This window comes from Drosophila arizonae, chromosome 6 (genome assembly GCF_054131065.1).
Source record: "Drosophila arizonae isolate 15081-1271.41 chromosome 6, UAZ_ARI_1.0, whole genome shotgun sequence".
In the NCBI taxonomy this organism is placed as follows: Eukaryota; Metazoa; Arthropoda; class Insecta; order Diptera; family Drosophilidae; genus Drosophila; species Drosophila arizonae.
In genome coordinates this window covers 922,595-975,207 of record NC_142926.1, presented here as the reverse complement: position 1 = coordinate 975,207, position 52,613 = coordinate 922,595, and the positions used below count along the sequence as shown (strand labels likewise).

Below are 52,613 nucleotides of genomic sequence, written 5' to 3'. Positions count from 1 at the left end.
ACATATGCATGTATGTGTGTAGGATTGACTGTGCACATTTGTACAATAAATTTGTCAGCATACGTTAATATACATATGTATGTACAAAAGCCTGAAGTATGAATGTATATCATTGTTTTATTTAAATGATGTGATTCACACTTTAATTTGATTGATATACATATGAATACATCCATATCCAAACACATTCATATGTGTATATATATATGTGTGTAGGTGAATTAAGGACTTATCCAACGTATTCCAGGCGACAGTGATGGAAGGTCACTCGACCCAATACAAACCAAACAAACGAGTATAAAACTTTATATTAACCAGCAGCTATTGTATAGATACTGTGCAGATATATACATATGTACATATATGTATACTAATCTATATATAATATATTAATCTAACTTGTTGCTTACATGTTCATATATAGATATACATATGTATTCTTTTCTACTTCTACTTTTCGTACAAATGTATGTATGTTAGGTGTGCTTGATTAACTATTAAATACATTTTCTTATAATTATACATGATTATTTACATATGCATATGTACACACGACCATACATATTTGTATGTATACAACTAAATTGTATTTTAATATGTACATGTTTGTTACATGAGCACACACACGTACACAAAAACATATGTACATTCATAATACATAAACACATATATATATATATATATATATATACATATATATACATATATACATATATATATATATGTATGAACATGTTGCTTTTGTTTCCATATTCCATTAAAGCTGCGCATGTATCTTCGACCGTTTTTCCAATTGCTTGTAATGCAGGGAGTGTATATAATATATCCTAATATTTTATTTTATTCACATTTGCAGTCTGCATAATTGTGTAAGTGTTGGAACATCACTTTTCATACCTGTACATGTACATTCATATGGAAATACTTACATATGAACATATATTAATATATGTACATATGTATGTAGGCATGCAAAAAGTAAATCTATTTTAATAGACATTATATATTTGCAGATATAGTTGGTATAGTTATACATCAATATACATACATATCAATCGTACATACATGTATGGTTATTCCGCAATTTGTAATTTGTTTACTGCTGTGAAACGCAAATCGATGTACACAACTCAGCTACGTATACAAACTGAAATGTCCTTTAAAAATGGGCGAGGCGAAAACCTCCACTTATTATATATGTATGTATGTACATATACAGATACAGTTATACGTGTAGGTGCATAGATATAAAGATAACAAATTATTTGCTGATGCTTAATAATATTTTGTCACATCACTCAATTAATATATGTATATGTATACATATGTATATATGAGTACATATGTATGTATATGCATACATACGCAAATTACGTCTCCTTGCTATCTGAATACATAAGTGCGTACATGTATGTACATACATTCGTGTACATACATATGTAAGATTCGGAATAAAGATTTATAGTTTTGAAAATTATTGTTTCAAATACACATTTATTCACAGATCAATTTTAATTCATATTCACAAACGTGCACATACATATGCGAAATTATGTATGCTACTTGAATTTGTGGCCTTTACTAATAATGATAAAACAAATTATTTTTGTTCCTAAGAATGTACAACGACATCGATAACGATGAATAATAACATAATATATAAACACAAACACACATACATATGTACATATATAATTAAGTGTTCCAATTATATGCACATCTGTACATACGTACACATAGGGTATTTGGATACATAGATATGTACACATGTATATAATTAAGTATGGTATACGTGGAAGGAGTGTATTTTTCAGACTGAATATGAACATGTAATACACACACTAGCACACATACGTATATACAATGTGTGTATATATTGTATATGTATTCCATTAAACAACACATGTACATATGTACATATAACTTTGTACATGCCCAACGGAACTAGGCGACAGGCGATAGGCGACACGCGACTGTGTAGGTATGCATGTGCATATATGTATGTCTATACCTATATATATATATATATATATATATATATATATATATATATATATATATATATATATATATATATATATATATATATATATATATATATATATATATAATATAAGTACGTATATATATACTACGTATTGTTGTCTTTAACGTCCGTTGGATAGCAAAGCGAATTCAATACTGATGGCCTCTAATGGAAAGCAGCAGATTCAGGAGTAGCTGCTATAGAGGAATGCATATTTATATGTGCTTCACATTTCTGTATCGCAGGTCGCCACTTATTCTCATTCTCAGTATGTTATTCTCCTTCTTGTTTTTGCACTTGCGCTCTCTCACGGACTAGGGCTATTTCAATTTCAGCAAAAAGCTTAGAGAGAAAGTCTCCACAGCATTTGGACGCATGACCGGCAAATAAGCTTTTTCTTCCTTTAGGCAAAGTGATGAGCTTTTTAAAAACATGATACACACACACACACAGTTACACTGACACACACATAATAATAACTTATTATCGATGATAATTCTTTTATGAAAAAACTATAGTATTTAACATTAATTCGATGTATGTATATATTTACGATATGGAGTTTTATCGGAAGTACTGTCTTCCAGTTGAGTATGATTCTAAACCGCGAACGACTTCAAATGAGTATTTAAGAAATATCACTTATATGAAAATAAAAAGCAACAGGCGTGACAAAGATACTAATTGTATACAAATGTTCTTGATCAGGAACGACAAGTTGAGTCGAGCTAAGCTCGTCTAACTGTCCGTCTCTTCGTCGGGATGTCATACCTCAATTTCCAAAATTTAAAAGAAAACCTATTTTAAATAGCAGAGAGCCTAAATACAGGTGAAAATATGAGCACTTCATTGAAAATCAATAATTTATTTCCCAAATCAATAATTTATTTCCCGGCGGGCAGCTAAAGTTAAAATCAATGTTTATCTGCTATAAGCTAAGTCGGGCACTGCGATCTAGAGCAGTTTCCGTCAAAGTAACAATAAAAACCCAACAAGAAAACACCCATTTTTATTATACAATTATAAATGTTTCATTTATTTATATGCTCTGAAATGGGAATGTGGATTATTTGTTGCTTGAGTTTATAAAAATTGGAATATGTTTATATAAGACCCATATATAATAATCTTAATCGGAACAACGTGTTAAATCTATCCTAGTCATATCTAGGAAAATCTGTATTTTCATATGTAAGTGAAATAATGTTGAATGTTATAAGGCGACTAATAATTATATACCTAAGACCACGGGCGTCGCGGAAATCAGTAATTATTTTTTTATCAAAAGATGTATACTTATATATTTGTAATTACAAACATTTCATATTTTTAAGGAAGGAGCTATGTATTTGCCTATAAAAAGCCGATAATATGGATTTTCTCATTCTAATGAACTTTTATCATACCTTTCACTAATGCTCGTTTTCATACTGGTTCACATAACGGTTAAAGTACATTGGCTTTGCGTATCGCTGACCGCCCATTTGTCTTTGTTGGAGTTAGAGGGTCGCGGCGACTTGGAAATACTATATTATGTAAGGTGCCAGAGAAAATGTAATTCAGAGTCTTTCGTCAAATCGGCCAAAATATGGCAGATATGTATATATATAAGCCCATAGATCATCATCTGCACACAGACTATATACATTACTGTTTTTGGACCTTGATCGAGTGACGACTGCAACATTATTAATTGCATATGTGTTTTACTTTTATAAATTATGGAATGAAGCTATCGAATAGTATAAATAGAGATTAGAGTTTGATATCAGCTTTAAGTTAAAACTTAATTGAATACATTTGCTGATGTATTTCATAGCACAATATTTCGGAGTGTTATTCGATATCTGATTAGAGATCTGAGGTCATACGATTTGTCAAAACTTGAACCCTTCGAGCGTTACAGCTTTTGCACAGCACATGATCATCTAAGGGATAGCAGCCGCGACCATCGGCTTCTGATGACAATAAGAGGGAGCAGTCCTGCAAGAAAATATATTAAATAAATAAATAATTATAAATCAACAAAAAATTAAAAAGAGAAACCCCATTCTTATCGTCTTTAATAATTAATAGCAGGGACCGCAAATAAGAATTATGCATTTAAAAATTGAGGCACAAAAAAACCACCAAGAAGAGAGGGGAAAACACACGTAAGTAAATTTTTTACGTCAAATTGAAAAAAAAGGATAAACTTTTATTTACAATTTTTTATGAACAAATTATTTGTATACCCTGAACCCATCGAAAATGGGAAATCAGGGTATAATGGTCTTGTTGAAATATATGTAAGAGGCAGAGGTGTGACAGACCACACAATTCTTTTATATATTCTTGATCAGGGCGACGAGCTGAGTCGATTTAGACTCCGTCCGTCTGTCCGTATGTTTAAACGCGGTGATCTCTGAAGATATGTGCGACCCAGAAAGTTTTTTTTTTTTATACCCTGAACCCATTAAAAATGGGAAATCAGGGTATAATGGTTTTGTTAAAAGTATGTAACAGGCAGAAGGAGGTGTAGCAGACCCCACAAAGTATATATATTCTTGATCAGGTCTTTTTGGCCCTGTTCGTCTGTCTGTCCGTCCGTCTGTCCGTATGTATGTACGCGTCGATTTCAGAAGATATAAGAGCTAAAGACTTGAAAAAATTTTTTAAATGTCCGTATATACAGAGCGGATATCAAGTTTATCATTAAAAATCGATAACTCATCCCGATCTTTTTTTTATCGATAAAAACCCTTATCGAAAATCAGTTATAAAATTATATTTCCCACATCTTTGAAGCTACAGTCTCAAAATTAAATGTATAGTGATATGCTTTTTATACAATTTCGGGTTTTGTTAAAATTTACCCCCCACACCTATATCCACCCTCTTACCCTCACTTTTGTAAAAGGCGTATTTCAAGTACTAGAGACTAATGCTTTGAAATGTACATACATTTGAACATTATGATTATGTTCTGAAAGTTTCATTAAGATTGTACGTCTAGAAATAAAATTATTCAACAAATAATTTCTTAACATAACTCATTCTGTTTTTTTTTTTTTTCGAAAATAAGTTATTTAATTATATTTCCTACACTTTAACAGCTAGAATCTAAAATTTTTGAATGTGTATTCTGAATGTACATATATTTATATGCATTTTATACAATTTCGATTTTTGTTGAAATTTACCCCCCACCCTTAAATCAACCCCCTCATCCTCACCTTTGTAAAAAGGCGTATTTCAAATACTAGAGACTTGTGCTTTGGCAAGTGCACGCATATTATTTTTATAATTACGATCTAAAAGATCGTATGTCCACAAAAAAGTTATTAAACAAGTAAGTTCTCATAGTAAGCGCACACTGCAACCCATGTGTGGTTTTACGCGTGGGTACTTGTGTGTGTATGTGTTTGTGTGTGTGCGTGTTTTTTGTGTAAGCAGAAATACGCGAAAAGTGATTGAAATAGCTATTGCTCGAAGGGTTCAGGGGATCTCGTAGTCGAGCAGTCTCGACTAGAGCTTTCTTACTTGTTTTTATTTTATAATACATTTTATGAATATATGTTTACTCCATTTTTATCTAATACCTTTCGCCATCTTGTTCAAGTGATATTTGACGTCCTGATTTGAAGTGAAGGTTCTACCATCCAAAAAATTCTGCAGAGATCGGAATAAGTAGTCCGAAGGTGCTTTTGGCGAGTTATCAAACTTGTATGGGGTCTCGCATTATCCTTGTGTACACCTTTTCTATTGAACAATTCTTTGAAATCCCACCAAACGGACAACATAACCTTTTTTTTTTTGTGAAGTGAAGGCTTTGAAGTGGTTTGATCTGGTTCATCCTTTTTATTAGACCATGATCTCTGGCGCTTTACATTATTGTAAACAACCCACTTTTCGTCGCCGGTAACAATGCGCTTTAAAAATGAATCATTTCTTTGACGTCTAATAAGCGAATCGCAGTTGTTAATGCGACGATGCAAATTTCTTTGAAATTAATCCTAGACGTTTCATGTGCTTGTGAACAGTCGCGTTTCCTGCAATCTCTCGAGTTTTTATTCGATAATTTTCATCGACCAACGACTTTATTTTGTCCACATCTAGGACGTGGTGCATACTAAATTGAAATTGCCGGAACGAAATTTTTCAAACCAATTTTTGCATTGGCGTTCGGTCAATACATCTTCTCCGTACACATCGCATTATTTTCGCCATGCTTGAACTGCATTTTTGCCCATTCAATTGTAAACATGCTGAAAATGTTGCTTTTGATCTTCCATCTTCGATAGGGCACCAAATGAAAACTATTTCGCACTATCCAACAAAATTGTTTACAAATAAGTTTTACTATATCAACTATTAATATGTATAACGGTAAAGCGGTAAAGCGCCAAGTTGGCTGCGATAAAATAAGATCAGCTGTTATCATGATACAAAATTAATTGGTGAACGACCTTATACATTCGTTTCTCATAAAAGTGTGTAATGTGAACGTTATCGCTTACTATATGTATGTATACATTTTCTGAAATACTCACCTCGCATTTATAGCATTCTAGATGAAAACTTCGATCAAGGGCAACGACCCTTACGGTTTCTTCTTGTCCGGGCTCCGGCATGATTGGCTCCTGACAAACACAGCAACGAGGAGCAAATTTCCTGAAATGATTTTTTTTTTTTTTTTTTTTTTTTTAGTATATTATATTATATGTATTTATATTTAGTATATTATATTATATATTTTTTTTTTTAGTATGAGCCAACCTACTTATGGAAATCTGCAATGCAATAATTTTGATTCGTGGCATCTACTGTGAACGGAATAGCTGCGAATAGAAAACAAAATACATTTAATCATTAAATGCTTCAAAATTACAACGTACATTCCTGAAATTAAATAAGAGATATTATTTGTATAGCCTGAAAATTGGAAAGTTTTCGTTAAATGTATGTGACAGGTTCAGGGTATAAAAATCAGGGTATAATGGTTTTGTTGAAATGTATGTAACAGGCAGAAGGAGGCGTGGCAGACCCCACAAAGTATATATATTCTTGATCAGGGCGACGAGCTGAGTCGATTTGGCCCTGTCCGTCTGTCTGTCTGTCCGTCTGTCCGTCTGTCCGTCTGTCCGTATGTTTGAACGCGTCGATTTCCGAAGATATAAGAGCTAGAGACTTGAATTTTTTTTTAAAATGACCGTATATACAGCGCGGACGTCGAGTTTGCTTTTAAAATTAGATAAATCATCCCGTTATGTTTTTATCGAGTAAAAACATTCAAGTTCAAATCAGATGCCACTATAGCTAATTGTGAATGATTTTTCTTTTTTTTAAATTTCTCAAATATTCAATATAATATGTAGATCATATGCTGAAAGTTTCATTAAATTCCGTTCAGTCAAAAATTAATAAAAAATAATCAAATATTTGGCAATTAACAAACGCACGTGCAGCAGCTACAATAAAAACATTCGTTGAATCACATCAGCTGTTAGTTTCGTTTAGTTTTGGTAGATGGCGCAGCAACAGTGAATCTATTTGAGTTTTGCCAGCGCCACCAGCAGGAGTGGGGTGGCCTAGTGTGTTAGCTGCATGACGCTCGATCGAGAAGTCCGCGGTTCGAATCCCGATCGATGCAACTGAGGTTAATTTTTTTTAATTGTTTCAAAATATTTTTATATTTTCATAAATGAGTTTTCTATTTAATTTATATTTTTAAATACACCGAAATTGAAATTTTAACTATACCTTATGTGCATTTTTAATAGTTTGGTTATTCTAGCAGATTCTTAGAATCACATCAGCAGTTAGTTTCGTTTAGTTTTGGTAGATGGCGCTGCAGCAGTGAATCTATTTGAGTTTTGCCAGCGCCACTAGCAGGAGTGTGGTGGCCTAGTGTGTTAGCTGCATGACGCTCGATCGAGAAGTCGCGGTTCGAATCCCGATCGGTGCAACTGATGTTAATTTTTTTAATTGTTTCAAAATATTTTTATATTTTATTAAATGAGTTTGGTATTTTATTTATATTTTTAAATACATCGAAATTGAAATTTCAGCCATACTAAATGGGCATTTTTATTTGTTGGGTTCAGGGTAGTATCTAGTCGAGCACTCTCGACTAGAGTTTTCTTACTTGTTAATTTTTTTTTCGAGTGTGTTAGCCTGATGTCAGAGTGGCCGCGATAAGCGATTTTTTTTATATATTTGCGTTGGGGACTCCTGTGATAAGTAAATCAATTGTGAATGTACACAAATTTAGTATGGTGAAAATGTATTATTCTGATTTTTATAATGAAACAGCCAAATGTAATTTGTGGATTAAAGTAATGAAAACAAGTAAGATCGTTTTAGTCGGGCGTTACCGAGTGCGGAATTCTGATTCACATCCCATCAGCAATTTAGTAGTTAAGTTTCGCTCTAATACTGTAGAAAATGCAGTTTTTCCCGATTTGCCACGCCCCCTACTGGTCCCAGACACCTCATTTTTGGTCAGTTCTTAAAACGAGATAACGGTACAGTAACTGCAAAGTTTGAATGCTAACCCTTAAAAAATGTGAGAATTAGAGGTCGATATGCCACGTCCCTAAAGGGGCTTAACCTCCGATAGAGGAGGATACTGGTAACTTAACTATCTAAATTTGAAGCTTCTGCATTTTCTATAGTATTAGAGCTAATCTTAGCTACTCAATTGCTGATGGGGTGGGAATGAGTATTCCACAGTCGGTACCGCCCGAATGCAACGTTCTTACTTGTTGTTTTTTTTTTTGGGACGGATTAAAAATATTGATTTATCGATATTTTGAAAGTTGCATATCAAATATCACATCGATATTTCATCAATAGAATATTTTAAAAATATTCGACAGGCCTAGTTAGTATAGTCCCGAAAAGATTTTAGATTTGAAAATGGATATAGTATATGGTGCTTCACATTTGACATGCTCAACTGACACTCCTCTGTCTCTGGTAGTATCACCTAGTTTTCCTATCTGTCACTATTTTACTTAGTATTTTTGTCTCCACACCATTCTTACCATCCAAGCTATTTCCACAGACAACGCAAGTAAAACATTGTGGATGATAGGGTTTGCCCGTGGCTCTTAAAATTCTCTCCAAAATTGGCTTTAAGCAAACTGAACACTTCTCAAGTGTTTGCAAATAGTCGTATTCGCAAAATGGTTGTCCTTCTAGTGCATAAAATGGTTTGCCCTGTAGGTTAAGTTGACATTCGGTGCATGTGAAACATGAAATGTGATATATTTGATCCATGGCAGTGCATCCACTACTTTCGCCGAGCACACGTTCATTACACTTGAAGCAACGACCTATATGGGTAACAAATGAAAAGAATTAGGAAGATACATATAGACTGATTATCAAAGGTTTTTAGACATATACCGACCGTAGCTCTCAACTTCGTTAGCCGAATCAATTGTTGACAAATGATATTGACCCAGGTGCTCATCATTTTCATTTATTTTTGAAAATCCAATGTTAGCCTCTACTTTAGCTTCATCGTTGCAGTATATGGGAGTATTTGTTCCACTTGCACTTTGTTCCAACCCCAGTTTATTCCAATTGCTGGTTGACATAATGCGCTGATTTACATATGTAGTATATGCATTACGATTCGCAGTACGCGACGATATGTCGACAGCTGGACGTGGGTTTATGGGTTCATATATCGAATCATATGTTGAAGAACTCTGCGAGAGCATAAGAAAGTCATTTCCCATTAGTGCTTTCAAATAGCAGGTATCCAAAATTCGGATTATAACATAGAAATGAATTTGTCAAAGTTCCTAATATTTGGAATATGTCTCTTACAAATTTGGAGATTCTAGCTTTAATGGTTTAACAGATATATATGTTACTGGTTTTCGATCATGTTTTTAATCGATAACAAAATAACGGCACAAGTTATCGATTTTTGAAGAAAACTCGATATGCGCTTGGTATACACGGACCTAGGAAAACAAATGTTTAAGTCTCTAGCCCTTATATCTTCTGAGATCGACGCTTTCAAGCATACGGACGGACGGCTCGTCAGCTCGTCGTCCTGATTAAAAATATATATACTTTATGGGCTCTGCCACGCTTCCTTCTGCCTGTTACATACTTTTAACAAAACCATTATACCCTGATTTCCCATTTTCAATGGGTTCAGGGTATAATTATATCTATAATTATATATACTGTATAATCCCGATAGTTCGAAATGGCAAGTTTTTTCATTTTTTTTATTCCATTTCTTTCAAGCGGATCGCATTTTCTTTGATTTTTCGCGACTTTCGATTTCGTTGGATACGAATTATCCGTATATATATGAAGCATATTTAAACGATCATATATAATAAATTGTATTTATCTATAACATGTATATATTCTGTATGGAATGGTGATTCCATGTATGTATTCATATACCCTTTATATATTTTATTTTAATATAATACATTCCAACCTGGGATAATGCACCATAGCCAAAATAGTCGCCACACGTCTTATTTTGATAGTTCTGAAATGGAATTATTTACTTTATTTCTTGATAAGCTGTGATATGAGAGCATTTACGTTTTGAGTAGCATATGGATTGGCAAGGTTTACCCTGGACATGGATGTTGCCATTGGTTCATTTGGATTTTTCCCATGTGAGTCGCCCGCTTTGTCAAAGACGTCACTAGCTCTTCGCAGCTCACTATAAGATGAGCTAACTGGACTAGGAGGCGGCGGTAAGTCTTCTTCTAATTCCTTATCTAAAAATGGGTTGTCCAAATAGAAAGCATTCAATTCGGAGATATATTATCAGCAATAAATAGATATGTAAAAAGTAGGTACTCGATTTTTAAATTATCTTCAACACAGCTACCGATATCTGTTACAAGCGGTGGCCCCATATGGAGCCGAGGAGCATCTCCCTTGATTGCACTGGGCTTTCTGGGATGCAGATCGTAATACAACTTACCATTTGGTGTAAATGTATTTTGGACATTGGAAGAAGAATCATTTGGTTGCATGAATACAGATTTCGACTCGTTAGTTAGACGCTCCGAAGAGTGTTGTAGATTGCTATAAATAGATGCACTCTGCCTGGAAAAGTGTCCACTTAGAGATGTGGAGGATAGTTTCGGAATGATTTCGGTATGTTCAGCAATTTGTAGACTCTGCGCACCCAATAGCCCCTTTTTCTCCATTTGTTGTTTGTGGTATGCTAAAGCTTCTAATTGCTGTTCCAATATAGCTGGGTTATCCAGTGTTGTTCGGCTATTGCCAATTTTATCAACACTTTTACTAGCATAAATGGGCTGCTTGAGTAGGAGGTTCGATCCACTAAGTAGTGGCTGTGAAAAAAGTGGTTCTCGGGCATCCGTAACTAGTTTGCTAAGGGGCACCTGTAAAATGGTGCAGTGATATTTCCTTTTTGCACTATGAACTTTGTAATTATTTTTCACCTGAGGCATATCAACTGTCTTTTTGAATGGCTTCGGTGGTATGGTTGGTGCCGTCCTCGACTTACTGAAAGCGGAGGCATTTTGAGCAGCACCAGCTTTCTGTTGTAAATTGTTAACTAAAGCTGCGACTTTTCCGGTTTTCATATGTGCATCATCGCACCTTCTATTCAATATCGTTAATTGCTTTAGCTGTTCCTCTAAAGAATTCATAGTACTGTTTCCTTGTTCGACTAAATGCACAATAGCAAACAATTTCTCATCATACACTGTCAATTCATATGTGACAGCATTAATAAAAAAAATGTATAAATGCACAACAAAGTTAGAGATGGGAGAACATTAAGAGAATAATCGTTACACGAGTTTTAAGACAGTAGTCACTAACCAGAGAACACATAGACTAGACATGTAGAACAAACTTTTTCAACACCGAAAATATGCGCTGAGGAGACTACACAATCAGCCTTTTTCCCGTCAAATCTGGCTTTTTTGAAAAGCCGATTGCGGGAAAAATTTTAAAACAGCGGGCAGCGGCAATTCTGGATTTTTAAAGAATAATTTTCTTTATTTCCGCTTTTTTATTTATTGAAGAAACTTTCGTATTTTGTATGGATAATTCGTATGAAGAATGAAGTTTTCTTCATTGTAGTCAAATTAAAACCAAATACTTCAGTAATTCAATTTTCAATAAACGAACCAAGCGGTAATAATATGATAGCGTGTAGTACAAGAATTTATGTGTTTAAGGTTGCCGACAACAATAGTAAAAAATGTTGATTCCTTCTCATGCATAAAAATTTTTCGAGATCATTGATAGTATTGAACCCCAATATAAGAACATCCACCCAATTCAGTAGGAAACTACTCAAGACGCGACAAAGTTTTGAGTTGAGAAGCGTGTTCTAAGGGTTTGATAGGATATAAGAAATTTAGGAATTTGGCCACTTTTTCATTGCTTCCTTTGCCAATTCCCAAGTGGGTAACATATTTCGTCAGATCAATACTGTGATGCTTAACTCAATTTCAAGCATCAGGTAAAACATATATATTATAAAACTTCACAGATACGGCTTGCGGTGGTTGAAGAAATGATGCCATGATTATAAGTAGTTAAAAATATATTTAAATATCAATCAAATCAAAGCAAAAAACATCAATTTTTTCCGATTTTTTCACAAAATTTCGGTTTTTTTAAAAGTATCTTCCCACTAAAAACAGCTTTTTTTGCTCAACAAAAATCGTATTTGCTCGGCTCAGTCTCTTGAGGCTCAAGCAGTAAAAATATTGCACGACAAAATCAGTGTGCTGCAAGCTAGAGGTGGAGAACTATCGATATTGGACGCTCTCGATTTTTGGTGATTGTTTATTTTGAACCATCGATATTGTCGATGACACCACCACCATCGATATTGGACGCTCTCGATTTTTGGTGATTGTTTATTTTGAACCATCGATATTGTCGATGGTGTCATCGACAGTATCGATAGCGCCATCGATAGTGTACCCCAACAGCCAAATATATTTGAATTGAATATAAGATATATATATTGTTTATTTGATCCAAAAGTTACGATTTAAAAATAAAAGAAATCTTATTTCTTTTCGCCTGTGAGGGCGTTATTGTTGCAGTATTCGCATTGCTGCAATCAGAAGCCGGCGCGCCGACAGAGGCCCCACTGTGCGCCGTGGCAATGCTGCGCTTACCTTAAATCAAACACAAATATTGCAAAATACATTCTAATAATATCTTATGGGCATTACCTTCTTGGAGGAAGCGATCCATTTTGTTTAAAAATGTAATATAATAATAGTTTTAGATTAACTAAACTTGCTGCGGTCAAGATGAATAAAGCGCCAACATTTATTGCAGTGATGTAAGAAAAAATATCGACGACACTATCGATAAGCATCGCGTTATTTGACCATCGATATTTCGATAGCTCGATGGTGCCCTAAATTCGATAGTTTCGATAGTGACATCGATTGTTCTCCACCTCTACTGCAAGCGCTCAAACGAAATGATGCTATTCTTATATGAAGTACGGCTATGCGCTATTTGTCCTACTCTCTCTCTCTCACTCTATCTCTCTCTATGGTCTCTCAAATAGCAGCAGCGCACAGAAATTGAAAATTGTTCACGACGTTCCCAGCTCTTTTCTTTTGAGTGACATGTTTCCAGAGACAAGTGTGTGTGTTCTTGCCCGTCGCGAAATCATATTCTTTATGTGTATCAACGCTTTCATACCCTTCCCCAGAATAACCCTCGAAGCGCTTACATTTTCTTTGCATGAGCGTGACAAACGCTTTTTTGATTTCGGTATACCCTTCAAAAATTTGTTCTAGATGTCTAGTCTATGTGTTCTCTGGTTAGTGGCGCAACATCGATATAACATCGATACATCGATGTTTCAATAAAATGAGAAATATCGATGTTTTTTGTTCGATGCTCGATGTTTTGTAAATATGTTACCTCCACTAAATTTACTGGTTTAATAGAACTATTTTTAAACATCTCTAACAATAGTCAACTGAGTTAGGCAGAAAGCGTGTTGTGAGGTAAAAGTACTAAATATTATGTATACGTGTCAGCAACCTCTACTGAGAGTGAGAGGATGTTCAACAAAACTGGACTTCGTACTATCGAAAAACGAAGGTTGCAAAAATCCAAAAATGTTGACATGCTAGTATTCATCAACAAAAAAGATCAAATGAGCTCTCTTAGAATATTGGAAGGTAAAGTTTCCCATACTTAGATTAATTTTAAATAATTATATTAATAACAATTTAATTGCAGATCTTAAAATACGAGTATTTTAAAAAAGGTAACGGATATTAACAGTTAAGACTGATGGAGTGATACATATATTTTTTATTTACTATTTAAATTTGTTTTCGTTTCTTTTTTATTTTCATTATTAAGTTTTCTATTTATGAAATGAGGAATGGATTTCAATCGAATATATACACATATAAATATATAAATATATGTATATAAATATTTGTATATAACTTAATCTTGTTAAGAATATAAACATTAAATACATTTAAAAAAAAAAAAAAATCCCCGATGTTGCATCGATACATCGATGTTTTTGATTGAAAAATGTTTGGCACCATCGATGTTTCTCCAGTACTACCACTAACCAGAGAACACATAGACCGGACACGTAGTGTAAAGCGTTTTGCACACTTTTTTTTTCGAAGGTTAGCACATATGCAGATTTGAGAGAGCAGAAAGCATCGAGAGAGAGAGCAAGTGAAACATTGGTCATAAAGAGATCTTTTGTTCAACATTTGACCATCTCGGTCGAGCGCATGAAGCGAAATGATTGTGCTTTCGTATATTTTAGTAACCAAAACCTAAAAGTGAGGGCCGAGCGTTCCGTTACTTTTAATATTAACAGCTCTTTTGTGACGTCACATTATCAGATTTTGCTATGTTATCCCGGCTGATGCTTGGAAGGCATTTCAGCAGAAAAATGAGCTATATATAAGGAAATTTCAATGGTAAATACCTTAAAAATGGTCAATCACTAATTTTATTACCATACAATAAAGAAATTAAGTATATAATGGAATGAACAGGGAGGCCTCTCGAATGCAGGAAAAATGGCCAATAAGTCAGCAGGAATGGTTGATGGACATAGTTAACTGGGGTTTCGCCATCAGTATTGTTTATTTATGCCAATTTATCTACACATTTATATATAGTACACTTTGAAGCTGCATCAATAAAGGTGCTGCTCACACCTGCTGTCATGTCAGAAACATCCGGTAGAATGAACTAATATTTGTGTATTAATTGCCAAGTCGTAAACTTGTATGATTATGAGTATTGAAACCTAAGGAAACACATGATCTGCCTGAATCAGCTCTTAAAACTTAGACAGAAGCTAACAATGCTGGGTATCATCTATGGCCATCGGATTTTTAATATAAAGAATGAAATTAGTACGTATAATGATGCGGATTGATGGGAAATGCATAATACTTAGTAGTAACTCTTTAGTTTTACAAATTCAAGCCTTAGATAGTAAGGTTAAATCCATTATATGCAAAAGTAAAAGTGGTCAAGGGATTGCATGATCAATAACTGCTTAGAAAACAATTTAGAGTATAAAAGTGAGCAAAAACCTTTATATTTTCCGATTCGTGAATCTATATAGAAAATGTGATTAGCCGCCCAGCTCGTTTTATTTAGTCTACTAGTTTAAAGACAAATAACAGTGTCAAAACTACAAATTCAAACGCGCGCCCACCACTTTCTGAAATAATGACGTCACGCTGTCAAATCAGCTGTTCGCTTTGCATAACCTACTATCACTCAATCGTGGGGGGTGCTAACCTTCGAAAAAAAAGTGTGCAAAACGCTTTACACTACGTGTCCGGTCCATGTGTTCTCTGGTCAGTGGTACTACTCACCAGCTATATGGCATTATCGATAACTCTTAGAAAATAATTGTCGACTATACCATCACTAACCATACACACTGACACTGACCAGAGAACAGTGCCATACAACAGTGTTTTGTTAACAGCGTAACGTCACTATTTCAGAAATTGGTGAGCGCGCCTATAACATTTTATGAAAAGGAAGCAATTCTTACACTTTAATCTATTTTCAAAGCTGTAGATCTGCTTCTGGCAGAATTTATGTTTTATTAGAAGTAATACTCATAATCATTCTCAGTTTTCGATTTTGTAATAACCGCCCGCCAGGTTTCAGCTGGGATAACAGAGCACAATCTGCTAACTGGTGTGTTATACAGTTAGTCTTATTATTCGCTGAACGCTGGCGCATATCTGATCAATTTGATGCCATTTTCAAATATGTTAACAAGTGGGCTGGACGTGGGTCATAAATTTGCAAAACCAAATATATGTGCTGTGGGAATATAAAGGGTTGAGTTCATGTATTCTTATATTAAATGTGTGTATATATTTTATATTGAAAGAGTTTAGAGTTTATTTTGCTTCATTTCTTTTTATTTAATTAATGTAAATTGCATATAATATTGTTATGTTTGGGGTTGCTCCTTACGCCGCTTTGGGTTTCTTGTTGGGCACAAAGGTCGACGATTTGATCTGGCACTTGTGCTGGCCATGCAGGCCGTGCACGGGCAGGCAGCGGCACTCGCTGACCGTTTCCGTTTTGAAGAGTGTATCCGCAATGGAGGACGTCACCTGGTTCAGCAATTTCTTCTGATCGCCTGCCTTTAGTTTATCAAAGTTTTGTGTGTTGAATGCCCATCCGCCGTTGTTGAGTACGAAATCAATGCCCATATCATTTTCGAATTGCAGTTTCGCGCGTTTCTTATTGTCCTTGCCATCCAGAGTGGCGACTAGGCGAGCATTGAAGCCTTTGGAAATAAGGATTTTAGTCTTTAGAATTTCTTTCATTACTCAGATCACAATATTTGAGAAAAGACCTACCAACTAGCTTTTCAGCTGGCACACCCTCTACAGCGAGTCCCTTGATTGGTGCAATTAGGTGGAGCAAAGCGCCGTCGAATTTGGTCGTGGCTCCGGTTATTTGAGCACGTACGAATTTCCACTAGATAAAAATATACCCATATATATTAGAATTTTTCTATACACATATATACCAAAGAAAAAAAATTATGTATTACCCAATTGTTGTACTCAAGCGAATTACTGCGGACCCCAATTATGCTCTTGGCAGCACCCGCGCGGAACGGATAGTCCAAGGCCAGGTGGAACGCTTTTTCATCGGATTGGGGTACAATGGATTTGATGAAGCGCTCCAGCATGTTGTAGACCTCCAATATACGCTTTTCGGTTATGATTTGTTCCGCACAGTTCTCACAGAAATTGTTCGGTCCATTCAATTGAACATTGGCCACGTTGCCTTTGTAGTTGATTTTGCCGTTGTCGCTAGTTAGAAGTGCAGGGTAGCGTTTCGTCTCGTCAAAAGCTATGACGCCAACTTGGACGTCGGTGAATCCGCGGGTCTTTAGCGAATCGCGAATGTCGGTGATTGCCGGAGCTATTAAGTTGGCCAACACAGTTGGCGACACATTGATGTCCACCACAAAGACGACATCGGCTTTGTTCGATGGGATTTTGACGGTGAACTCTTCGCCCAGTTCGCGCTGACCCACAGCACCGGCGCATTTCAAGCAGCGTGGTGGCAGCAGCACCCATTTCTTTTGCAGTTTCAGGGCTGACCCGTAAGCTAGGGCGAAAGTGCAGGCCAGCGATTCTCTGTCCTTTTCAGGTACACTTGCTACGGCAACGTCGCAGGCGCTGCGATAAGGACGAGCGTCCAATGCCAAATAGTGCAGGGCCAACGGGGAGTCGATGCCAAATATGTCCGAACATATGTCATTGCGTTGCCCTTCCAACTGGCTCTTGTCAAATGCCACGGGGCTGCACTTGCCGACCGCGTAGTCGTTGCCCAGAGCAGCCGAGTCGCTCGCGAGGGTGCCATCGATTAGCAGTAAGTCGTCGTACGGCTCGGCGTTGCCATTGCCCAGCAAGCCGCGGGTCTTGCTTGTGTAGAATCCGTTTACATTGACGTGGCACACCTTCAGGTCGGTTGTGCATACTACGCTGACGCCATATTCCGAGTGGATGTGAACCGTGTAGAAGCGGCGCCACGTGTGAATGCCGGGGAGGTGTTGTGGGTATTCAACAGGCTTTCCATTCACTTTGAGGGCGACATTATCGCTGACCTCAACGAAATTCCCATCGCGGTCAATTAGCGTTATGGCCTTTAGTTTGCCGTTATTCAGCTGGCCAATCACCGTGAAGTTCTTGTCCACACTATCCTGTGCGAAGATGTATTTGCAATTGCCGGGATAGGCAAAGCTCTGACCGTCGAAACTGAAGACATGCTGCCCATCCACAATGTGCCCATGCAGCTCAAAGTCATGGAAGAATAGCCAGTTGGAGAGGAGGTCCTTCTTGAATATGCCCTCCCAGTTTTCGTTCAACAGGAAGTTGATAACGCTCGACCGGAACGACAGCACCAATGGCAACTTAGCAAAGCCATCAAGGGACGAAGGCCACAGACTGAGAGATGAGTCGCCAAAGAGTGCAACGTTCTCAACAGATTTGCTACCGTTGAGCGCGGCCAAAACGGAACGAACGGCTCTCAGTAACAGTTTGGATAAATCGTTCAACCATTTGTCGTCGTCGACCGGCTGCTGTCTGAGCTTCGCTTCTAGGAATTCGTGCAGCTTTTGCAATAATTCAGCTATTTCCGGAGTTTGGGGCAGAATATTCAATTGGTCAAAGATATTGTTGAGTGTCTCCAAGGTCCGCTCCAAGAGCTTCCACTCCTTTATTTTGTTGGCCACCTCATTACGCAGCGCCTCGAATGTCGGCAACTTGGCAACATATTCTTTGAGCTCGTCCAGCAGCTCCTCAACTGAATGCAACACACCCTTGATCAGCTCCTGGGCTGCTTCGTGCAGCGGCCTGAATGCGTCGCTAATTACCTTGCCATAATTCTTTAATGCGGGTCCGTATTTCTCTAGCCATGCGACAAACTCCTTGGCCACATTCGTGTAGATGTTTACTAGCTCGATGCGCAGCTGTCCCCCCACCTTCGATAGCGATACGATCAATTGCTCCCAGATCTTGAGTAGTGAGTTCTCCCACAGATCGTCTAGTTTATCTAGAATTTCCTTGACTGTCTTCGCCAACTTCTCATAGTTTTCCGATATCAACTTTGTCAACTCATCAATCGCTTTGTTTATCTTCTCAAAAAGGGTCCGTCTAAAAAGACCATTTGTGATTTGAGCAAATGAATATGAAAATAATTAGTTATGAATATATAATTGTATACCCTGAAGAATTGCAAACGAAACGAGGTTCGGGGTGTAAGGAGAAACATAATAATGACAGTACTTACATAGCATCCACGATGGGTTTCAATAATTGATCGCTTTCGAGCTCCTTGATTATGCTCTTCACCTGACTCTCGTAGCCGTTTCTTAGCTTTGTAAAGTCTGGAGCACTGTCCGCTGCAAGTTTCGCATTTTGCTCAACATCCTGACGGACCTTTTCGAAGCGTTTCTTCAAATTGGCAGTAACCGCTTCAGTTTCTTTCTTGATTTCAGACTCCACAGATTCCTAGGGGAGATAGACAAATTTTGTGGGTTTGTTCAAATAAATATACAAACACAATTTACACAATCTGATAACTCTCTAGCAAAAATCGAGTGGAATGAGAGACTATAATACGAATATGGTATACCTGAGAAATTCCAGATATTAATCTAGACGGACAGACAAACGGATCGACCGACAAATGCGGTTCGTTCGCTCGATCAATCATGAATTCCGATATATGTGGGTATGTATGTTTATGAAATTTTCCTTACCAAAAATGCTTTGACATCGTCATCATTAGTTTTATAGTTGGTCTGCAAGAAGTTGGCTGCATCCAGAGCGATGCGTCCATTCAAAATGGATTTGCCGGCTCCAACAACATCGAATTTGAATTCCTTGCCCAGCTTGACCTCAGCATTGGTATCAATTAGACCTTGTTGTTTCAGCGTGAGTTTGGCCCAAGTCGGCTGTAATTCGCTCGAGAGTTCCACTGGCTTCTGTCCGAAAATCTGCAGCTTCGAATTAAGTTTAGCGGTACGTTTTTGCCAATCGAAGGTGCCGGCCAGCCGAATGATCTGTTCATTCAATGCACTCAGCTGTAGCTCGAAGCGCTCTTTATTGCCCAGGAACTGGACACCGGCTGTCAAGTCGCTTGTGCTGCTCTGCAGCTCGCTGCTGGCACTAAACTCCTTGGCTTCCAGATTGAGGGCCGAGTTCGCTTTCAGCTCGTACTGGAAGCGCAGCCCCGTTGATTTGATTTCCTGTCGCGAGCTCAGATTGAAGCCGTTGTCTGCTTGACTATTGCGAATTTGGTGCGTTACAACTATCTTCTGCTCAGGTGACCGGAAGATGTCAAAGACAAGCTCGCTGTTTAATACGCGCTGGTTGCGGTCCGCGTCTAGGGTACCGCTGATGGTCAACGGGCGAATAGTGGGGTGCTCCAGCTTAAGTTGACCCTTGCCAGTAATGGACACCTGTTCGACACCTGTCAAGTCCATTACCGCCGAGACGCGTGCCACGTCATTCGGCCGCTGCAGCTTGTCTATGTAGAAGGCAGCCGATTGCTCGTAGCGCCCAAAGAGCTGATGGCGTTCGGGTATCTGTTGCTTGGTCTCGAACGCAATTTGTCGCTTGGGCAGGGTCACCTGAATGGTTATGGCTGACGGATCAGCGGAGGCCGTGAGCTGGTACTTCAAACTGTTGCTGGATATGACACGAGCATCGAGGTTGTACATAGTCTTGAAGCTCTCACGAATATTCTTCGATTTGAGCTCCAGCTCATAGGGATAGCCGAGCTCTCGCAGATCTAAAAGGACGAGCACGTCGTGCTGCAACCTGTCCTCGACGATTCTAACGCTCGACTGCAGCTGGATGTTGGTGCACTGCTTTCTCTCCTCGCATATTGACAGTTTGGTATTGAATTCCTTGTTCGTCAACTTAATGGTGGAAACGCTGTTCTTGGGTCCGATGTTGCCGTTGAATGTGTAAGCGAAGCCGATTTCCTGATCCTCTTCGAGATTGTACTGCTGGCGTTGCAGCTTGAAGTTGCCGTTGTGGGTCTTACCTTTGTATTGCACCTGACCCTGACCCTCAATGGTTGACTTCTTCTGCTCTTTCTTCAAGCTGTAACTGGCGTTGCCAGAGAAATCGACGCCCTGTGCATGCTTGAGCAGTACCTTGACGCTTTTGCCTTGCGCCCTCACGTCCAGTTCGTAGTTGTCCAGGTGAAGCTTCTTCGAATTCCAGCTGCCAACAATGTAGAAATCGTCGACACTCACATACGACGCCTCACCACTCAGCTGCAGGTCCAGCTCGATCAGATTTTGTATGTCCAGTGAAAGCTTCGCTTTACGCTCACCCAGAATCTCTAAAAGTGCTGCCAAAATAATCGGTTGACTGTCTGGCAACGTGGCCCGTAGGTCGAGTCCCTTCTTATGACTGGCGCTATAGATTTTCGAGTCGACCGTATAGCTCTTGCCGGCCTGCCTCACATGGGCACTGAGCGCATAGTTGCCCTCGGCTGGCTTCTGGCTCTGAATAATAACTTCAATGTTCTTCAAATAATCGTTGCTTGTGTCCAGCTTGTAGCTCAGGGATGCGGCGTTGGCATCTTCGAAGCTAACGTCGGCATTGCTCTTAATGTACTTGTCGCCATATTCGGCATTGATCGTGAATTGCTGCTTGCCCTTGGCATCGCCGTCCCTGAAGCTGCCCGTCTTGTCATTCTGGTAGCTGCCGGAGACCTTCACAGGTGCTTGCAGGTGATTGTTTTGGGCATTGAATGTGTAGGTGCCTTGCTTGGCATTGCCCTGCCAGACCGTGTTCACCTTTGTGTAACCGCCATTGTCTGACTTCGTGCTCAACACAAACTCAAGAATCTCACTACCCACTTTGCCGTTGCTGCTCAATTGTAGATTCTTGAACCTAGTCTCGGGCGCTTGTACCTTCAGCTGCAGCTCGTATGTGGTAGGTGTGCTGGGCTCACCTGCACCACTATATTTTCCACTCAGATTAGCTGTCACACTCTGGCCGTATTTGCCTGAAATGCGGCCCACCAAACTACTTTCGGTGAACTCTTCAATGACCACAGCCACCTCGATGGGCTTCTCGACCAGGTGGCCCTCGACTTTGACTTCGATGTCAAAGGCCTTGGCGCTCTTAAAGCCTTTGAGTGTATATTCGCCGTGTGCGGTGAGCTCAGTTTTCTTTCCATTGAAGTCCATGTAGGTCAGCTGGTTGTTGACTGAAATCTCTTGAGTTTTAATATTCATTCGGTCGAGTGTGCCTTTGTACGAGATGGATCGCTTCTTGCCGCCCGCTGCGTCCTGCTCATTGACTTGCACATCGAGACTACCTTGTCGCAGCTGGGTCCTGGGATTGGTTGTCAAGTGGCGAGCTAGCGTGCCATCGACAATACGGTTCTCAGGTGTGGTCAATTTGAATGCGCCTTGAACGTCGCCATTCGTGCGCCACTCGCCCTTGACGCCGCCGTTTGCATCGAAGGAATACTTTTTCTCATTCCATTCGAAAAGGTTTTTCGTCGCAAACTTGAGCTTCTCAATATTGTTTTCAGTCTTCAGATGGATCTTCTTGCTGCCATCCAAAGTGACGATGCTGTCAATGTCGTACTTCGGCTGCTGTATGTGGAACTTGGTATCCACCTCGAGCTTGTGCTTCGGCTCCGTTTTCAGGGTCTCAACTGAGGCCACCAATTCGCCTTTGTTATTCTTGGCGATCTTCAAGTCGGCCTTCGCTGTCAGCAGGTTCTTGACCATCAAATTGATCTTCGCCGATGAGAGCTTGTCCTGCGGATGCTGTGACTCGCTGAGCAACTTGAACAGCTCGGCGTTGTCTCGGCTAATGCGCAACTCACTACTCGTTTTATCCGGTACGCCCAACACCTTGAGCAGCCATTGCACTGGCTTCTCCTTGGCCGTGAGCTGAGCGGTTCCCTGCAGGTCAATGTGTATGTCCTGTGGTGAGTACCGCTGGCCCAGCTCGCCCTTGGCTGTCAGCGAGGTACCCCAGCTGGCCGTCAAGCTGTTGTCAATGTTGAACAGGTTGTTGTTCATCAGGCACCTGGAGACAACGTCTACCGAGTGCTTGTTGTACTTTGCCTTAGCTGTCAGCTCGTAGTCGTGTACGGAACGCTGATTTGCCTCGTACTTGATGTCCACTGATGCCAGCTTCTGCCCACTCGCTGCTGCCACATTCAATTCGAATTGATTCTCATCGAGTCTTGTTTTGATATCCAGCGAGCCCAGATGCTTGTTCTTCTGCTGTACAATGAGGCTCTGCGAGAACTTGGCCGAGCGCAGCTTATTCGAGTTTGCCGCATTCACATAGCCCAATTCGGTCTCACTATTCACCGACCACTGCAAGGCCTTGCCAACCAGTTGCAGGGTGTAAACATCTTTGCCGATTTTCAGTTGCGCCGACGTTCCGTAGACGTTCTCCGGCTTGCGTTCATCATTCACGAACACACCCAATGCATACTGATTATTGTCCAGCTTGAAGTTGGACTTGAGCAGATACGATTCCTGATTTGGTGATATCCGAAGCTCCGATTCCAACGAGGTGGGCGACAAGTCGACCCAGCCATTTAGCAGAATACGATCGTTGTTGCGGTTGAGTATTTGGAAATTCTGGAAATTATATCTCGTCTGTTTCTCGGTCGTCTTCTGGACGACGATCATGCCGTTGGCATGGTAGCCGTTGATGTTTTTGGTGAGACCATTCTTGTCTTCAATCTCGATGACTGGCCTGTACTCGTTGCCGGTCTTAATGAAGCCTATTTTCGACTTCTTAATGTCCTTGTTCTGTTCGTGCTGGCCGTAGAAAACAAGTTCTTGATTGTTGTCCTTGAAGCCCGCCTCGACAGCCAGATGATATTGCGAGTTGTCCAAGGAGAGGCGTCCATAGATATTCGGCTTAGTACCCAGCTCGAATGCCAGGCTCGTGTCATGTGAAACCTTCGACTCGGGCGTGCTGTACTGCAGCTTCCATTGTTGACTGCCCGTGGGCAGAGTCAAGTGTGTGCCCTTCACATTGATCTTGCGCTCGGAGGTCAGGTAAACGGAGAGGCTGTAGTCGTGCGACAATTTCAGCTCGTCAATGAGCGAGTTGTCTGTTAGAAGGGGAGTGCTCGACTTGATGCACAAACCTAGACCCAAGTCATTGAACTGATTTAGGCAGTTCTCATTTGGCGACGACGCCTGCTTACTCTTGGCCACTCTCAATGGCACCGGCTTGATCGGCTTATCCTGCTCGGCTACGTAGAACTCGGACTTGACTTGTATGTCGACCAGCTCCAGTTTCTCACGCGGCAGCTCGACGTTCACATTGAAGCCGTCGCCATCTTTAATCAGGGCGATTGATACATCGCTGCCGGTTGCTGTGTGGGCGCTAGTCGCCACGCGCACTCCTGTCGCCAACACCTGAGTATTGAAGCCGAGCTGTAGATTGACAGTCACGTCAATGCTGGGCACGAACTTCAAACGGTATTTGGCGCGCTGCCAGTTCTGTTCTAGGATCGCATTCACGTCGATGTTGACAGCGAAGTCGACTTTGTTCGCCGCGAAGCCTTGAGCGCCCAGCTCCAAGGGTATTCCCACACCTGTCGGGTAGCTGAGTTGACTGTCCAAAAACAACTGATGGCTTGCATATTGCGTCTCAAATGAGGTCAGCTCCTTTTTGGCCTTGTCGAATGCCTCTGAGAAGTGCTTGATGATGTCATCCAAAGTCGTGGGTATGTTGTCGCCCAAGCTCAAAAAGGCGAGCTCTGAGCCAAATAATTTGATCGATAAGTCCAAATTCAGGTCTTGTATTGACTTCTGGCTGCCGTAGTTCTTATATCTCTTGCCGATCTTGACAGCGTCGTCAACAACCGAACGACGGCCGCGACCCGCAGGATTTCCCGAATTTCCAGAGTTTCCGACTTCGATCAGTTTGACAATCTCGTCGAAATCTTTGTTCAATAAGCCTTTTGGGCCAACATAATATTCGAGCAGATTCTCAAGATTCTCTTGCCGCAGATTAGCCTCAAATACATTGAAATTGTTGCCCAATATCTCGGCTGTCAAGTTGAGGCGAGCAGCGCGGGGCAGGAACCCATTCTGCGAGTAAATCAGCTTATAGTCCGAGCTGCCGCTTAGGCCAAGCGCGTCCAGGCGATAGGAGAGCTCATTGTTGAAGCTGAAACGGCGATAGTCTTTCGGAAACTGTTTCGATACTCGAATATTTCCGAGATAGTATTTCTGGTGCTCCCGCGTCGGATCTGTCGAGTCCCGTATCACCCTCAAATTGGACTCGATAAAGCTGCCGACTTGGTGCACTGGTTCGGCGTTGATAATGTTTGAGATCTCTTTGGCCAGGTCAACAGTCGGGCACTTAATGGCAGCCAAATAGGCTTCGATGCGCAGCTCAGAGTCCTCGTTCGTGTCTTTAAGCAGCTGCAGTGCCTTTGAGCTCAAGTCCTGCTTGCAGCTCACGGCTGAGAAGGCTTGTAGAGCCGCGACGCGTATGCGATTACTGCGACCAGGTGCTATGCACTCGCTTAATGCCGTTGCCACATTGTTGACTAAAGTCTGGGCATTGCCAATGCCCTTGAGCACGTAGACGATGCGCTCTTCTTCCTTTTTGGTATTCGGCTTGCAGTGCTTCAGTCCTTCGATGAACTTTTTCGATATCTGCCCAATTTCGTTAGGCTCGCACTGGATCTCCTTGCAGAATTTGCCAACCAAATTGCCAACGGCCAGGTAAATTTCTTTCGGTGCAGCTGGGAGCAGCTGTTGCGATGCTAGACTCAATGTTTCCTTGTCCACCCTTTCGACCAGATTTAGCGAGAAGATGGCCAGCAACTTTTCCTTCTCTTCGAGCTTGGCCAACTGCTTCAGTATGGCCTTAGCTGACTCAGCCGTGTTCGTGCGAAACAGCGCATCTAGGTAAACTTTGCGTGCCAAGGCCTTCTTGGGGTGCGGCGCCGTGGAGAGCTCCAGCAGTGTGTCCACGTCAGAGTGGCGCAAAAGCCGGATGAGTTCAACGAACTTCTTGGCTGTGTCCTTCTTCACGTAGTCCGCCGTCAGGTCGACGAGCTCATTGACGACCGACTTCAACGCAGCCAGATTCTTCGTGGTGTACGCATCGCTCTTTCCGAAAATAATGCTGACTGGTTTGGCAGTGGCCGCCACAGCGGGTGCGGCACCTGCTTGGCCAGTCGGGGTCCTCAGTTTGAGGGTTGTGGAGACCTTGGCAGTGACATCGGAGCTACCCTTGGCGCTACCGGCGAATCTGTAGACCTCATTCATATGCACATTCTCCACAATTCCGCGCTCGATCCTCAGCTCCTTGATGTAGTCAGCCTGGAAGATGGCGCTGCTCGTGACACCTGCCTTCTCGTTCAATATGCCTGAGAGCAGGCCGCTATTGATTTGCTCACGATGGGCGCAGCTGTTGAGATCTCGCACCTTTGTCAGAATCTCGCCGTTGCCTGATGTCGCTGTTGAGCTGTGCGTCGGGCAAGAACCAAAGACGTCGATTTCGTTCGCGCTCTCGGTACCTGTGTGGGACTGCAGCAAAGAGATGATCGCTCTCTTGATATTGAGCGAGTAGCTGCTTTCGCCAGCATCTGCACAGATCAGCGGCTCCAACTGGCCACTGGCTAAGGTGAATTGCACTGGCTTTTGTATGTTGTTCAGGATCTTGCGTTCCACAGACTCCTTTGTGTTTACCACCTTGACAGTACCCACCTGCAAGGTGTAGCCGCAATTGCCACTGGCATACACCTTTGCCGTGCCAGTTACTTTCAAGCTCGTATCATCAGCCTCAGCGGCATTGCTCGAACTTAATCCAACTGTTAAGATGCTCTCAAAGCTGTACTCATAAAAATTACCCGGCTTATACTTTAAAACTCCATTGTCGGCTCGAGGACATCCGATTTTGCAGCTACCATCTGAAATTTACAATTAATGAATGTATGTAGGAAATATTTACATATATTTTCCCAACTGTTTTTCCAGCAATTATTATACCCTGAACCCATTGAAAATGGGAAATTAGGGTATAATGGTTTTGTTAAATGTATGTAACAGGCAGAAGGAGGCGTGGCAGACCCCATAAAGTATATATATTTTTTTGATCAGGGCGACGAGCTGAGTCGATTTAGCCCTGTCCGTCGGTCCGTCCGTCCATCAGTCTGTCTGTCTGCCCGTTCGTTCGTCCGTCCATCAATCTGTATGTTTGAACGCGTCGATTTTAGAAGATATAAGAGCTAGAGACTTCAACGATAACTCATCCCGTTATTTTTTTTTTGTCGATAAAAAACCTTATCGAAAATGAGTTATAAAGTTATATCTCCTACATCTTTAAAGCTAGAGTCTCAAAATTTTATATGTATATTTAAAATTTAAAATTTACCCCCACCCCTATAACCACCCCCTCATCCTCACTTTTGTAAAAGGCGTATTTCAAATACTAGAGACTTGTTCTTTGGCAAGTGCACACATTTCATTGTATTTTTTACGATCTGAAAGTTTCATGAAGACCGTATTTTCACAAAACAAAGTTATTAAACAATTAAGTTCTCATAGTAGGCGCACACTGCAGCCCATGCGTGTTTATGTGTGGGAGCTTGTGTGTGTATGTGTTTGTGTGCATATGCGAATAATTATTGAAATATCAGTTGCACGAAGGGTTCAGGGGATCTCGTTTATCGGGTAGTCTCGACTACAGCTTTCTTACTTGTTTATTTTTGTAAGTGTTGTATCTGTACTATGTATTTCATTTCGTATCTAGTTGACAAAGATTTAGATTCATAGTCTTAAGCTTATGTGAAGCTTATGTGTTCCTGCATTGGGATGACCCTAACTTTGATAGAGTTTAAACAATTTGAACGTATTCCACATATGTGACATTGTTGGGGGTATTTACACGTAGTATATGTGCTACTTCGCTAGTATCAGCGTACTTACCGGAGTTGGCTGTACCCACAAGTAGAATAAATATCAGGAATCCCCGAATTGGAAAAGGAATCGCCATGTTTTTCACTGTTCCGGCCCCCTTTGGGTTAGCCTAATAGAAATTAATAATACATTAGGATGCATAACTCTGTATGATCTTCAGTATATCGTATACATTTCATTTTATATTGTTTTAATATACAGAATTGCATTATCTTATTATTTTTTATTTATATTCTACAGTAATTTATAAATTGTATAGTTCTTTTTATAATTTTTTTGTATCATCTTGTTATCGTTTTATATAATAGATAGCCAATATTTTTAAAATATTAAATGTATTCGTATGCACTATACATTACTATAAATTAAAAAAAAATCGGTTTTATAACTTTGTATGGTTAATGAAATGGAGGATATATGATTATCTTCATAATAACACTGTACTATCTATTACATGATATGTCCTAGGATTCAATCGTAAATTTACTTTGTATATATATTTTTTTCTTTCGTAATTTTATATAATTTATATAATTTTAACTTTATTATTATGTATTTTGAATCTGGTGAGTTCAATTACCGTGTATATTTATTTGTTTGTTATCAATGTACTTATATATTCTTGATTTAGTTATATATAATTATTTTAGTTGTATTTTATTTAATTGAATTAAATTCATTTCATTGTTGTTCTCGTTGTCGTTGTTGCTGTACGCCCATGGGCAGGACAAGATCTTGTATACCTTGCTCACAGTTGAAATCTGATTTAAATTCCTTTCACTGAATTGCGTTCATAGAGAGACACAATTCCAGCACAGCACACTTAGCTCGCGACACTGATTTAATATACGAATCGGATCGGACGACAAGTGACTTCGAATTAAGCCGTATTTTCCACTAGAACTCAGTTTAAATACAACGTCTATCGTGGCTGTGTGTGTATAGCATATATCTATATTATACGTGTGTGTGTGTGAGTGCATCTTTCTTTATACTGACAGAAGGAGAGAGTGAGTGAGGACACTTACTTATCACTAGTGCTCCTCTCTCTTGCAGTGTGCGTGCCTTATATTCTTCCGTGGGAAAGAGCAAGGTAGAGAGAGGGGCAGCCTCACAGCTCTCTCACACGGTTGGCGCTCGTTCTCAATTATAATATACAAACATATATCAATTTTCAAGCACACAACATAAGGGTGGGTGCTGCCGCTGCCGTTGGCCCCTGCTGCTATGAATTTTCTATTATCAGAAGAGGACTTGGCGCATTCTCGAGTTCCTGTGTTCTTATGTGTGGACTTGTGAATGCATACGTGTACGTGTACACTGTACACACATGTGCATACGTATGTGTGTTAAGCAAGTGAGAGTGATCTAGTATCAAGCCGACGATGAGATAAAATGCGTAGCAATATACATACAATATGTATATGTACACTGACAGAAAATGTCAAAGGTCAGTATAATAACGTACGGGCATTTGATATCTGAGGCTTCATTATCAAGTGGTATTCTGCTATTAGCTACAAATTATGCAAAGGTCTATGATGCTCGCCCAAGGTCATGCTCTAAACAAATGTGCAAGACTGTCAGTCAAACGATTGTCAAATGATTTTCTCTCAGTCTACACACACATGCAGAGCTCGGCGCTTTGCTCCGTCTGGGACCCCCTGCACATACGTTGGAGAATGTATTTTTGAGTCACTTGTATATACATACATATGTGTGTATTATCGAACATTCCTGTTATTTACCAAAATCCAAGGCTATAGCCCCTTTGGGAACCAGTTGAACAATTCCTTCGCTGGCTCGGGGAGGTAAAAGAAAACCTGAAAAGTAAAATCTTTCCATCCAATCTATATCTGTAAGCACCACTACATACTTGTGTGGATGTACCAATAAAGACATGTTTACGTATGTTGTGTATGCTCGAGTATATGAACTGCAGCTAATGGCTGATAAGAAACTTTAATCTTTAATTAAAAGTTGCTCGAAAGCAAAACGGCTCGATAAGCAGCAACACATATTCCCGTTGCTCAATACCCGACAGAAAAAATTACAGTTCGTAAGAGAGAATATCGCTTCGAAATTCTTCCTATACGTTTTCGAATCCATTCCGAATTTCGCGACTTTGTAAAATTTAGAAGAATGTGTGGGTACAGCTGTGCATACACAATGAGGATATGTGTAGATCATCCATCCAGAATAGATAAAGGACGTTGAGGTCTTGACATCGTCTAATGTAATGGTTTAGCTTTCCTTATCGCTATCACTATTAGTATCGGCATCGCTATCGATATCGGTATTCCCATGACCGGGAGCTTCAAGCGAATTAGAATGTTGCAATAGGGCGACACCGACTGCAAAATACTCGCGCACGGCGCAGATCCTGCCAATTACATTCAACGCTCAAAATATTCTGTTGTTTTATTCCCTGAATCCATTGAAAATAGGAAATCAAGAAATCAGTTCAATATAAACACCTAGATCTCAGCAGTTATAATAGCTAAAACTTGAAATTTAGTATGCATATTCGTGTATACCATACACAGTACAAGTTTATCATAGATTTTGTAATGTACAGATTTTGGATATCACGCCTCCTTGCTCATAATTTGTTAAAAACCGAATTTCAAGTACTAGAGACTTTTGCTTTGGAATGTACACATATTCTAACCTTTTGATCACGTTCAAAAAGCTTCATGAAGATAGTCCTACTACAAGAGAAATTATTTAACTAATAAGTTGTCATAGTATTGCCCACATTGCAGTGCAGCCCAAGCGCAGTCGCTGCTTACTGCGCAGTTAGCAGATCGCGTGCGTATACGTGCGTGTGGATGCATGTCTATGTACATATGTATGTGTGCATTAGAAGTGCACAATTATTAGAATCTCAGCTTGGAGGGTTCAGGGTATCTCCAAGTCGAGCAGTCTCGACTAGAGCTCTCTTATTTTTTTTTTCAGATTTGCTACGCCCTCAGTAGGTCTGACTATGTTTCTTTTCTCTCCCTATTTTCCCCTTTTTTTCTCTCTCCTCTCTCTATCTCTTTCTCTCTGATTTTTTGATTCAATCTAGTGTCCTATATTGAATGCACAGATGACGTTATTTTAGATTTAAAAAAGCCTGCATCTAAAATAAGAGTTCATAAGCCCCTTTAAAATAGAAGTCGTTGGACTTTTATACGTATGTACATATACTTCTGTGCCGCGCTTATAAATTGAAAGACCCATTAGTGCTTCTAGAAATTTCCAAAGTTCAATCAACTTAAATAGTTCCCCAAAATAGGGGTGGTGGGAGGTGGGGCATCGTTTACGTATGTATGCGTGGTACTGTATATAAGTGAGCATATATGGAAGGCGCTTATCTGTTAATCTGACACTTCGGTGTAGAGTACTATTATTGCTTTTGATGCTCGTGCACGAAGTAAGTGGAATATATTAATGTTGTGCAATGTTCTTTTGTTATCTGCGTTAAGGCGTAGCGAATCCGCAGATACGTATAGCACAACAGATTTACAATTTGGAATATATAAACGTACTTGGCCAAATCTTCCAGAATCTGGAGCGTAGAAGCACTAAATTAACAAGTAAGAAGGCTCCAGTCGAGACTGCTCGACTAGGAGATACCCTGAACCCTCTAAGCTGATATTCTAATCATTCTGCACTTCTTCTATGCACACATACATACACATTCATAAAGACGCGCGTATAACAACGCGCTCTGCTAACTGCATTCTCCTGTCCTACTGTCATCGAGTGTCTACATATACATACAAATGTACATTGTGTTATTAAAACAGAATTGATGGATAGAAAGACACGGCTAGCTGAAAGTCTAAAGAAATTATAGATGTTGCTTAAATCTTAAAAATTGAATTTATTATCATTTTTGTTATAATTATTGTTATTATTTAGATTATTATTATAATTATTATCAATCCTTACAAATTTAAAGACATATTAACAAATGTTGCCTATTGTTCTTTATTGTTTAAATATTTTTAACGGCATTTTGGTTCTGAGCAACAGGATGTAATTGGAATATATGTATATATGTAATGTACAATATGATTATTAGAACTTAACCATTTTCTAGCTAGTGTTTTCAAATTTTAGCTTACATTATCAAAATTTGTATTTTAATATGCATTATGTTTTATATATATGTATGTAGTATATAAATTTGTATCTCTGCATAAATACTCTTATTTTTGATTATTTTAATCAATAAATAATTGAATATAAATATGTGAAGTATAAAAATCACCATTCCTAACTATTTTACTATACGGCAACCCGAACGTTTTTCTGCGCCTATTCCGAGAAATTTGCAAAAATAAATAATAAATATATGCGTAAGAGCGGACAAATTTAATTTTATATAAATACAATTATGTAAATATATTATACTATAGAAATTTAGATATATGTAACTTGTGTTTAACTTTACTTGCGTGTGTTTCCTTTTATGCAGATGTAAATACAAGCATAAATTCCTTTGAAATAATATTAAATAAATAAATATTTTGCAATCGGATCTAATTTGATATCTTTATATATTCGTGGTTTGAATATTGGAATAGGCGCACCTGGAATATTGCAGACCCTATCTGACATCCCTCACTCTGGTTCCTCTTTTCCCTCTGGCTACGCTACAGCACAGCTCTATATTCCAAGGGAATATTTTGATAAAGACACTTTTTTTATTGTTGTTGTATATTGAAATTATTAGATTATCATAGTTACTATAATAATTGTTGTTACTAAATTACTTAATCTTAAAAATCATTTCAATTTAATTAGGCAATTTTTAAATATTTTAGGCACTTTTTGTAAACTTTATTTTAGTTCTTTTTTAATTTTTATTTTTGACTACATAAATTCATTCTCAATCTTAATCTCATGCCTCAGTCCCATGGCACAACAGAATTACTTGGTAGCCTATTTGTAGCTCCCTTTTTTGAATGTATTAAGGTATGTCAAAGGACGGAAATAAATAGTTTGGCTTAGTAGTTCCAGTCCAGTTCAGTTTTATTTTACTTCTTCTCTTTTTTCGGCTAACATCCGTTTCAACTGAAAATCAAAATGAAATAAGGTGTAAAATAGAATGTTTGCATTGCTCTAAATGGGAGTTCAGAGTAAAATGGGCTTGTGCAAATGTATACGGACAAGGACCTACAGGTAGGAGGCGTGGCACGACGATCTTACTCAATCTTGTCTTGATTTCCTGACTCTCTGCCAAAAGAGACTTTAGGGAACTGAATTCCATGCGGGTATATGTGCACGTACGTCGGCTATAAATGTTCTACAGGTTCCTTGTCACCTTTCATGATTGACATTTAAGTCTAAGTGCAACATCGAACCAGGAATCGACTGTAAACATCCTAGCGATATAGTCTTTTAGCGAAAGTGCTCAGTTTCGATGTCATGAACGTATTAGATATACCAACTCATTTTTTGTGTAACTGTTTCTCTTTAGTTTTTGATGTATTTTGGTCGAGGCGTTATTCAAGAACCTGTCGTAAGAAGTCGATTTATTTGATGCTTTACCTGATAATTAAATAGTGAAGGGTATCAGCTCCAGCGCTTTAGAAATCAGCTCACATCGATCGGAAAAGGTCCATAGACCACGCATTTGCTAACCATCACGTTCAATGGGTGCTCAAGTATGTATGTACATATTTTACTCACAATTAAGGACATCCACATTCGTCGACAACCATCTTCGGTAAATCACGTTTGATAATACCATCGTCGCCATAGTAGATTAAGGACATGCTTGAGAACTTGATCGGAGCACAGCAGGGGCGCATTCCATTCAATAAGCCCATTTTGCGATATTCTTCGATGAAATGTGCGTGAAATGTTTGAAACGTGTCTGGGGTGCGGAATGATCCAGTACATTCGCCCCGACAATAGTTGGCAAAGTATCCACGAGGCGCTATAATCCAGTCATCCCAGCCAAGCGCTTTGAAGGATACGTAAAAGGATTCCTTGCAGCATTGGCCGCTTAATGCGCCACCGCAATCGATTGCACGTCGCCGGACGCGGCGAGGTCTTGGCGACTCCGTGTGTAGGACGAGAAATGGACGGTTCGGATTCAAGTAGCGATCCGATGCCGATTTCACTGGCCCGGATAGCTGAAACAGTTGCAGTGAATATTTACTGCCGCAGCCAGTGCAGTCTATCAAGAGACGTAGATTCTCCCCGCTCGTATCGCTGTACCATTCCCGAATCGTCTCAGTAAGATCGAATCTCTGCCAACCCAAGCGCTCCGTGTCCACTTCGAACAGAGCACGAAACAGAAACGCCTGATCCATTGCCTGCTTGTAAGAAATATAATCAACAGGTATACAGCGGATGTACGGAAACTCACCATCTCAGTCATATTGATGCCGTCGCTCATTCGAAATACCCAAATCTTTATCCTCTGCCTAGGAACGTTGGCGTGACTTTTCCGCGTAGTCGTCGGTTGCGCATCGCGGTTCACAGCTTCGCTTTTCACATCCTGTCTCTCGATGCGAACATGCATTTGCGCACTCCTAATGTATATCTTTTGATTTGGTATACCCGCTTTTTGCGCGGCGAACTCCACTATGCGATATTGCCGAAATTGTGCACCTGTGCAATATCAGATGACCTCAAGTTAGAAACGGGCTAATACTCTAGTAAAAAATGCCCGACCAGTAGAATCCTAATGCCCCATTCCTTCATTCATTGCAGGTTGCTTGAATGCACACACCTACCCACTGTGGAATACTCATACACGGCCAGTGCAATAACCTTAAATTTTATCAGGCGAGGGAATACACAAGTACATACTCCAAATCCCAAGCCTTTAGCTCCAATAGCGGCGATATGGCTTGCGCTCATTTGGACATAGGGACGGGACGCATGGAGCATAATCCCAGGAAAGTATGGAGGAGTTATTTCAGCTATTTGAATGTCGGCCCCTCTTGGAGCGGCAAAATAAAGTCCTGAAGCTTATCTTTAATCTTCCATGACATCATTCCATGATTGATTTACATTGTCGAGCCAATACTGAACTGGTAGATATTAGACTATCCCGACTATCGCAAAAATGTATAACTAAGTGTCAGGAATCATCATATTCACATATAAACGACCTGGCATAGACTTGTAGTTTTTAGCGTTTAGTATTTAATTATACCCTGAACCCATTGAAAGTGGGAAATCAGGGTATAATGGTTTTGTGAAAAAGTATGTAACGGGCAGAAAGAGGCGTGGCAGACCCCACAAAGTATATATATTCTTGATCAGCGTGACGAGCGTGACGAGTCGATATAGCCCTGTCCGTCTGTCATTTGTAATTTACAGATTTTGGATACCACGCCCCTTTCTCCCCCAATTTGTAAAAAACGCATTTCAAGTACTAGAGACTTGTGCTTTGGAATCTACACACATATTCACCATATGATTTTTCATTGAGATCGTATGTCTACAAAAGAAATTATTCGACAAATAAATTCTCATAATATTGCCCACACTGCAGCACAGCCCAAGCGCAGTCGCTGCTTACTGCGCAGTTAGCAGAGCGCAGGCTTATGCGTGCGTGTGGATGCATGTGTATGTATGTGTGCATAAAAGAAGTGCAGAATGATTAGAATATCAGCTTGGAGGGTTCAGGGTATCTCCTAGTCGAGCAGTCTCGACTGGAGCTTTCTTACTTGTTTTATTTAATTTAGTTTGTAGTAAATTTTCATGGGGGTTTCTATTTCTTTGTTTTTCCCCCCAAATAATAATGTTATCGCATATCCATATGTCATGTATGTAAATCAATAGCTTATCAGAAAAGGAATATGCCTAAACTCTTCAAACATTGTAAAATACCATTCACAACATCATGTAATTATAACAAAGAGTGAAATAAATTGAAGTTGAAAATTGAAATAAAACAAGTAAGAAAGCTCTAGTCGAGACTACTCGACTACGAGATCCCCTGAACCTTTGGAGTAATAGCTATTTCAATAATTTTTCGCGTCTTTCAGTTTACACAAGAAACACGCACACACAGACACACGCATACACACACACATACACAAACACATACACACACAAGCATAAACACGCATGGGCTGCAGTGTGCGCTTACTATGAGAACTGAATTGTTTAATACCTTTTTTTGTGGACATACGATCATCATAAAACTTTTAGATTGTGATTATAACATGAATATATATATATATCCAGTTCAGTATATATGTATATATATAAGCATACATTAAAAATTGAAGTCTCTAGCTCTGATATCTTCTGAAATCGACGCGTTTATACATACGGACGGACGGACAGGGCCAAATCGACTCAGCTCGTCACCCTGATCACCTCCTTCTACCTGCTATATACATTTCAACAAAACCATTATACCCTGATTTGCCATTGAAAATGGATTCAGGGTATAATTAAGGAGATCAATATGCGCAGTGTATAATACACAGAGATGATTTGTTATAGACATACATATATAATACTAATATACTCGAGAGGGCCCAGCTGGCGTTTGAAGAGTGTCTAACTAAGCCGATTAGCCAGTGCCTCGGCGCATATACCTATGTACATATGCATGTACATATTTTGAGCTGAAAAACATTAGTCAATATACCCGGTGCTGGACTGGTCGAGCGTGCATTAAAAACATTGTCTGGCGGAGGCTAAATGCCGACTAGAGAGTACTTTCGTTCCACGTACATATGTACGTATGTATGTTTTCATCGTTTTGCATTTTTAATTGTTTACCCTGTCTGTTGCTCTTGTTTCACACCTAAGAACAATAGTGAAAGTACTTCACCGTTGCAGTCTGCAAGAACCACTCAGACGCCAGCGCATTACTTCTACGCAAGTGTGTGTGTGTTCGCGTGTGTATGCAAACAGTCTGGGGTCGGATCGGGAGTCCCGTCGACCAGACAAAACCAAAACACACACAATGGGAGCGGCACACGTGTATCTGTGTGTGCCTGCGTACGAGTCCACAGGGGTCTGCATGTGAGCCGGCTCCAACGAGAAGACTGTAGCAGAGACACTTGAGCCCGCTTATGCCCTATTCTAGTATTGTACTTACGACAAGGTGTCTGTCTACGCATATGGGCATACATATTCGTAAGTGTGTGTGTGGCTGTGGGTATGGATGTGGGTGTTTGTGGGCGTATACACAGCCATTCGGCTCTCCTTCTGCGCCTCCTTTTTTCATTGACATGCGAGGCTTACCATACGGTATTATTTACCGTTAACATTTGCATGCATTGCTTCAATGAATATACACAAGCACACACAAATGCGTATGCATATCATGCAACACACACACTCACGTCTGGTGTAGTTTATTGTGTTTATTTATTTTTTTTTGTTTTTTGTTTTTTTTTTTTTCAAAAAATTGTTTAAGTAGAAGGGGAGGCGAGTGGTGAGGGCCATCTGGCTGGCCTGGCTGCAGCCATACGTACACTGATACATACATTATCGACAATCGGTTACTAACTACGAAAATTCAATTCTCGATCTTTCTAAAAAATATGTTTTCATTTTGGGTAAAGTGAGTGTCTTCTATATGAAATGATGATAAATCGCATAAAACCAATACAATGGAGGACAAAAGTATTTTGACAACGCATTGCAAAAACTTTAACCGCTTATTTCTGCGTGTTGAGAGAGGTAACGGTACCCATTATATTTTTCAGAGAGAGCAAACATAAAAAGCTATAAATGACCAAAATATTGCAGTGATAACATAAATCAATATTTTTCTATAATTATTTGCATGGCAGATTGTCATTATTTGGGTGGACAAAAGTATTTTGATATTCCTTCTTAAATTTATTTTCGGTAATTTGCTTGGATTAAAAAATACATATTTTTATTTATTAAGTTATTTTTGGTGTCTTCTTTAATAATAGCCATTATTTTATCATAGTTTTCGGTAAATTATGGGCAAACAACGTGATTAAGTGAAATCATTAAAAAATTAGTCGCGAACGAAGAATAATGCAGGTATTTCCGAGGAAAACCTTACAGCCTTATAAAATGCACCTCTATGAGCAATTTATAACTAAATTAACAAACAATAAAAAAATTATTCACTAAAACAAGAAAGCCAGATCGAAAAATTCATTCCAAAAACCTGTAGAAGGCCGCATCATATTGACAAATCTTAAAGAAAATGTGCGGATTTTCCTAAAAGTCATGTCGATCAAACTTAAAAATAATCATAAATTATCAATAAGCAGAAAAACTATCACAAGTCGGCAAAAGAATGCCAATTTTTCTACGTTATAGATCTTCCAATACTCTTAATATCACTATAAAATAAACTAAAAAGGTATCGATTTGCAAAAACCTTCATAGGCAAGCCACAATTCTTCTGGGGAAAAGTATTATGGATGGATGATAGTTCCTTTGAGTATCCTGGATAAAAAAAAGCGATTTATAGCAGGTTGCCAAAGAATATTCGCAAAAAAGGGGCCTATGTACTAACGCGGTGAAGAATCGGTAATGCCCTGGGGGCTCGCATGTGTCAATAGCCTCTCCAATTCGATATTAATTAATGAAAAAATGAAGAGGGATAATTATTTACGTGTCCTGAATGACCACTTATCGAATTCCGGTCACTGGATCATTGGAAAATCATGTATACTGCAGCAGGACACTGCTCCATGCCACAAGGTCCATATTATAACTGAATTTTCTGGGAATATTGAAGTCAATACACATGATTGGCCACCTCAGCGCTCTGATCTCAATATTATAGAGAATGTGTAGGCTTACGCAAAAGTAAAACGTAGATTAGACTTATCAAGAACGCCCAAGGAGAGGGATTCATGAGGTTTGAGGACTTTAGCAGGATTTTTCAATAGAAACATTACAAAATTTGGTTAGATCGATCTCTAGACGCTTGCAGATATTAAAGCAGGGTTTAATTCTTATTAATATTTTAGTTACTGTTTCCATTGTTAAGTTTTTGTCTCACTTTATTTAATAAATATTAATGTCAAAATACTTTTGTCCACCCAATTAATGACAATCTGCCATGCATATAATTATAGAAAAATAATGAGTTATGTTATCACTGCAATATTTTGGTCATTTATAGCTTTTTATGTTTGCTCTCTCTGAAAAATATAATGGGTACCGTTACCTCTCTCAACACGCAGAAATAAGCGGTTAGAGTTTTTTCAATGCGTTGTCAAAATACTTTTGTCCTCCATTGTATAATAATATTTCAAATATTACATTATGCATATTATGTACAAAATTATTTCCATGTTGCAACCTGAATTTCCTCGGCGGTCGATCGATTGATTAATTAATCAATAGTTATCGCGCTGAGATACACATCTCCAACAGCCATCAATCTCTTATGCTAATTTGGCACTGTAAGTTGGCAACAGCTTATTAGGGAAGCCTTGTGCACAAAAGGGAAAGGAAAGGAGTCGGCAACAGCCGACACAGAGTACAAGCAGATCAATTGATACCTACCTTCCTCAGCAAACGTAATTATCTCTTGTGTGCTGCCAAAGTAGTCTTCACGCTCAAATCCATTGACATTGTCTTGATCGTGCATAGTGATGAAATCGTGGCCTCCTCGGCTCTGCTTCTTTTTGACTCGCGCATTATTACTGCCTGATGGTTTCTGCTTCTGCTTATGGTCTTTGTTTTGGATTTGCACTCTGTAATCGTTAAAATATATATGATCGTCGTGACCGAAGCCGGCGGCAGCACCGCCGCTTACGTCGTTTTTGGTGCTATCACTATCTCTACTCCGATTTATATCTATAAGATATGTTGATTCACTATAAGCTTTTGACTTCGTGTTCTTATTCCAGTCGAGAGAGCTGCGGTTCTCTATCCTTGTTCGCGTATCCGATCCATGGATTGTCTTATCCCTTTCTCCTTCTGTTTCTGAAGAGTCGGATCTTAAGTGATGGTATTTCGTTTTGTTTTTACTTTTACTGCTGCTCCGGTTTGTAGTACCAATTATATATGCCATACTTGGGCTGTCGAAACGATTCTCGTTGAGCTCATTAATGACGGTTCGCATTCTCTTCCGCTGACTACGATCATGAATATGATTTGCCAAGATGGCGTTTCTTTCGAATACATCGTTCGTTACCATTTGCCCGCCGTCTGCTCGATAGATTGTCTCCCAGATAAACTGTTTGGGTAGCGGATGGGATACATTTGGTTTATGAGTGAGTCCGAGTTTTGTCAGGATTTGTCGTTTAATCGACTCTAAGCGAACACGATCACTGACCATAATATTATTGTTTGTTCTCTGAATACTTTTCTTATAGGCAAAATTATTATTGTTGTTGTTATTATGGTTGTTGTTGTTGTATTCTGTGTGTGGGTTATCTGTGTAAATGTGATAATTGTAAAGTGTTTTTGTAAGTATTAGTAGCTGTATGAGAAGTGTGCAAATACATTGTATTCAAATGGAATGTAGCCAAACCAAAGAAGAAAGATAAGGATGCAATCGATCTTCGAGATTTAAAATGTTATATATATATATATATATGGGCATTTCTCCAGAAAGGTAAACCACAGCCAAAAAGTGCAAATTCAATGAATGCATGTTCTGATAACATTTTTTTTTATAACTAATCGATGTAAAATAATTAAAATAAATTTAAATTTAACTAATATAAACTAATTTTGCATTTATTCATAACACATCTCGAAATATTGACACACACAGCCGAACAAGTGCCAAAGTTCTGTTTTGAGCATTTATGTTGCACATTTTGTTTTTATACCCTGAACCCATTTTCAATGGAAAATCAGGGTATAATGGTTTTGTTGAAATGTATGTAACAGGGAGAAGGAGGCGTGGCAGACCCCACAAAGTGAATATATTCTTGATCAGGGCAACGAGCTGAGTTGATTTGGCCCTGTCCGTCTGTCTGTCCGTCCGTCCGTCTGTCCGTCTGTCCGTATGTTTGAACGCGGCGATTTCCAAAGATATAAGAGCTAGAGACTTCAAATATTTTGTTCGTAATTACAGCGCGGATATCGAGTTTATCATTAAAAATCGATAACTCATCCCTATCTTTTTTTATCGATAAAAAACCTTATCGAAAACCACTTATAAAATTATATCTCCTACACCTTTATTGCTAGAGTCCCCAAATTTGTAATGTATGCTTGTATGCAATTTATACAATTTCGGTTTTCGTTAAAATTTACCCCCACCCCTAAATTCACGCCCTCACCATCACTTTTGTAAAAAGCGTATTATAAATACTAGAGACTTGTGCTTTGGCATATACATGCATATCCATATTATAATCATAATATGAAAGTTTCATGAAGATCGTATGTCCACAAAAAGTTATTAAACAAAGTTATTAAACAATTGAGTTCTCATAGTAAGCGCACACTGCCTTGTGTGTGTATAATAATTTAATTTTTTTGTAATAAATATACGTACGTACGAATGTTACATTCGCCACTAGAGAATTGCCCATATATATCTATATATATAAAAGAGAGTTGTGTAAAAGTGTCCAAGCACTAATAACTCGAGATCTGCTGGACCTATTTTCATGGTTTTTGATTTGTTGGATTTGTCTCCGCCACGAGTAGGTCAGTAAATCTTTAAAATACTGAAAAAATTTGACGAATACTTGAAAAACGCGGTTTTTTCCCTAAAGATTCAAATTTCCATTTATACTCAGTAGCCTTGACAACAGTGACAGTTTCGGTCCTGTATAGAAGTAAATAAACAAATGTAGTCAGTCAGTCTACGGCACAGCCTCGAGCAGACCTGACTATTCAACAAAAAAAAAAAAAGACTATTCACAAAAAAAAAAAAAAAACAAACAAGTAAGAAAGCTCTAGTCGAGACTGCTCGACTACGAGATCCCCTGAACCCTTGGAGCAATAGATATTTCAATAATTTTTCGCGTCTTTCAGCTTACACCAGAAACACGCACACACACACGCACGTACGCACACACAGGCATACATACACACGCACGCATACACACACTCACATACACACACACATACACATACACAAACACATATACACACATACACAAACACATACACACATAAGCACCCACGCATAAACACGCATGGGCTGCAGTGTGCGCTTATTATGAGAACTTAATTGCTTAATAACTATTTTTATGGACGTACGATCTTCATGAAACTTTCAGATTATGATTATAACATGAATATGCATGTAATTGCCAAAGCACAAGTCTCTAGTATTTGAAATACGCTTTTTACAAAAGTGAGGGTGAGGGGGTGAATTTAGAGGTGGGGGGTAAATTTTAACAAAACCCGAAATTGTATAAATTGCATATAAGCATACATTGAAAATTTGGACACTAGCAATAAAGGTGTAGAAGATATAATTTTATAACTGGTTTTCGATAAGGTTTTTTATCGATAAAAAAAAGATCGGGGTGAGTTATCGATTTTTAATGATAAACTTGATATGCGCGCTGTAATTACGGACATTTTAAAAAAAATTTGAAGTCTCTAGCTCTTATATCTTCTGAAATCGACGCGTTCATACATACGGACAGACGGACAGACGGACGGACGGACAGACGGACAGACAGACGGACAGGGCCAAATCAACTCAGCTCGTCGCCCTGATCAAGAATATATATACTTTGTGGGGTCTGCCACGCCTCCTTCTGCCTGTTACATACATTTCAACAAAACCATTATACCCTGATTTCCCATTGAAAATGGGTTCAGGGTATAACAAGTAAGAAAGCTCTAGTCGAGACTGCTCGACTACGAGATCCCCTGAACCCTTGGAGCAATAGATATTTCAATAATTTTTTGCGTCTTTCAGCTTACATAAGAAACACGGCACGAACTACGAACTGCGACACACATACACTCACACATGCATACACACACAAACGCACACACAGGCACACATACACACACACGCATACAGACACACATACACACACACACGCATACACACACAAACGCATACACACACACACATACACAAACACATACACACACAAGCTCCCACGCATAAACACGCATGGGCTGCAGTGAGCGCTTACTATGAGAACTCAATTGTTTAATAACTTTCTTTATGGACGTACGATCTTCATGAAACTTTTAGATTATGATTATGACATGAATATGCATGTAATTGCCAAAGCACAAGTCTCTAGTATTTGAAATACGCTTTTTACAAAAGTGAGGGTGAGGGGGTGAATTTAAGGGTGGGGGGTAAATTTTAACAAAAACCGAAATTGTATAAATTGCATTTAAGCATACATTAAAAATTTGGAGACTCTAGCAATAAGGGTGTAGAAGATATAATTTTATAACTGGTTTTCGATAAGGTTTTTTATCGATAAAAAAAGATCGGGATGAGTTATCGAATTTTAATGATAAACTTGATATGCGCGCTGTAATTACGGACATTTTAAAAAAAATTTGAAGTCTCTAGCTCTTATATCTTCTGAAATCGACGCGTTCATACATACGGACGGACGGACGGACGGACGGACGGACGGACGGACAGACAGACGGACAGGGCCAAATCGACTCAGCTCGTTCGCCTCCTTCTGCCTGTTACATACTTTTAACAAAACCATTATACCCTGATTTCCCATTTTCAATGGGTTCAGGGTATAAAAATCAACAAAAAAAATTTTTTTTTCCAAATCAAAAAGAAAAATATTTCAAATCAAAAATCTGCACAAATTCAAAAAAATCAAAAGATTAAAACGTGACTGTTCAAAAAATAAATAAAAAATTCAAAATTCGAAATTAAAAATTAAAAAAAAAAAAGTTAATTATTAAAAAGTGTATTTTTGGCTTTTTATATTTTTGGACTCTTACAAAAGCTAAATACCTCGAAAGTTCAGGTATTTGTTTGTCTCAAACATAAATTTGTGTAAATTATTTATATTTATATTTCTCGCTTGTTTTATATGGTTTTGTGCGAGGGCAGTATTACTATTACAGTATTACTATTAATAAAAATGCCGCGTCCTAGAAGATCTAATTTTTCCCGGCGGACCCATAATGCAATTAGGCAACGGAATAGCGCGAGTCAATTATCTGACGAAGAGCGAGAAATCGCCCGAGAAAGGCTCTGCGTTAGTACCCAGCAAAGAAGGGTCTTAATTCGTGCTTCTCAAAGAGAAGCAGCCCGTGAAATGGCAATAAGAAATGGTTCAAGGATTGATTTGAATCGAGAAGCGTTTCGATATGATTGCACCATTGACTATAGCTTGAATCGTTTAGTTTGCATTGGTCCAATGGACGTTGTTTGCCAGCATTGTGGCGCATTGAAGTTTGCTGGTGAAACGCTCGGTTTGTGCTGCCTTAGTGGTAAAGTGACATTGCCATTAGTGGTCCCGCCACCAGAGCCATTGCGTTCCCTGCTTTATGGCGAAACACTAGAATCACGACATTTTCTAGCGAACACTCAAAAATTCAAAATACCTAGAAATAATATAGAGGGCAATGCAACGTTTGCCGGAACAAACTCGCCCCTGCCCTTGCTCTATTAAGAAATGGTCGATTGGTGGATGGGAAGCTGAGAAAGAGTGAGTGAGAGAGAAAGAGTCTTTTTCACATTTTATATCTGAGTGTGTTGTGGGTTACTGGTATCGTTCGGTTCTTTTAGTCGATCGTGGTGCTGAAACGTCAATTTATCAAACTCACGCTTTTCGCTGTAGAAGATCTCCTCCTCGAGTTGGCACAGGGTGCAGCCCTTCGGAGCGACTAGGGAGGAGACGTAACCGTTGCTGCTGGCGATAGCGTTGCAGTTGATGAGCTTGACCTCTAGCCAAAAGATACCGATTAGCAACCAAAGGAGGTTGGCCCGATTGCGCTTCGCCTTGCTGATGCTATTACTGCAGTTAATCGAAGGCCACCTCGAAACAACGGTCGGCGTTGGCGCATACGCAGTGCCCACAGTGTGTGCTCTATATGGTTTGCTCCTGCTGTTACTGCTGCTCCTGTCCTCGTCGTCCTGCCCGACTGTTGTCCACACCGCGATGGAAAGGCACGTGGCATCACTACTGCTATCGTGGTATTGCTGCTGCTTGCAGCTCCCGGTCTGTCTGTTGCCATTGTTGTTATTGTAGCGGCGTCGGCGACGTCGACGCCGCCTTCGTCGTCTCCTTTGCCTCCTCCGGTTATTGAAAAACATTTTGCACAAGTTATTCGTCTTCAACTGCTGATCATTGGTAATATCATAGGAAGCGTGACCGTGCCCATATTGCTCTTTCAGTTTACTGTCAGCATTGTTGCTGTTGCTGTTGCTGCCAGTGCTGGTGCAGTTGCTGTCTGTTGCGCTGCCAGCAGCCAGGCCTGTGGATGCTTTTGACCTTAAGGCACGGTAGCTCAATTTGAACAATGTTAAGTAGCCGATTATCAGCGTTAGAGCAGCCACTATCGATTGGCAGGCGGTGTTGACAACAACTATCGGATGACGACTGATGCCTCTACGGTCGATTCTGATGTTGCTGCTGATGTTGCTGTTGGTGCCATTGCTGGTGCTGTTGCTGTTGTTGTAGCTTGTGCAGCTGAATGTGTTGCAGCTGTAACAGGAGCACACAACAATGCAACATCCCTGGCGACAGCAAAAGCAGGAGCAATTGTAGATACATTTGACGTCCTTCACTGCACCTGCCGCCGACTCCCTTACAGCCAATTCCTGTTGCATGAGTTCAATCATCATCGTCAACCTCTGCTTATGCAGCGGCTACTGCATGATTATTTTGCTGCAGTTGGCGTAGCTAGTGCTGCGTTGATGGCTACTCGCTCAATAATCGGCACTCGCCATTGCACATCCGCGATCCCTGCCTGCAATGGAGAGGCATAAGATGGATTTCAGTATCAAGTATAAGCAGTATCTCTTTCTAAAACTATTCATTAGCCAACAATCTGAGTAATATTACTAACCAATTTCGAATACCAAAGACACACTAACACATATGCACAAGTGAATTTGAGAACGCGGTGGAAAGTATGCAACAAAATGTAAGTCGCGAGACCGTATCGTAGCGAGACCATTGGTCAATATGTATGTATATACATATGTATGCAGGTCCACGGGCCTGCACACGTGTTAGTTCGTGTAGTTGACATCCTTCTCGCAGATAACAATGAATAGACTGTTCTGGAATATTTCTACCGAAGCATAACAATTACACTTTCAGGTCGTCTGGTCATAACAGAGAGAGGGAGAAGAGGCCATCTCGCTCGATCTCTCTCACAGGGCCTCTCATAGGCAGAGATGAAATCGCAGAGGAAATTAAAAAAGGATCTGCATAGGATCATCATCGTTTGATAAAAATTTATAGTGTGTGTAATCAACATTCAACTTTCAACAACTTGTATGAAACTCAACTGATGCATGTATAAATGTGTATGTTGTGTGCGCGCACATTTTGTGCATTTCTTCATTTTTCCCTAGTTCGCGAGCATACATATGTACATATGTACCTACACACACATAAAGTATGTTCACGAGTACAAATATACTACAAACCATTTGTAACGACTGACTGACAAAAGGATGCGACGAGACGACGCCAACAGCGCCAATATGAATGCCAGCTGTGGGCTGTGGGCTGTGGGCCGAGAACCGAGGGCCGTAGACAGATGGCTGTGGGCTGTGTGGAGGGGTGCAAGCTGGGCACAACTACTGCCACAGCTACAGCCAAATTGGAGAGTTTCTTAGCTTTAAGCTACGATGACACAATCTCTTTTTTTTTTTCTTCTAATTTCGGCACCATTCGAATTTGTCACACGTGGAACAAAATTTTATTTTTCTCTTTTTTCTATGTATATATTAAGTATGTATGTACATATTTGATGTAAGTTATATGATAAGCATACATACATTTGATCAATGTATGCATGTAATCATATACATATGTATGTGTTCGCTATGATACGACTTTTATTGTTTAACAAATTCATGTTTTAAGCCTAACTTGTTGATAGTAGCTTGGTTTTCTTTAGCCATTGAGTAACTATTAATCCTTTTAAAATCAAATACTATCCATCATCGTCAAGAACTTGCAGGTAATTTGTTTACAAGTAATTCTGCACACATACATATATACCCATGTGGGCACACACACATGGACACAAACACACACACTCGTACATGTACATTAGCGTATGAATTTATTGACATACACACACTCAGCCACTTACAAACGCACACATATACAGGCGCGCGCACATATATTAACAGTGTCAATGTAGTGGAGACAGTACGTCTGGAGCACATTTTTGTAGATGGAGTGAAATTCGATTGCTAGCCAAAAACTGCAAAAATTCACCAAACTTACATGCACACACACACACGCAGCCACATGTAGCTATTCATATGTACAAACACATTTAAATACATGTGTATGCATATATACATATGTATGTATATGCTCTTTACGGATTCGTACAAGGCGTTGTACATTCATATGTATGTGCGTGCACACAACTAACATTCCAAGATATATACATACATACATACATACATACATACATACATACATACATACATACATACATACATACATACAAATATACATACAAATATTCATAGATGTACATATGTTCTCTCCATTTGATCTGGTTAGTTTTTTATATCCGCTTTTTATGTTGTGGTATAGATGTTAATTTAAATACATAACAAATTATATTGAATTGAAATTTGATTTGAAGCTTTTAATAAAACTATTTTATATATATTTTAATAACACCTTGTTTAAATTCATAAAATAAATAGAACTTATATTTGCTGAGCTTTTCTCGCGGATCACTTCATTTTTCAATACTTAAACTTAAACTTTAACTATTTCGATTTCAGCATGAACCGCTTTTGTGTGGATTAAAATAACGTTTATTCCGCTCGGCGCTAACGGACTAAATGAGAATTGAAAACCGAAAACTGAAAACTGGCAACACGCGAGCGAAACAAAATGGAAATCGGCATTTCATCAGCTGATACAGTAGAAATTCCTTCTAACTGTTTTTGTTTTTTACTAAGTTACGTTAATCGCATATTGGTAGCAAATTTATTCATTTCAATACGGAATGAAGTTGTGTTTAAATATGAATCAAAATATAATAATTGCTTATTATTATTATTATTATTATTTTTACAATATATATTTTATTGATATATTCATGTAAATTAGATTTGTATTACAGCCTGTTTTATTATGTCCATACCAGGAGTACAATCAATCATGCGAGAGTCTTTACCTGGTGTTTACTGTGCATAGCGGCAAACGAAATAAATGAATTTGCTTTACATATCAGCTGATAGTTATCGCTATGTGGACACAAGCTCAATGCTATAAATCGAAGCTGACCATGGAGTGCAAATTTTCCAAAATCCTGGACCCTCAGATTTACTGCACAAGCATAACGGAAATTTTAAAAAATTTCCTTTTCGGCACATAAGCTACGCCATAAAAAACTCAACTGGTTAAATAACGTATTCGAACTGATGCCTGCAGCAAGCCCTGGTAGAAGACACGAAAGTATAAGTGATTAATAACTGCTCAGAATATAAAAATTAGCAAAAGCCTTGCATTGTTCAATTCGTGAATCTACATTAAACTTGTAATTAGCTGCCCAGCTCGTTTTATTTTGTATACCAATTTTAAGGCAGATAATAGTGTCATAAAAATTTAAACGCGCGCGCATCAATATTTTAAAGTATGACGTCACACTGTCAAATCAGCTGTTCGTTTTACATACCCTACTATCACTGTTAAAAGACACAGTAGGTTGCGCAAAGAGCAGTCCCATTACTTTTAATGTTAACTAACAGCACTCTTGTGACGTCACATTATCAGATTTTCCTATGTTGTCCAGGCTGAAGCTTGGCAGGCGCTTCAGCACAGATCGGCTAAGTGGTCGAAAACAACCAAAATTAAGTATATATAAGGAAATTTCAATAGCTTAAAATTTCAATAACTTAAAAATGGCCAATCATTAATTTTATTACCATACAATAAGGAAATTAAGTATATGTATAATGGAATGAACACGGAGGCCTCTCGAATGCAGGAAAAATGGCCAATAAGTCAGCAGGAATGGTTGATGGACATAGTTAACTGGGTTTTCGCCATCAGTATTGTTTATTTATGCCAATTTACCTACACATTTATGTATAGTACACTTTGAAGCTGCATCAATAAAGGTGCTGCTCACACCTGCTGTCATGTCAGAAACATCCGGTAGAATGAACTAATATTTGTGTATTAATTGCCAAGTCGTAAACTTGTATGATTATGAGTATTGAAACCTAAGGAAACATTTAATATGCCTGAATCAGCTCTAAAAACCTAGGCAGAATCTAACAATGGTGCGTATCATCTATGGCCATCGGATTTGCAAATATAAAGAATGAAATTAGTACATATAATGATGCGGATTGATGGGAAATGCATAATACTTAGTAGTAACTCTTTAGTTTTACAAATTCAAGCCTTAGATAGTAAGGTTAAATCCATTATATGCAAAAGTAAAAGTGGTCAAGGGATTGCATGATCAATAACTGCTTAGAAAACAGCTTAGAGTATAAAAGTGAGCGAAAACCTATATATTTTCCGATTCGTGAATCTATATAGAACACGTGATTAGCCGTCCAACTCGTTTTATTTAGTCTACTAGTTTTAAGACAAATAACAGTGTCAAAGTTGCTTGATTTTCATACAAGTTCAAACGCGCGCCCAACATTTTCTGAAATAATGACGTCACGCTGTCGAATCAGCTGTTCGCTTTGCATAACCTACTATCACTATGGTGATACCAACTATCGGCAGTGTTGCCGTTTTCCTCCGAGAAAAAATGGCTGAATCAGGACAAAAAATTAGCAAAAATAAGAGAAACAATTAGCTGAAAAATAAGCTAATATTTTAGAATTGTTTTTTTTTTTTTTTTTATTGTAATAGGTACAAATATTGTAGCAAACATTTCATATTCATGAAAAACATGACGAAAATAATAGAAATTTTAACATTATACATTCATTTAAATGCTTACATTGGTAATAAATCTGCCAATAGGTAGTCTACATATTTTCGGTCTCATAATTTAAATGTTTCTTGTTTTCGATCGATTTGAGGAAGTTTTGAAAAACTCTGTAATCAAAACCTCTCGGCTCGATTCGCTTAAAGCGTCCAATCAACCGTTGACATAGCCATATCTACGTTTTTTGAGACATTAACCGGATATTACAACGTGTCGAAAAAAAAAATATGTGAAAAAATGACAAATTTAAGTATTACAAGACGCTATTAGAAATGTATATATGTGCTAAGACAGAGGGAGAGAGAGATAGAGAGAGACAAGCTGTAATGCCGACGTCACATAAATGTTTCGATACCATATTATTGAAATAATACATATAATATATATATATAAACAATTCCTGTTTTGATTCAAAAATTATATTGTTTTATATAAAATCTTTTTTTTTTTTTTTTGCTCCTTCTGGTTAATGCGTCCTCCGGGTATAGCGACGTAAAATCGTCAATCCCTTAAATGTCGCTATAACCGGATTCCTCGGTATATAAATAATTGTTGCTTTGATTATAAAATTGAATTTTTTTTTCTGTTAAGCCCCTTTACAAACATGGAAACAGTAAAAAAAAAAAAAAAAATTGTTTTTTGCGCAACAGCATATCTATTTAACCACTATATGTTAGAGATGAAAGTATTAGAAAACTAGTTATGTTAGCCTTTAATAGTTACCAGCTTGTTAGTTTGTCTATTAATCGAAAATTATCATATATCAGATATTAAACAAAATATGTATTAGCTGATTCGATTCGTAAATAAGTCAGATTTTCCGCAATCCGCAATATCAAAATTTTTTCCGCAACCGCACTTGAAAATAAGCCTGATCTGGCTGAAAATAAGCTAAAACGGCAACACTGCCTATCACCACTAACCTATCACTGAATCGTAGTCAAAGGCGTTTCTATTACGTCAGCTGTTCTGTTGCGATAGATATCGATATATTCGTTGTGTGCGTGCGCCAGAAAGCGAGACTCGATAGTTTCGCGGCATCGGTTACATAGAGTTATTCAAATTCTGTTGCTTAGATTTTAATTCAAAATGACCGTAAAAATATCTATACTTTGTATTATATGAATTCTTAGAACATAAATGCGAAATATAAATAAATATATTATTATAATTAATTATTATAATTAATAATTATTTAATAAATGTACATATTTATATATATAAGAACAAATTTCAATTGGGATCACCTTTTGAAATGTTGCTACAAAGATTCAGGTGGACTTTCTGTACATTTGTACGTACATAGCTCGAAATATACAAAGTATATGAATTTAACGCCATACCTGCCAATTTATATCCCCCATCTCTCTCTCTCTCTCTATCTATCTATCTATCTATCTCTCTCTCATTATGAATTATGCATTAAGAATGATTAAAGGAACGACCTACGTAGGGCTCAAGGTATATCCCAGTCAGGTACTCCCGACTAGAGCACTCTTACTGTGTTTTTATTGTATTTGTGGCTAGAGGAATTACGCTTCGCTGCCTTATTTCCTATAAGCATAAGTACCTTATGCATGTACGTACATACAATATGAATGTATACATGTATGTATGTATGCATATATGTATGTGTATACCGGCAAAATGCAATGTATGTACATATGTTTATGTGTATGTTGGAATTTGAATTTCATTCTTAAACGCGTTTTTATTTATTCATTTCTAAATAATTTTAAGATTACTATTTTTTACCTTTATTTATTTAACTTACAATTTTGTCGGACAAATATGACAGTAACCACTTTAATGATTATTAATTGTTGCTAATTATATAGATACATATGTACATATGTATGTGTTGATAATGTTCTTCAATGGCTTAAATGTAACTTTCTTCCTAAACTTACATGCGTCATAATTTCTACTTGACTATATATTTCACAAAATTTTGAATTTATTTATTTATTTTATAAATATATATATATATATATATATATATATATATATATATATATATATATATCATCTTATGTATATATACATATGCATATGTATCTGTATGTACACATGAATGTACATATAACTATGACGGAGATAACACAAGCAGCAGCAGCAGAAGCAGCAACAACAACAATAGAGCACCGCTACAACAACGTCAGCCAAAAGCAAAAATCAACATTAACAGAAAAAGCAACAGTCAAAGACCAAGAGAAACGGCAAAAAAAATACAAAAAGCAGCAGAAAAGCAGTCTCGGTTGACTTGCAGACCGTGAAAAGCCACGAGCCACGATTGAAATACCGAATTTCATACCGAAAACATATGAATACTGATTGTTTAAATAAAGAGCAAGCGGTATGGATGGCTCTCTACACAAACACACATACACAGAGCACGCAGACACAGGCGCACGCCGAGCTGCTTGCACAAATATGCCCATATACAGACAGCCATACATAGCATAATATAACAAAATAAAATGGTTGCACGATCATCAAACACACACATGATCCATATACAAATGTATTTACATGTGCACGAAAGTGGGTGTGTGGGCACGTATGTGTGTATGTATGTACTCAAATGCATGTTAGTGGGGA

General features: G+C 38.7%; 3 protein-coding genes and 2 long non-coding RNA genes across 12 annotated transcripts; 2 read left to right on the top strand and 3 right to left on the bottom strand.

Moving 5' to 3' along the window:
- Nucleotides 1-3,781: 3,781 nt before the first annotated feature.
- Nucleotides 3,782-11,827, bottom strand: Zyx (lipoma-preferred partner zyxin). Of its 3 annotated transcripts, XR_016270761.1 has the most exons (10): nucleotides 11,470-11,827; nucleotides 10,983-11,409; nucleotides 10,592-10,773; nucleotides 10,482-10,535; nucleotides 9,423-9,726; nucleotides 9,055-9,345; nucleotides 6,789-6,846; nucleotides 6,559-6,679; nucleotides 5,608-6,334; nucleotides 3,782-4,009 (listed from the first exon to the last, which is right to left on the bottom strand). XR_016270761.1 is itself a non-coding variant. In XM_089472562.1 (9 exons), the coding sequence occupies exons 1-9, from the start codon at nucleotides 11,677-11,679 to the stop codon at nucleotides 3,878-3,880; spliced, it is 1,779 nt and encodes a 592-aa protein (XP_089328688.1). In that variant the 5' UTR covers nucleotides 11,680-11,827; the 3' UTR covers nucleotides 3,782-3,877. The 3 variants fall into 3 exon arrangements, 2 of the variants coding, with proteins under 2 accessions (XP_089328688.1, XP_089328689.1); XM_089472562.1 differs by lacking the exon at nucleotides 5,608-6,334; XM_089472563.1 differs by lacking the exons at nucleotides 3,782-4,009; nucleotides 5,608-6,334; nucleotides 6,559-6,679; nucleotides 6,789-6,846 and adding an exon at nucleotides 6,853-8,239.
- Nucleotides 11,828-11,891: 64 nt separating this feature from the next.
- Nucleotides 11,892-14,513, top strand: LOC149268312 (uncharacterized). The gene is made up of 3 exons (XR_016270766.1): nucleotides 11,892-14,202; nucleotides 14,264-14,291; nucleotides 14,390-14,513. It is a non-coding gene; the product is annotated as an uncharacterized LOC149268312 (long non-coding RNA).
- Nucleotides 14,514-16,433: 1,920 nt separating this feature from the next.
- apolpp (retinoid- and fatty-acid binding glycoprotein apolipophorin) lies at nucleotides 16,434-28,901 on the bottom strand. Of its 2 annotated transcripts, none has more exons than XM_018013722.2 (7): nucleotides 28,751-28,901; nucleotides 28,017-28,116; nucleotides 19,821-26,998; nucleotides 19,349-19,569; nucleotides 17,100-19,212; nucleotides 16,903-17,023; nucleotides 16,434-16,829 (listed from the first exon to the last, which is right to left on the bottom strand). In XM_018013722.2, the coding sequence occupies exons 2-7, from the start codon at nucleotides 28,081-28,083 to the stop codon at nucleotides 16,507-16,509; spliced, it is 10,023 nt and encodes a 3,340-aa protein (XP_017869211.1). In that variant the 5' UTR covers nucleotides 28,084-28,116; nucleotides 28,751-28,901; the 3' UTR covers nucleotides 16,434-16,506. The 2 variants fall into 2 exon arrangements, with proteins under 2 accessions (XP_017869211.1, XP_089328679.1); XM_089472553.1 differs by having other exon boundaries at nucleotides 28,588-28,863.
- On the top strand, nucleotides 28,900-47,959 carry LOC149268311 (uncharacterized). Of its 2 annotated transcripts, XR_016270763.1 has the most exons (5): nucleotides 28,900-28,980; nucleotides 29,187-29,457; nucleotides 29,525-31,588; nucleotides 31,702-34,916; nucleotides 47,836-47,959. It is a non-coding gene; the product is annotated as an uncharacterized LOC149268311 (long non-coding RNA). The 2 variants fall into 2 exon arrangements; XR_016270762.1 differs by lacking the exon at nucleotides 28,900-28,980 and having other exon boundaries at nucleotides 28,993-29,457.
- Actbeta (inhibin subunit beta) lies at nucleotides 30,950-47,869 on the bottom strand. Of its 4 annotated transcripts, none has more exons than XM_089472561.1 (6): nucleotides 47,729-47,869; nucleotides 44,673-45,814; nucleotides 39,489-40,364; nucleotides 34,378-34,622; nucleotides 33,693-34,324; nucleotides 30,950-33,074 (listed from the first exon to the last, which is right to left on the bottom strand). In XM_089472561.1, the coding sequence occupies exons 2-5, from the start codon at nucleotides 45,691-45,693 to the stop codon at nucleotides 33,695-33,697; spliced, it is 2,772 nt and encodes a 923-aa protein (XP_089328687.1). In that variant the 5' UTR covers nucleotides 45,694-45,814; nucleotides 47,729-47,869; the 3' UTR covers nucleotides 30,950-33,074; nucleotides 33,693-33,694. The 4 variants fall into 4 exon arrangements, with proteins under 4 accessions (XP_089328687.1, XP_089328684.1, XP_017869104.1 ...); XM_089472558.1 differs by having other exon boundaries at nucleotides 44,673-45,818; nucleotides 47,729-47,868; XM_018013615.2 differs by having other exon boundaries at nucleotides 44,673-45,818; nucleotides 47,560-47,837.
- Nucleotides 47,960-52,613: the final 4,654 nt, after the last annotated feature.

Excerpts from the sequence above, each read along its gene's own strand:
- Zyx (XM_089472562.1), bottom strand. The coding sequence starts at position 11,679 with ATGAATTCTTTAGAGGAACAGCTAAAGCAATTAACGATATTGAATAGA. Across the intron at positions 10,774-10,982 it reads AAATACATTTACACCAAATG|ATAAGGAATTAGAAGAAGAC; the intron begins GTAAGTTGTATT and ends ACCCATTTTTAG. Across the intron at positions 6,847-9,054 it reads CTGTGGAAATAGCTTGGATG|CTATTCCGTTCACAGTAGAT; the intron begins GTAAGAATGGTG and ends TTCTATTCGCAG.
- apolpp (XM_018013722.2), bottom strand. The coding sequence starts at position 28,083 with ATGGCGATTCCTTTTCCAATTCGGGGATTCCTGATATTTATTCTACTT. Across the intron at positions 19,570-19,820 it reads ACGATGTCAAAGCATTTTTG|GAATCTGTGGAGTCTGAAAT; the intron begins GTAAGGAAAATT and ends TATCTCCCCTAG. Across the intron at positions 17,024-17,099 it reads CGCTTGAGTACAACAATTGG|TGGAAATTCGTACGTGCTCA; the intron begins GTAATACATAAT and ends ATTTTTATCTAG.
- Actbeta (XM_089472561.1), bottom strand. The coding sequence starts at position 45,693 with ATGATGATTGAACTCATGCAACAGGAATTGGCTGTAAGGGAGTCGGCG. Across the intron at positions 40,365-44,672 it reads GATCTTCTACAGCGAAAAGC|ATAACCCACACACAGAATAC; the intron begins GTGAGTTTGATA and ends ACATTTACACAG. Across the intron at positions 34,623-39,488 it reads AATTACGTTTGCTGAGGAAG|GTGCACAATTTCGGCAATAT; the intron begins GTAGGTATCAAT and ends GATATTGCACAG.